The sequence below is a fragment of the Columba livia genome, unplaced genomic scaffold, assembly GCF_036013475.1.
Source record: "Columba livia isolate bColLiv1 breed racing homer unplaced genomic scaffold, bColLiv1.pat.W.v2 Scaffold_88, whole genome shotgun sequence".
NCBI classification, from domain to species: Eukaryota; Metazoa; Chordata; class Aves; order Columbiformes; family Columbidae; genus Columba; species Columba livia.
Window position 1 is genome coordinate 3378 of NW_027043816.1, and position 68084 is coordinate 71461.

The 68084-nt window shown below is 61.1% G+C and overlaps 1 long non-coding RNA gene across 1 annotated transcript; it reads left to right on the plus strand.

Moving 5' to 3' along the window:
* The first annotated feature begins 29517 nt into the window (after window positions 1-29517).
* LOC135578171 (uncharacterized) lies at window positions 29518-37396 on the plus strand. The gene is made up of 2 exons (XR_010469511.1): window positions 29518-34060; window positions 34685-37396. It is a non-coding gene; the product is annotated as an uncharacterized LOC135578171 (long non-coding RNA).
* The last annotated feature ends 30688 nt before the right edge of the window (window positions 37397-68084 follow it).

The window sequence follows — 68084 nt, forward strand, 5'->3', positions numbered from 1 at the left end:
TTAGAAGCTCTGTGCGAACGAGGCAGTGGGAAACGTGCCTAGAAAACCATCTTGATGGTGCACGCGGGGTACAGACAAGAGCAGCCGGACGAGGGAAACGTACCAGGACAACGCTGGCAAAGGGAGTTCCCCGAGCTGCCTGGAAAAGGGGGGGTGTCGATACCGGCCGGCACGAACGGCTCCCTTCTCGGTCGGCCGGAAGCGTTGCCGTGCCGGGGGGCGGCTGCCGGCCTGCGGGCCGGGGCTGCGGCTGTTTGGGGCGCTGCCCCCCGCTTTGTTTTCCTCGGGGAGCCCCCCCACGTTCGGGGGCTTGTGGGACGTGCACGTGCGAATGACACGGTGTTCCAGCTGCTCTGTTCTCTGCCTTGTTTTTTCAGGCGCCTGTCCCTGTTTTCTCTTCCCGCTTTTGAAGAGAAGCTGCCGAGTCAGCGTTACGCTGCGGTGAAGTTCTACAAGATGCGGCCCTCAGGAACCGGTTGACGTGAGGGAAATGCTTTCTGACCGCCTGCGCGGTGAGGGGACGTTTTTCACCTTTTAGCTCCTTCTGCACGACAAGAGGGAGACGGAAGGTTAAGTAACACGTTGTTTAGGAGCTGAGAGCTTAGTTTGTATTTAACTAATAATTAAGAGACGTGTTGTCAGCGAGAAACTAAACGATTACAACTAACCTCATCAAATGAAGTAAAGACAGGCCAGCCAGGCGTGGTGGTGGAGTTGCTCTCTATGTGAGAGAGCAGCTACAGTGTACTAAATTCTGCCCAGGAGCGGATGAGGAGCGAGTTGAGAGTGTAAGGGTCAGGATCAAGGGGCAGGCTGGCAGGGGTGACACTGCTGTGGGCGTCTGTTGCAGGCCACCAGATCAGGCTGAGGAAGTTGATGAGGCCTTCTATGGGCAGCTGAGAGCGGCCTCACGGTCACAGGCCCTGTTGTTGTGGGGGATTTTAAGTTCCCTGGTGTTTGCTGGAAGGACCGTTCAGCCAGCCAGCACAGTCCAGGAGGTTCCTGCCGTGCATCGGTGAGAAACTGCCTCATGCAGGTGGTGGAGGAGCCGACTGGGAGAGGTGCACTGCTGGATCTCATCCTCGCTAGCAAGGAGGGTCTGGTCGAAGCAGGAAAGGTTGAGGGGCTGCCTGGGCTGCAGTGACCACGAGAAGGTGGAGTTCAGCATCTTGTGTGGCAGGAACAGAACAGCAAGTAGAATTGCAGCCCTGGACTTCAGCAGGGCTAACTTTGGCCTTTTCAAGCAATTGCTGGGGGAAATCCCACGGGCAAGACTGCTTGAAGGAAAAGGGGCCCGAGATAGCTGGGTTGCATTCAGAGATTGCTTCTTCCACGCTCAGGATCAGAGCATCCCCACACGAAGGGAGTCAAGGAAGGGAGCCAGGAGGCCTGCGTGGTTGAATAGGATCTGTTGGGTATGCTCAAGCAGAAGAGGAGAGTTTGCAGGTCATGGAGGCAGGGGCTGGCCACTTGGGAGGAATATAAGGCTGCTGTTAGAGGATGCAGGAAGGCAGCTAGGATAGCCGAGGCCCCCTAGAATTACAGCTGGCGAGAGGGGTCAAGGACAGCAAAAAGAGCTTTTTCAAATACATAGCAGATAAAACTAACACCAGAGGCAATGTAGGCCCACTGATGAACGGGGTGGGTGCCCTGGTGGCAGAAGATACAGAGGAGGCAGAATTCCTGAATGCCTTCTTTGTCTCTGTCTACTCTGCCGGAGGCCGTCCTGGGGAGCCCTGTACCCCTGAGACCCGGATGAAGCCAGGTCAGTGGAGGAGTTTGCTTAGTCGATGAGGACTGGGTTAGGGAGCAATTAAATAGTCTGGACATCCATAAATCCACGGGTCCGGATGGGATGCACCCGCGGGTGCTGAGGGAGCCGCTGAAGTCACTGCTGGACCGCTCTCCGTCATCTTTGCCAAGTCTTGGGAAACGGGGGAGGTGCCCGAGGACTGGAGGAAAGCAAATGTCACTGCAGTCTTCAAAAAGGCAAGAAGGAGGACCCGGGTAATTACAGACCGGTCAGCCTCACCTCTGGTCCCTGGAAAGTAATGGAACAGCTTCGCCTAGACAATAGAGCAGTGAGGTGGGTTGCAAACTGGCTTAAGGAGAGAAGCCAGAGAGCGGTAGTCAATGGTGCGGAGTCCAGCTGGAGGCCAGTATCCAGTGCAGTGCCTCAGGGGTCAGCGCTGGGGCCAATGTTGTTCAATATATACATTAACGATTTGGACGAGGGAATAGAGTGCACTATCAGCAAGTTTGCTGATGACACCAGCTGGAGGGGTGGCTGACACGCCAGAGGCTGTGCTGCCATCAGAGACCTGGACAGGCTGGAGAGTTGGGCGGGAATAACCTGATGAAATTTGACAAGGGCAAGTGTAGAGTCCTGCACCTGGGCAGGAACAACCCCAGGTTCCAGTATAGGTTGGGAAATTACTTATTAGAGAGCAGTGGAGGGAAAGGGACCTGGGGGTCCTGGTGGACAGCAGGATGACCATGAGCCAGCCCTGTGCCCTTGTGGCCAGGAAGCCAATGGTACCTGGGTGGGTTAGAAGGGGGTGGTCAGTAGATCGAGAGAGGTCCTCCTGCCCTCTGCTCCGCCCTGGTGAGACCGCATCTGGAATATTGTGTCCAGTTCTGGGCCCCTCAGTTCCAGCAGGACAGGGAACTGCTGGAGAGGGTCCAGCGTAGGGCAACCAAGATGATTAAGGGAGTGGAGCATCTCCCTTATGAAGAAAGGCTGAGGGAGCTGGGTCTCTTTAGTTTGGAGAAGAGGAGACTAAGGGGGGACCTTATCAATGTTTATAAATACATAAAGGGTGAGTGCCATGAGGATGGAGCCAGGCTCTTCTCGGTGGCAAACAACGATAGGACAAGGGGTAATGGGATCAAGCTGGAACACAAGAGGTTCCGCTTAAATTTGAGAAGAAACTTCTTCTCAGTGAGGGTGGCAGAGCCTGGCCCAGGCTGCCCAGGGGGTTTGTGGAGCCTCCTTCTCTGCAGACATTCAAAACCCGCCTGGACGTGCTCCTGTGCGACCTCACCTGGGCGTTCCTGCTCCACGGGGGGATTGGACTGGATGATCTTTTGAGGTCCCTTCCCGTCCCAAACATACTGTGATACTGTGAAGAATGCGGCTTAGCAGCGCTGCTGACTCTGCCGTCCCGTTCCCTTCCCCGTTTCAGCCGGCGAGGCGGCCGGAGGACCCGCTCTGTGCGGCCGCGGGGCCCGCGGAGTCGAGGGCTCTGTCGGCGCGCCCCGGGGGTTTCTCTGGAGAGACTCCTCGTCTCGGTCGCGTGGCGGCGGGGACGGACGAGGACCTCTGGCGAGGGGTCTTTCTGCGCTGGGAGCCGGGACCGGGCACGCGCTCGCGGGGCGTCCGTAAGTCGCGGTACGGAATTTAGGCAGGATAGCGCGCACGGGCTTGCGAGCGCCTTACAGGCGTGCGGTGGTTGCTCGTGCGGCCAGCTTTTGGTGTCGGTTGTTCCGGCGCTCCGTCGCGGTGTAGAGCCGGCCCCGTACGTAGCGGTGAGGCGTACCGCAGTTCGGTTTGATTCTCGGATAGGCCTCGGCTCTGACTGTGCACTCGAACGCCAAAACCTACAGCGGAAGCTGCGGTGGCTTTAGCGTGCAAGGGGCGCGAGCGCCGTGAAGCCGCCCGTGTGGCCGAGCGTCCCGATCGCGGCGCTGAGCGTTAGACGGACTTGAGCCGCGTGCCGGAATTGTTTTGTTTTGGAGAGGGCGGGATAAACTTGGAGCACAACTTGTGAGGGCGGTACGTCGTGGGCAGGTTTTAGTATTGCCTGTGGAGTGCCGCTAGAAGCGTTCGTAGTTCTTGCTTGTCTCTGTTACAAGATGAGCCGTGTCGTCCTGCGTGACGCGTAACGGGAGGACGGCGCGGTAGCGGTGCTCTGCAAAAGAGCCCGTTGTGGGTATTTTAGCTCGCGGGAAAGGGATTGGGGAACCACCTGGTGGTAATGCGAGGAGAGCAGCCCTGGCGAAACCTGAGGAGCCGAGGCCGTTGTATAAATTGGACAAGGAAGGAAAGGCTGCGGGCACAGCGCGGTGCTGCACCCGGCCGCCCCAACGCGGAACTCTAATGTGGAATTCCTGTGTTTCAGAGGGGGAGCTGTGACCGCCCCGTGCTCAGCAGACCCCCCAGCCCGGGTCGGGGGAGCAGCGCCGGAGCGGGAGACGCGGCTCCGTCCTCCGTCCCCAGCGTGCCGGGGGGCGGCTGCCGGCCTGTGGGACGTGGCTGCGGCTGTTCGGGGCGCTGCCCCCCCATTTTTGGGCGCTCTGGTATGTACATAGGTAAATGGCGTTTTAAAGTAATGTGCTGCCCGCTGGGGCTGTTTTCCTTTTCTACCTTTTTTTTTTTTGAGTGAATAAATGGGGGGACTCGGGGGGTGACGATGATGTTGCTGGAGGAGCAGGCCAGTGAGAGATGGGGGCTTTCAGCCCCAAAATGCCTGAACAATCATGGGTGGGGTGTTTAGTGGTACTGTGGGGAGGAGAAATGTCTCCCTGTCCGTTGCAGAGAAAACAGAACAATCCCACATCAAAGCTGTCCTAGAGAAGTACTTGCTGTTTGTCATTGCGGTTCTAGAGCAGCCCGATGTGCTGTTAAAGGTTGTGGTGGTGCGGGTCAGGGATCCCCAGGCTGTGCCGAGACCGCAGGACGGCTGCTGGTGGAACAAAGTCAAGGACAGCTTCTCAGAGTAAGAACCTCTCTATTTGTTCTCCTCGGGACACATCCCTTTGCCTCTGGACCCCTCACAAGCTCACTCGCCACCTTGTTCCCTCAGAAACCCGTTTCCTCCCAGTTCCTCTGCGATTGCCCTGCCTGCCTTTGGGTCCCTGCAGGCTCGTTGGTGGCATCACGGTGCCTGTTTGACCTTTTGCCCCGTTAAATTCCCCTCTTTTCTCTCTTCCCCTCAAAACTTCCCCAGTTGCTCTTGTCACATGCCAGAGGCCTCATTTTCCCCTCTTGTCTCCTCTCAGGACCCCCCATCTGTTGGCCCCTGTCGAGGGTTTAGATTGCGGGGTGACAGTAAAACCCTGGCAGATGTATTGTTAACCCCGTCTCCCCCCCACTTCCCCCTTTTGCCCCTCCCTCTCCCCCCTTCCCACTCAGGACAGGCGATCCGGAGGGAAAGAAGGACAGAGAGAAGAGAGTTGGAAAAACTGACAGTGTTTTACTAATGCTATATTAAGAGTAGAGAAAATAATACAAAACCAATCCTGAAAGTCTCAGCAACTGCAGAGCCAGCACCTGAAGTCCTGGACTGGACTCTGCAGCCAACCGGAGCTGGATTCAGTCTCTCAGTAGGCCTCAGTTTGCAGGGACGACTAGCAAGGTCCTCTCCTAATGTCACCATAAGCAGAAGGGACGAAAAGGGGCAAAGAGGACAAGATCCTCATGATCTGCCACTTGTATATGAAGTATTCATGTGAAGGGGATGTTATACACGGTTGGTCAGTTTGTTGGTCACCTGTTTCTTGTTGCTCCTCTTGCAAGATGTGAATCTGTCCTGTCAACAAGTAAGCATTCCATTGCAATGTTTATCAAAACATGTATGTATCTGGTTCTCCAGGAAAAGGCAGCTAATATGAAGCTTTAGCTGACAGGCAAATTCATGCTGTCTGCCTATCAGATTGCCGGAGGGGCGGGCGTCGAGGGCTGGGTACTGCGTGCCGCCCGCAGCCAATGATGGTGCGGAAGAGGCGGGCGTTGCGGTGTCCCTACTGCGCATGCCCCAGTCGCGAGCGCTGATAGGCGGAGAGGGAGATGATTGACGTGTCCCAGGGAGCCAACCGGGATGCGGCAAGGGGCGGGTGCTGCAGTCTCCCTAGTGCGCATGCCCAAACCGCGAGCGCTGATAGGTCCGCGGTGTCTCGGTGCCGCGCCGTGGGGGGAGACCGGGAGCGAACGGGAACGGGGGTCGGGGCGGCTGCGGAGCGCTCGCTGCGGCCGGCGCCCGGGCATCGGGAGGCGGGCGGCTCAGGGCCGCCCTTCGTGAGGTTTCCCGGAGGCGGCAGGAGGGCGGAGGGGAAGGAGGGGACAGCCGGGGACCTCCCGCCGCGGGCGTCTTCGGGGCGCGGCGGCTGTCGGTGCCCGCGGAGCCCGGCGGGACGGCGGGGGAGCGCGAGGGGAACGGAGCGGCGAAAGAGGCGGCAGGTGAGTGCGGCAGCGGCGAGGGTGACCGTGCCGTTGGAACGGGGGGAGCGGGAGGGGCCGGCGCGGCGCGGCGCGGAGGCGTTCGGTTCCGGTTCCCCCCCCCGCCCCCCCCCGCCCTTACGGCCGCGCTGGCGAAGCTGCTGGGAGGCGTGCGGTCCGGAGCCGCGTCTCCCTCCGGCGCAGCGCCCGTGCCCGGTGCGGCAGCCCCTCCGGGAGCGGCGCAGCCCCCGTCGGTCGCGGGGACGGTTACAAGCAGAGCTAAGGCGCGGTTGCAGGCGGGCTGGGTGGCGTGGCGAGCGGGGCGCCGCTTCGGCGGGAGCTCGGGGCGAGCCCCGGCGGGTTCCGTGTCCTGCGGGCGCGGCTTTCGCGCCGCGGCTCTCTCTGTGCGCTTTTTTGTTTGGTCGCGTTTGTTTTTTGGTTTTTTTTTGGCGGGATTCCCGCGAAACGCGGCACGACCGCTCGCCCGGGGCTGCCGCGGCGGGTCTCAGTGGCGCCGTCCTGTGGGCAAAGCGCGGTACTGCACCCGGCCGCCCCAACGCGGTGCCGCGGCGCGCCTCGGTGCTGCCGCCCTGTGGCGAAACTCGGGTACTGCAGCGCACGGCAAGGGGGGGGGGCAGAGACGCCGATCGAGCCGCGGGGGTTCGCGGTCGGGTCTGTGCGTGCCGGTGTCCGTCCCCCCCCGACGGGGGTCAGGTCCCCATTGGTGTGCAAACGACATCCCTCCCTCGGGGCCTCCTTAAACGTTTAATGACATAAATATTGCTCCTGCTAACGTTGTCGGCGCGGCTTCTTTCCTCAGTGGATCCGTCCGGCAGTCGGTGGCCCACGGTTGCTCGGCAACAGCAGAAGCGGATTGAAGGGACCGGCCGCTGGAGGATGCCGAAGCCTCCCGGGTCAGCGATGGGAGCAGCTTTGCGTAAAGCGAGGGGTACGTGAAGCCGGGCGTGCGGTGCCGACCGCCCAGCAGGTAAGGGAAGCTAAAGCTTTACCTCCAGGGACTTCTGCCCAGAAAGCTGAAGCAATTGCTCTCGCGTGAGCTGTAGAGTTACGCAAAGAGAAGAAGATTAGTAGCTGCACTGGTTCTAAGCAGGTTTCTTGAAGGGTGCGGGCCCTTGAAGCCGTTTGAAAAGAATAAAGTGTATTAACGGCACAAGGGAGGCAGATTAAACGTGATGCTCCGGTTGCTGGAAGCTGTGCTGTTGCTAGGAGAGTTGCCGTCACGCGTTGCAACGGGCCTCAGAAGGGAAACGCTGCTCAGGAAACTGGCAATAAATTGGCAGGCGCCGCTGTAAAACCAGCCACCGAGAGGACAGAGACCGGTACGGAAGCCGCGTCTCTGAGCCCAGGTGGCCGTGTCCTCCAGCCAACGTCAGGAAACTGTAACAAAGAGGATAAGCAATTAATAGGAGATTAATAGCCCGATCAGAATTAGGGTCCAAAGGAGCCGTCACCGGCGACGGGAGAGCAGCGGCGCCTCGCGGCGCGAGGAGCTGACGCGCTCTGTCGAGATCGGACGAACAGGTAAGAGCGAATTTAGAAGCTCTGTGCGAACGAGGCAGTGGGAAACGTGCCTAGAAAACCATCTTGATGGTGCACGCGGGGTACAGACAAGAGCAGCCGGACGAGGGAAACGTACCAGGACAACGCTGGCAAAGGGAGTTCCCCGAGCTGCCTGGAAAAGGGGGGTGTCGATACCGGCCGGCACGAACGGCTCCCTTCTCGGGTCGGCCGGAAGCGTTGCCGTGCCGGGGGGCGGCTGCCGGCCTGCGGGCCGGGGCTGCGGCTGTTTGGGGCGCTGCCCCCGCTTTGTTTTCCTCGGGGAGCCCCCCCACGTTCGGGGGCTTGTGGGACGTGCACGTGCGAATGACACGGTGTTCCCAGCTGCTCTGTTCTCTGCCTTGTTTTTTCAGGCGCCTGTCCCTGTTTTCTCTTCCCGCTTTTGAAGAGAAGCTGCCGAGTCAGCGTACGCTGCGGTGAAGTTCTACAAGATGCAGCCCTCAGGAACCGGTTGACGTGAGGGAAATGCTTTCTGACCGCCTGCGCGGTGAGGGGACGTTTTTCACCTTTTAGCTCCTTCTGCACGACAAGAGGGAGACGGAAGGTTAAGTAACACGTTGTTTAGGAGCTGAGAGCTTAGTTTGTATTTAACTAATAATTAAGAGACGTGTTGTCAGCGAGAAACTAAACGATTACAACTAACCTCATCAAATGAAGTAAAGACAGGCCAGCCAGGCGTGGTGGTGGAGTTGCTCTCTATGTGAGAGAGCAGCTACAGTGTACTAAATTCTGCCCAGGAGCGGATGAGGAGCGAGTTGAGAGTGTATGGGTCAGGATCAAGGGGCAGGCTGGCAGGGGTGACACTGCTGTGGGCGTCTGTTGCAGGCCACCAGATCAGGCTGAGGAAGTTGATGAGGCCTTCTATGGGCAGCTGAGAGCGGCCTCACGGTCACAGGCCCTGTTGTTGTGGGGGATTTTAAGTTCCCTGGTGTTTGCTGGAAGGACCGTTCAGCCAGCCAGCCACAGTCCAGGAGGTTCCTGCCGTGCATCGGTGAGAACTGCCTCATGCAGGTGGTGGAGGAGCCGACTGGGAGAGGTGCACTGCTGGATCTCATCCTCGCTAGCAAGGAGGGTCTGGTCGAAGCAGGAAAGGTTGAGGGCTGCCTGGGCTGCAGTGACCACGAGAAGGTGGAGTTCAGCATCTTGTGTGGCAGGAACAGAACAGCAAGTAGAATTGCAGCCCTGGACTTCAGCAGGGCTAACTTTGGCCTTTTCAAGCAATTGCTGGGGGAAATCCCACGGGCAAGACTGCTTGAAGGAAAAGGGGCCCGAGATAGCTGGGTTGCATTCAGAGATTGCTTCTTCCACGCTCAGGATCAGAGCATCCCCACACGAAGGGAGTCAAGGAAGGGAGCCAGGAGGCCTGCGTGGTTGAATAGGGATCTGTTGGGTATGCTCAAGCAGAAGAGGAGAGTTTGCAGGTCATGGAGGCAGGGGCTGGCCACTTGGGAGGAATATAAGGCTGCTGTTAGAGGATGCAGGAAGGCAGCTAGGATAGCCGAGGCCCCCTAGAATTACAGCTGGCGAGAGGGGTCAAGGACAGCAAAAAGAGCTTTTTCAAATACATAGCAGATAAAACTAACACCAGAGGCAATGTAGGCCCACTGATGAACGGGGTGGGTGCCCTGGTGGCAGAAGATACAGAGGAGGCAGAATTCCTGAATGCCTTCTTTGTCTCTGTCTACTCTGCCGGAGGCCGTCCTGGGGAGCCCTGTACCCCTGAGACCCCGGATGAAGCCAGGTCAGTGGAGGAGTTTGCTTTAGTCGATGAGGACTGGGTTAGGGAGCAATTAAATAGTCTGGACATCCATAAATCCACGGGTCCGGATGGGATGCACCCGCGGGTGCTGAGGGAGCCGGCTGAAGTCACTGCTGGACCGCTCTCCGTCATCTTTGCCAAGTCTTGGGAAACGGGGGAGGTGCCCGAGGACTGGAGGAAAGCAAATGTCACTGCAGTCTTCAAAAAGGGCAAGAAGGAGGACCCGGGTAATTACAGACCGGTCAGCCTCACCTCTGTCCCTGGGAAAGTAATGGAACAGCTTCGCCTAGACAATAGAGCAGTGAGGTGGGTTGCAAACTGGCTTAAGGAGAGAAGCCAGAGAGCGGTAGTCAATGGTGCGGAGTCCAGCTGGAGGCCAGTATCCAGTGCAGTGCCTCAGGGGTCAGCGCTGGGGCCAATGTTGTTCAATATATACATTAACGATTTGGACGAGGGAATAGAGTGCACTATCGGCAAGTTTGCTGATGACACCAAGCTGGGAGGGGTGGCTGACACGCCAGAGGCTGTGCTGCCATCAGAGACCTGGACAGGCTGGAGAGTTGGGCGGGGAATAACCTGATGAAATTTGACAAGGGCAAGTGTAGAGTCCTGCACCTGGGCAGGAACAACCCCAGGTTCCAGTATAGGTTGGGAAATTACGTATTAGAGAGCAGTGGAGGGGAAAGGGACCTGGGGGTCCTGGTGGACAGCAGGGTGACCATGAGCCAGCCCTGTGCCCTTGTGGCCAGGAAGCCAATGGTACCTGGGGTGGGTTATAAGGGGGTGGTCAGTAGATCGAGAGAGGTCCTCCTGCCCCTCTGCTCCGCCCTGGTGAGACCGCATCTGGAATATTGTGTCCAGTTCTGGGCCCCTCAGTTCCAGCAGGACAGGGAACTGCTGGAGAGGGTCCAGCGTAGGGCAACCAAGATGATTAAGGGAGTGGAGCATCTCCCTTATGAAGAAAGGCTGAGGGAGCTGGGTCTCTTTAGTTTGGAGAAGAGGAGACTAAGGGGGGACCTTATCAATGTTTATAAATACATAAAGGGTGAGTGCCATGAGGATGGAGCCAGGCTCTTCTCGGTGGCAAACAACGATAGGACAAGGGGTAATGGGATCAAGCTGGAACACAAGAGGTTCCGCTTAAATTTGAGAAGAAACTTCTTCTCAGTGAGGGTGGCAGAGCCTGGCCCAGGCTGCCCAGGGGGTTTGTGGAGCCTCCTTCTCTGCAGACATTCAAAACCCGCCTGGACGTGCTCCTGTGCGACCTCACCTGGGCGTTCCTGCTCCACGGGGGGATTGGACTGGATGATCTTTTGAGGTCCCTTCCCGTCCCAAACATACTGTGATACTGTGAAGAATGCGGCTTAGCAGCGCTGCTGACTCTGCCGTCCCGTTCCCTTCCCCGTTTCAGCCGGCGAGGCGGCCGGAGGACCCGCTCTGTGCGGCCGCGGGGCCCGCGGAGTCGAGGGCTCTGTCGGCGCGCCCCGGGGGTTTCTCTGGAGAGACTCCTCGTCTCGGTCGCGTGGCGGCGGGGACGGACGAGGACCTCTGGCGAGGGGTCTTTCTGCGCTGGGAGCCGGGACCGGGCACGCGCTCGCGGGGCGTCCGTAAGTCGCGGTACGGAATTTAGGCAGGATAGCGCGCACGGGCTTGCGAGCGCCTTACAGGCGTGCGGTGGTTGCTCGTGCGGCCAGCTTTTGGTGTCGGTTGTTCCGGCGCTCCGTCGCGGTGTAGAGCCGGCCCCGTACGTAGCGGTGAGGCGTACCGCAGTTCGGTTTGATTCTCGGATAGGCCTCGGCTCTGACTGTGCACTCGAACGCCAAAACCTACAGCGGAAGCTGCGGTGGCTTTAGCGTGCAAGGGGCGCGAGCGCCGTGAAGCCGCCCGTGTGGCCGAGCGTCCCGATCGCGGCGCTGAGCGTTAGACGGACTTGAGCCGCGTGCCGGAATTGTTTTGTTTTGGAGAGGGCGGGATAAACTTGGAGCACAACTTGTGAGGGCGGTACGTCGTGGGCAGGTTTTAGTATTGCCTGTGGAGTGCCGCTAGAAGCGTTCGTAGTTCTTGCTTGTCTCTGTTACAAGATGAGCCGTGTCGTCCTGCGTGACGCGTAACGGGAGGACGGCGCGGTAGCGGTGCTCTGCAAAAGAGCCCGTTGTGGGTATTTTAGCTGGCGGGAAAGGGATTGGGGAACCACCTGGTGGTAATGCGAGGAGAGCAGCCCTGGCGAAACCTGAGGAGCCGAGGCCGTTGTATAAATTGGACAAGGAAGGAAAGGCTGCGGGCACAGCGCGGTGCTGCACCCGGCCGCCCCAACGCGGAACTCTAATGTGGAATTCCTGTGTTTCAGAGGGGGAGCTGTGACCGCCCCGTGCTCAGCAGACCCCCCAGCCCGGGTCGGGGGAGCAGCGCCGGAGCGGGAGACGCGGCTCCGTCCTCCGTCCCCAGCGTGCCGGGGGGCGGCTGCCGGCCTGTGGGACGTGGCTGCGGCTGTTCGGGGCGCTGCCCCCCCATTTTTGGGCGCTCTGGTATGTACATAGGTAAATGGCGTTTTAAAGTAATGTGCTGCCCGCTGGGGCTGTTTTCCTTTTCTACCTTTTTTTTTTTTGAGTGAATAAATGGGGGGACTCGGGGGGTGACGATGATGTTGCTGGAGGAGCAGGCCAGTGAGAGATGGGGGCTTTCAGCCCCAAAATGCCTGAACAATCATGGGTGGGGTGTTTAGTGGTACTGTGGGGAGGAGAAATGTCTCCCTGTCCGTTGCAGAGAAAACAGAACAATCCCACATCAAAGCTGTCCTAGAGAAGTACTTGCTGTTTGTCATTGCGGTTCTAGAGCAGCCCGATGTGCTGTTAAAGGTTGTGGTGGTGCGGGTCAGGGATCCCCAGGCTGTGCCGAGACCGCAGGACGGCTGCTGGTGGAACAAAGTCAAGGACAGCTTCTCAGAGTAAGAACCTCTCTATTTGTTCTCCTCGGGACACATCCCTTTGCCTCTGGACCCCTCACAAGCTCACTCGCCACCTTGTTCCCTCAGAAACCCGTTTCCTCCCAGTTCCTCTGCGATTGCCCTGCCTGCCTTTGGGTCCCTGCAGGCTCGTTGGTGGCATCACGGTGCCTGTTTGACCTTTTGCCCCGTTAAATTCCCCTCTTTTCTCTCTTCCCCTCAAAACTTCCCCAGTTGCTCTTGTCACATGCCAGAGGCCTCATTTTCCCCTCTTGTCTCCTCTCAGGACCCCCCATCTGTTGGCCCCTGTCGAGGGTTTAGATTGCGGGGTGACAGTAAAACCCTGGCAGATGTATTGTTAACCCCGTCTCCCCCCCACTTCCCCCTTTTGCCCCTCCCTCTCCCCCCTTCCCACTCAGGACAGGCGATCCGGAGGGAAAGAAGGACAGAGAGAAGAGAGTTGGAAAAACTGACAGTGTTTTACTAATGCTATATTAAGAGTAGAGAAAATAATACAAAACCAATCCTGAAAGTCTCAGCAACTGCAGAGCCAGCACCTGAAGTCCTGGACTGGACTCTGCAGCCAACCGGAGCTGGATTCAGTCTCTCAGTAGGCCTCAGTTTGCAGGGACGACTAGCAAGGTCCTCTCCTAATGTCACCATAAGCAGAAGGGACGAAAAGGGGCAAAGAGGACAAGATCCTCATGATCTGCCACTTGTATATGAAGTATTCATGTGAAGGGGATGTTATACACGGTTGGTCAGTTTGTTGGTCACCTGTTTCTTGTTGCTCCTCTTGCAAGATGTGAATCTGTCCTATCAACAAGTAAGCATTCCATTGCAATGTTTATCAAAACATGTATGTATCTGGTTCTCCAGGAAAAGGCAGCTAATATGAAGCTTTAGCTGACAGGCAAATTCATGCTGTCTGCCTATCAGATTGCCGGAGGGGCGGGCGTCGAGGGCTGGGTACTGCGTGCCGCCCGCAGCCAATGATGGTGCGGAAGAGGCGGGCGTTGCGGTGTCCCTACTGCGCATGCCCCAGTCGCGAGCGCTGATAGGCGGAGAGGGAGATGATTGACGTGTCCCAGGGAGCCAACCGGGATGCGGCAAGGGGCGGGTGCTGCAGTCTCCCTAGTGCGCATGCCCAAACCGCGAGCGCTGATAGGTCCGCGGTGTCTCGGTGCCGCGCCGTGGGGGGAGACCGGGAGCGAACGGGAACGGGGGTCGGGGCGGCTGCGGAGCGCTCGCTGCGGCCGGCGCCCGGGCATCGGGAGGCGGGCGGCTCAGGGCCGCCCTTCGTGAGGTTTCCCGGAGGCGGCAGGAGGGCGGAGGGGAAGGAGGGGACAGCCGGGGACCTCCCGCCGCGGGCGTCTTCGGGGCGCGGCGGCTGTCGGTGCCCGCGGAGCCCGGCGGGACGGCGGGGGAGCGCGAGGGGAACGGAGCGGCGAAAGAGGCGGCAGGTGAGTGCGGCAGCGGCGAGGGTGACCGTGCCGTTGGAACGGGGGGAGCGGGAGGGGCCGGCGCGGCGCGGCGCGGAGGCGTTCGGTTCCGGTTCCCCCCCCCGCCCCCCCCCGCCCTTACGGCCGCGCTGGCGAAGCTGCTGGGAGGCGTGCGGTCCGGAGCCGCGTCTCCCTCCGGCGCAGCGCCCGTGCCCGGTGCGGCAGCCCCTCCGGGAGCGGCGCAGCCCCCGTCGGTCGCGGGGACCGACGCGGGGACCGACCGAAGCAGAGCTAAGGCGCGGTTGCGGGCGGGCTGGGTGGCGTGGCGAGCGGGGCGCCGCTTCGGCGGGAGCTCGGGGCGAGCCCCGGCGGGTTCCGTGTCCTGCGGGCGCGGCTTTCGCGCCGCGGCTCTCTCTGTGCGCTTTTTTGTTTGGTCGCGTTTGTTTTTTGGTTTTTTTTTTGGCGGGATTCCCGCGAAACGCGGCACGACCGCTCGCCCGGGGCTGCCGCGGCGGGTCTCAGTGGCGCCGTCCTGTGGGCAAAGCGCGGTACTGCACCCGGCCGCCCCAACGCGGTGCCGCGGCGCGCCTCGGTGCTGCCGCCCTGTGGCGAAACTCGGGTACTGCAGCGCACGGCAAGGGGGGGGGCAGAGACGCCGATCGAGCCGCGGGGGTTCGCGGTCGGGTCTGTGCGTGCCGGTGTCCGTCCCCCCCCGACGGGGGTCAGGTCCCCATTGGTGTGCAAACGACATCCCTCCCTCGGGGCCTCCTTAAACGTTTAATGACATAAATATTGCTCCTGCTAACGTTGTCGGCGCGGCTTCTTTCCTCAGTGGATCCGTCCGGCAGTCGGTGGCCCACGGTTGCTCGGCAACAGCAGAAGCGGATTGAAGGGACCGGCCGCTGGAGGATGCCGAAGCCTCCCGGGTCAGCGATGGGAGCAGCTTTGCGTAAAGCGAGGGGTACGTGAAGCCGGGCGTGCGGTGCCGACCGCCCAGCAGGTAAGGGAAGCTAAAGCTTTACCTCCAGGGACTTCTGCCCAGAAAGCTGAAGCAATTGCTCTCGCGTGAGCTGTAGAGTTACGCAAAGAGAAGAAGATTAGTAGCTGCACTGGTTCTAAGCAGGTTTCTTGAAGGGTGCGGGCCCTTGAAGCCGTTTGAAAAGAATAAAGTGTATTAACGGCACAAGGGAGGCAGATTAAACGTGATGCTCCGGTTGCTGGAAGCTGTGCTGTTGCTAGGAGAGTTGCCGTCACGCGTTGCAACGGGCCTCAGAAGGGAAACGCTGCTCAGGAAACTGGCAATAAATTGGCAGGCGCCGCTGTAAAACCAGCCACCGAGAGGACAGAGACCGGTACGGAAGCCGCGTCTCTGAGCCCAGGTGGCCGTGTCCTCCAGCCAACGTCAGGAAACTGTAACAAAGAGGATAAGCAATTAATAGGAGATTAATAGCCCGATCAGAATTAGGGTCCAAAGGAGCCGTCACCGGCGACGGGAGAGCAGCGGCGCCTCGCGGCGCGAGGAGCTGACGCGCTCTGTCGAGATCGGACGAACAGGTAAGAGCGAATTTAGAAGCTCTGTGCGAACGAGGCAGTGGGAAACGTGCCTAGAAAACCATCTTGATGGTGCACGCGGGGTACAGACAAGAGCAGCCGGACGAGGGAAACGTACCAGGACAACGCTGGCAAAGGGAGTTCCCCGAGCTGCCTGGAAAAGGGGGGTGTCGATACCGGCCGGCACGAACGGCTCCCTTCTCGGGTCGGCCGGAAGCGTTGCCGTGCCGGGGGGCGGCTGCCGGCCTGCGGGCCGGGGCTGCGGCTGTTTGGGGCGCTGCCCCCGCTTTGTTTTCCTCGGGGAGCCCCCCCACGTTCGGGGGCTTGTGGGACGTGCACGTGCGAATGACACGGTGTTCCCAGCTGCTCTGTTCTCTGCCTTGTTTTTTCAGGCGCCTGTCCCTGTTTTCTCTTCCCGCTTTTGAAGAGAAGCTGCCGAGTCAGCGTACGCTGCGGTGAAGTTCTACAAGATGCGGCCCTCAGGAACCGGTTGACGTGAGGGAAATGCTTTCTGACCGCCTGCGCGGTGAGGGGACGTTTTTCACCTTTTAGCTCCTTCTGCACGACAAGAGGGAGACGGAAGGTTAAGTAACACGTTGTTTAGGAGCTGAGAGCTTAGTTTGTATTTAACTAATAATTAAGAGACGTGTTGTCAGCGAGAAACTAAACGATTACAACTAACCTCATCAAATGAAGTAAAGACAGGCCAGCCAGGCGTGGTGGTGGAGTTGCTCTCTATGTGAGAGAGCAGCTACAGTGTACTAAATTCTGCCCAGGAGCGGATGAGGAGCGAGTTGAGAGTGTAAGGGTCAGGATCAAGGGGCAGGCTGGCAGGGGTGACACTGCTGTGGGCGTCTGTTGCAGGCCACCAGATCAGGCTGAGGAAGTTGATGAGGCCTTCTATGGGCAGCTGAGAGCGGCCTCACGGTCACAGGCCCTGTTGTTGTGGGGGATTTTAAGTTCCCTGGTGTTTGCTGGAAGGACCGTTCAGCCAGCCAGCCACAGTCCAGGAGGTTCCTGCCGTGCATCGGTGAGAACTGCCTCATGCAGGTGGTGGAGGAGCCGACTGGGAGAGGTGCACTGCTGGATCTCATCCTCGCTAGCAAGGAGGGTCTGGTCGAAGCAGGAAAGGTTGAGGGCTGCCTGGGCTGCAGTGACCACGAGAAGGTGGAGTTCAGCATCTTGTGTGGCAGGAACAGAACAGCAAGTAGAATTGCAGCCCTGGACTTCAGCAGGGCTAACTTTGGCCTTTTCAAGCAATTGCTGGGGGAAATCCCACGGGCAAGACTGCTTGAAGGAAAAGGGGCCCGAGATAGCTGGGTTGCATTCAGAGATTGCTTCTTCCACGCTCAGGATCAGAGCATCCCCACACGAAGGGAGTCAAGGAAGGGAGCCAGGAGGCCTGCGTGGTTGAATAGGGATCTGTTGGGTATGCTCAAGCAGAAGAGGAGAGTTTGCAGGTCATGGAGGCAGGGGCTGGCCACTTGGGAGGAATATAAGGCTGCTGTTAGAGGATGCAGGAAGGCAGCTAGGATAGCCGAGGCCCCCTAGAATTACAGCTGGCGAGAGGGGTCAAGGACAGCAAAAAGAGCTTTTTCAAATACATAGCAGATAAAACTAACACCAGAGGCAATGTAGGCCCACTGATGAACGGGGTGGGTGCCCTGGTGGCAGAAGATACAGAGGAGGCAGAATTCCTGAATGCCTTCTTTGTCTCTGTCTACTCTGCCGGAGGCCGTCCTGGGGAGCCCTGTACCCCTGAGACCCCGGATGAAGCCAGGTCAGTGGAGGAGTTTGCTTTAGTCGATGAGGACTGGGTTAGGGAGCAATTAAATAGTCTGGACATCCATAAATCCACGGGTCCGGATGGGATGCACCCGCGGGTGCTGAGGGAGCCGGCTGAAGTCACTGCTGGACCGCTCTCCGTCATCTTTGCCAAGTCTTGGGAAACGGGGGAGGTGCCCGAGGACTGGAGGAAAGCAAATGTCACTGCAGTCTTCAAAAAGGGCAAGAAGGAGGACCCGGGTAATTACAGACCGGTCAGCCTCACCTCTGTCCCTGGGAAAGTAATGGAACAGCTTCGCCTAGACAATAGAGCAGTGAGGTGGGTTGCAAACTGGCTTAAGGAGAGAAGCCAGAGAGCGGTAGTCAATGGTGCGGAGTCCAGCTGGAGGCCAGTATCCAGTGCAGTGCCTCAGGGGTCAGCGCTGGGGCCAATGTTGTTCAATATATACATTAACGATTTGGACGAGGGAATAGAGTGCACTATCAGCAAGTTTGCTGATGACACCAAGCTGGGAGGGGTGGCTGACACGCCAGAGGCTGTGCTGCCATCAGAGACCTGGACAGGCTGGAGAGTTGGGCGGGGAATAACCTGATGAAATTTGACAAGGGCAAGTGTAGAGTCCTGCACCTGGGCAGGAACAACCCCAGGTTCCAGTATAGGTTGGGAAATTACGTATTAGAGAGCAGTGGAGGGGAAAGGGACCTGGGGGTCCTGGTGGACAGCAGGATGACCATGAGCCAGCCCTGTGCCCTTGTGGCCAGGAAGCCAATGGTACCTGGGGTGGGTTAGAAGGGGGTGGTCAGTAGATCGAGAGAGGTCCTCCTGCCCCTCTGCTCCGCCCTGGTGAGACCGCATCTGGAATATTGTGTCCAGTTCTGGGCCCCTCAGTTCCAGCAGGACAGGGAACTGCTGGAGAGGGTCCAGCGTAGGGCAACCAAGATGATTAAGGGAGTGGAGCATCTCCCTTATGAAGAAAGGCTGAGGGAGCTGGGTCTCTTTAGTTTGGAGAAGAGGAGACTAAGGGGGGACCTTATCAATGTTTATAAATACATAAAGGGTGAGTGCCATGAGGATGGAGCCAGGCTCTTCTCGGTGGCAAACAACGATAGGACAAGGGGTAATGGGATCAAGCTGGAACACAAGAGGTTCCGCTTAAATTTGAGAAGAAACTTCTTCTCAGTGAGGGTGGCAGAGCCTGGCCCAGGCTGCCCAGGGGGTTTGTGGAGCCTCCTTCTCTGCAGACATTCAAAACCCGCCTGGACGTGCTCCTGTGCGACCTCACCTGGGCGTTCCTGCTCCACGGGGGGATTGGACTGGATGATCTTTTGAGGTCCCTTCCCGTCCCAAACATACTGTGATACTGTGAAGAATGCGGCTTAGCAGCGCTGCTGACTCTGCCGTCCCGTTCCCTTCCCCGTTTCAGCCGGCGAGGCGGCCGGAGGACCCGCTCTGTGCGGCCGCGGGGCCCGCGGAGTCGAGGGCTCTGTCGGCGCGCCCCGGGGGTTTCTCTGGAGAGACTCCTCGTCTCGGTCGCGTGGCGGCGGGGACGGACGAGGACCTCTGGCGAGGGGTCTTTCTGCGCTGGGAGCCGGGACCGGGCACGCGCTCGCGGGGCGTCCGTAAGTCGCGGTACGGAATTTAGGCAGGATAGCGCGCACGGGCTTGCGAGCGCCTTACAGGCGTGCGGTGGTTGCTCGTGCGGCCAGCTTTTGGTGTCGGTTGTTCCGGCGCTCCGTCGCGGTGTAGAGCCGGCCCCGTACGTAGCGGTGAGGCGTACCGCAGTTCGGTTTGATTCTCGGATAGGCCTCGGCTCTGACTGTGCACTCGAACGCCAAAACCTACAGCGGAAGCTGCGGTGGCTTTAGCGTGCAAGGGGCGCGAGCGCCGTGAAGCCGCCCGTGTGGCCGAGCGTCCCGATCGCGGCGCTGAGCGTTAGACGGACTTGAGCCGCGTGCCGGAATTGTTTTGTTTTGGAGAGGGCGGGATAAACTTGGAGCACAACTTGTGAGGGCGGTATGTCGTGGGCAGGTTTTAGTATTGCCTGTGGAGTGCCGCTAGAAGCGTTCGTAGTTCTTGCTTGTCTCTGTTACAAGATGAGCCGTGTCGTCCTGCGTGACGCGTAACGGGAGGACGGCGCGGTAGCGGTGCTCTGCAAAAGAGCCCGTTGGGGGGTATTTTAGCTCGCGGGAAAGGGATTGGGGAACCACCTGGTGGTAATGCGAGGAGAGCAGCCCTGGCGAAACCTGAGGAGCCGAGGCCGTTGTATAAATTGGACAAGGAAGGAAAGGCTGCGGGCACAGCGCGGTGCTGCACCCGGCCGCCCCAACGCGGAACTCTAATGTGGAATTCCTGTGTTTCAGAGGGGGAGCTGTGACCGCCCCGTGCTCAGCAGACCCCCCAGCCCGGGTGGGGGGAGCAGCGCCGGAGCGGGAGACGCGGCTCCGTCCTCCGTCCCCAGCGTGCCGGGGGGCGGCTGCCGGCCTGTGGGACGTGGCTGCGGCTGTTCGGGGCGCTGCCCCCCCATTTTTGGGCGCTCTGGTATGTACATAGGTAAATGGCGTTTTAAAGTAATGTGCTGCCCGCTGGGGCTGTTTTCCTTTTCTACCTTTTTTTTTTTGAGTGAATAAATGGGGGGACTCGGGGGGTGACGATGACGTTACTGGAGGAGCAGGCCAGTGAGAGATGGGGGCTTTCAGCCCCAAAATGCCTGAACAATCATGGGTGGGGTGTTTAGTGGTACTGTGGGGAGGAGAAATGTCTCCCTGTCCGTTGCAGAGAAAACAGAACAATCCCACATCAAAGCTGTCCTAGAGAAGTACTTGCTGTTTGTCATTCCGGTTCTAGAGCAGCCCGATGTGCTGTTAAAGGTTGTGGTGGTGCGGGTCAGGGATCCCCAGGCTGTGCCGAGACCGCAGGACGGCTGCTGGTGGAACAAAGTCAAGGACAACTTCTCAGAGTAAGAACCTCTCTATTTGTTCTCCTCGGGACACATCCCTTTGCCTCTGGACCCCTCACAAGCTCACTCGCCACCTTGTTCCCTCAGAAACCCGTTTCCTCCCAGTTCCTCTGCGATTGCCCTGCCTGCCTTTGGGTCCCTGCAGGCTCGTCGGTGGCATCACGGTGCCTGTTTGACCTTTTGCCCCGTTAAATTCCCCTCTTTTCTCTCTTCCCCTCAAAACTTCCCCAGTTGCTCTTGTCACATGCCAGAGGCCTCATTTTCCCCTCTTGTCTCCTCTCAGGACCCCCCATCTGTTGGCCCCTGTCGAGGGTTTAGATTGCGGGGTGACAGTAAAACCCTGGCAGATGTATTGTTAACCCCGTCTCCCCCCCACTTCCCCCTTTTGCCCCTCCCTCTCCCCCCTTCCCACTCAGGACAGGCGATCCGGAGGGAAAGAAGGACAGAGAGAAGAGAGTTGGAAAAACTGGCAATGTTTTACTAATGCTATATTAAGAGTAGAGAAAATAATACAAAACCAATCCTGAAAGTCTCAGCAACTGCAGAGCCAGCACCTGAAGTCCTGGACTGGACTCTGCAGCCAACCGGAGCTGGATTCAGTCTCTCAGTAGGCCTCAGTTTGCAGGGACGACTAGCAAGGTCCTCTCCTAATGTCACCATAAGCAGAAGGGACGAAAAGGGGCAAAGAGGACAAGATCCTCATGATCTGCCACTTGTATATGAAGTATTCATGTGAAGGGGATGTTATACACGGTTGGTCAGTTTGTTGGTCACCTGTTTCTTGTTGCTCCTCTTGCAAGATGTGAATCTGTCCTTATCAACAAGTAAGCATTCCATTGCAATGTTTATCAAAACATGTATGTGTCTGGTTCTCCAGGAAAAGGCAGCTAATATGAAGCTTTAGCTGACAGGCAAATTCATGCTGTCTGCCTATCAGATTGCCGGAGGGGCGGGCGTCGAGGGCTGGGTACTGCGTGCCGCCCGCAGCCAATGATGGTGCGGAAGAGGCGGGCGTTGCGGTGTCCCTACTGCGCATGCCCCAGTCGCGAGCGCTGATAGGCGGAGAGGGAGATGATTGACGTGTCCCGGAGAGCCAACCGGGATGCGGCAAGGGGCGGGTGCTGCAGTCTCCCTAGTGCGCATGCCCAAACCGCGAGCGCTGATAGGTCCGCGGTGTCTCGGTGCCGCGCCGTGGGGGGAGACCGGGAGCGAACGGGAACGGGGGTCGGGGCGGCTGCGGAGCGCTCGCTGCGGCCGGCGCCCGGGCATCGGGAGGCGGGCGGCTCAGGGCCGCCCTTCGTGAGGTTTCCCGGAGGCGGCAGGAGGGCGGAGGGGAAGGAGGGGACAGCCGGGGACCTCCCGCCGCGGGCGTCTTCGGGGCGCGGCGGCTGTCGGTGCCCGCGGAGCCCGGCGGGACGGCGGGGGAGCGCGAGGGGAACGGAGCGGCGAAAGAGGCGGCAGGTGAGTGCGGCAGCGGCGAGGGTGACCGTGCCGTTGGAACGGGGGGAGCGGGAGGGGGCGGCGCGGCGCGGAGGCGTTTGGTTCCGGTTCCCCCCCCCGCCCCCCCCCCGCCCTTACGGCCGCGCTGGCGAAGCTGCTGGGAGGCGTGCGGTCCGGAGCCGCGTCTCCCTCCGGCGCAGCGCCCGTGCCCGGTGCGGCAGCCCCTCCGGGAGCGGCGCAGCCCCCGTCGGTCGCGGGGACGGTTACAAGCAGAGCTAAGGCGCGGTTGCGGGCGGGCTGGGTGGCGTGGCGAGCGCGGCGCCGCTCCGGCGGGAGCTCGGGGCGAGCCCCGGCGGGTTCCGTGTCCTGCGGGCGCGGCTTTCGCGCCGCGGCTCTCTCTGTGCGCTTTTTTGTTTGGTCGCATTTGTTTTTTGGGGTTTTTTTGGCGGGATTCCCGCGAAACGCGGCACGACCGCTCGCCCGGGGCTGCCGCGGCGGGTCTCAGTGGCGCCGTCCTGTGGGCAAAGCGCGGTACTGCACCCGGCCGCCCCAACGCGGTGCCGCGGCGCGCCTCGGTGCTGCCGCCCTGTGGCGAAACTCGGGTACTGCAGCGCCCGGCAAGGGGGGGGGCAGAGACGCCGATCGAGCCGCGGGGGTTCGCGGTCGGGTCTGTGCGTGCCGGTGTCCGTCCCCCCCCGACGGGGGTCAGGTCCCCATTGGTGTGCAAACGACATCCCTCCCTCGGTGCCTCCTTAAACGTTTAATGACGTAAATATTGCTCCTGCTAACGTTGTCGGCACGGCTTCTTTCCTCAGTGGATCCGTCCGGCAGTCGGTGGCCCACGGTTGCTCGGCAACAGCAGAAGCGGATTGAAGGGACCGGCCGCTGGAGGATGCCGAAGCCTCCCGGGTCAGCGATGGGAGCAGCTTTGCGTAAAGCGAGGGGTACGTGAAGCCGGGCGTGCGGTGCCGACCGCCCAGCAGGTAAGGGAAGCTAAAGCTTTACCTCCAGGGACTTCTGCCCAGAAAGCTGAAGAAATTGCTCTCGCGTGAGCTGTAGAGTTACGCAAAGAGAAGAAGATTAGTAGCTGCACTGATTCTAAGCAGGTTTCTTGAAGGGTGCACGCCCTTGAAGCCGTTTGAAAAGAATAAAGTGTATTAACGGCACAAGGGAGGCAGATTAAACGTGATGCTCCGGTCGCTGGAAGCTGTGCTGTTGCGAGGAGAGTTGCCGTCACGCATTGCAAAGGGCCTCAGAAGGGAAACGCTGCTCAGGAAACTGGCAATAAATTGGCAGGCGCCGCTGTAAAACCAGCCACCGAGAGGACAGAGACCGGTACGGAAGCCGCGTCTCTGAGCCCAGGTGGCCGTGTCCTCCAGCCAACGTCAGGGAACTGTAACAAAGAGGATAAGCAATTAATAGGAGATTAATAGCCCGATCAGAATTAGGGTCCAAAGGAGCCGTCACCGGCGACGGGAGAGCAGCGGCGCCTCGCGGCGCGAGGAGCTGACGCGCTCTGTCGAGATCGGACGAACAGGTAAGAGCGAATTTAGAAGCTCTGTGCAAACGAGGCAATGGGAAACGTGCCTAGAAAACCATCTTGATGGTGCACACGGGGTACAGACAAGAGCAGCCGGACGAGGGAAACGTACCAGGACAACCCTGGCGAAGGGAGTTCCCCGAGCTGCCTGGAAAAGGGGGGTGTCGATACCGGCCGGCACGAACGGCTCCCTTCTCGGGTCGGCCGGAAGCGTTGCCGTGCCGGGGGGCGGCTGCCGGCCTGCGGGCCGGGGCTGCGGCTGTTTGGGGCGCTGTCCCCGCTTTGTTTTCCTCGGGGAGCCCCCCCACGTTCGGGGGCTTGTGGTACGTGCACGTGCAAATGACACGGTGTTCCCAGCTGCTCTGTTCTCTGCCTTGTTTTTCCAGACGCCTGTCCCTGTTTTCTCTTCCCGCTTTTGAAGAGAAGCTGCCGAGTCAGCGTACGCTGCGGTGAAGTTCTACAAGATGCAGCCCTCAGGAACCGGTTGACGTGAGGGAAATGCTTTCTGACCGCCTGCGCGGTGAGGGGACGTTTTTCACCTTTTAGCTCCTTCTGCACGACAAGAGGGAGACGGAAGGTTAAGTAACACGTTGTTTAGGAGCTGAGAGCTTAGTTTGTATTTAACTAATAATTAAGAGACGTGTTGTCAGCGAGAAACTAAACGATTACAACTAACCTCATCAAATGAAGTAAAGACAGGCCAGCCAGGCGTGGTGGTGGAGTTGCTCTCTATGTGAGAGAGCAGCTACAGTGTACTAAATTCTGCCCAGGAGCGGATGAGGAGCGAGTTGAGAGTGTATGGGTCAGGATCAAGGGGCAGGCTGGCAGGGGTGACACTGCTGTGGGCGTCTGTTGCAGGCCACCAGATCAGGCTGAGGAAGTTGATGAGGCCTTCTATGGGCAGCTGAGAGCGGCCTCACGGTCACAGGCCCTGTTGTTGTGGGGGATTTTAAGTTCCCTGGTGTTTGCTGGAAGGACCGTTCAGCCAGCCAGCCACAGTCCAGGAGGTTCCTGCCGTGCATCGGTGAGAACTGCCTCATGCAGGTGGTGGAGGAGCCGACTAGGAGAGGTGCACTGCTGGATCTCATCCTCGCTAGCAAGGAGGGTCTGGTCGAAGCAGGAAAGGTTGAGGGCTGCCTGGGCTGCAGTGACCACGAGAAGGTGGAGTTCAGCATCTTGGGTGGCAGGAACAGAATAGCAAGTAGAATTGCAGCCCTGGACTTTAGCAGGGCCAACTTTGGCCTTTTCAAGCAATTGCTGGGGGAAATCCCACGGGCAAGACTGCTTGAAGGAAAAGGGGCCCAAGATAGCTGGGTTGCATTCAGAGATTGCTTCTTCCACGCTCAGGATCAGAGCATCCCCACACGAAGGGAGTCGAGGAAGGGAGCCAGGAGGCCTGCGTGGTTGAACAGGGATCTGTTGGGTATGCTCAAGCAGAAGAGGAGAGTTTGCAGGTCATGGAGGCAGGGGCTGGTCACTTGGGAGGAATATAAGGCTGCTGTTAGAGGATGCAGGAAGGCAGCTAGGATAGCCGAGGCCCCCTAGAATTACAGCTGGCGAGAGGGGTCAAGGACAGCAAAAAGAGCTTTTTCAAATACATAGCAGATAAAACTAACACCAGAGGCAATGTAGGCCCACTGATGAACGGGGTGGGTGCCCTGGTGGCAGAAGATACAGAGGAGGCAGAATTCCTGAATGCCTTCTTTGTCTCTGTCTACTCTGCCGGAGGCCGTCCTGGGGAGCCCTGTACCCCTGAGACCCCAGATGAAGCCAGGTCAGTGGAGGAGTTTGCTTTAGTCGATGAGGACTGGGTTAGGGAGCAATTAAATAGTCTGGACATCCATAAATCCACGGGTCCGGATGGGATGCACCTGCGGGTGCTGAGGGAGCCGGCTGAAGTCACTGCTGGACCGCTCTCCGTCATCTTTGCCAAGTCTTGGGAAACGGGGGAGGTGCCCGAGGACTGGAGGAAAGCAAATGTCACTGCAGTCTTCAAAAAGGGCAAGAAGGAGGACCCGGGTAATTACAGACCGGTCAGCCTCACCTCTGTCCCTGGGAAAGTAATGGAACAGCTTCTCCTTGGTGCCATCTCAAGGCATATCAAGGATAAGAGGGTTATTAGGGGCAGTCAGCATGGCTTTACCAAGGGTAAGTCGTGCTTGACCAGCCTCATAGCCTTTTATGAGAATGTAACAAGGTGGATGGACGATGGCAGAGCGGTGGATGTGGTCTATACCTTGACTTCAGCAAAGCCTTTGACACAGTCTCCACAGCATCCTCACAGCTCAGTTGAGGAGGTGTGGTCTGGACAACAGAGCAGTGAGGTGGGTTGCAAACTGGCTTAAGGAGAGAAGCCACAGAGCGGTAGTCAATGGTGCGGAGTCCAGCTGGAGGCCAGTATCCAGTGCAGTGCCTCAGGGGACAGCGCTGGGGCCAATGTTATTCAATATATTCATTAACGATTTGGACGAGGGAATAGAGTGCACTATCGGCAAGTTTGCTGATGACACCAAGCTGGGAGGGGTGGCTGACACGCCAGAAGGCTGTGCTGCCATCCAGAGACCTGGACAGGCTGGAGAGTTGGGCGGGGAATAACCTGATGAAATTTGACAAGGGCAAGTGTAGAGTCCTGCACCTGGGCAGGAACAACCCCAGGTTCCAGTATAGGTTGGGAAATTACATATTAGAGAGCAGTGGAGGGGAAAGGGACCTGGGGGTCCTGGTGGACAGCAGGGTGACCATGAGCCAGCCCTGTGCCCTTGTGGCCAGGAAGCCAATGGCATCCTGGGGTGGGTTAGAAGGGGGTGGTTAGTAGGTCAGAGAGGTTCTCCTTCCCCTCTGCTCCGCCCTGGTGAGACCACATCTGGAATATTGTGTCCAGTTCTGGGCCCCTCAGTTCCAGCAGGACAGGGAACTGCTGGAGAGGGTCCAGCGTAGGGCAACAAAGATGATGAAGGGAGTGGAGCATCTCCCTTATGAAGAAAGGCTGAGGGAGCTGGGGCTCTTTAGTTTGGAGAAGAGGAGACTAAGGGGGGACCTTATCAATGTTTATAAATACATAAAGGGTGAGTGCCATGAGGATGGAGCCAGGCTCTTCTCGGTGGCAAACAACGATAGGACAAGCGGTAATGGGATCAAGCTGGAACACAAGAGGTTCCGCTTAAATTTGAGAAGAAACTTCTTCTCAGTGAGGGTGGCAGAGCCTGGCCCAGGCTGCCCAGGGAGGTTGCGGAGCCTCCTTCTCTGGAGACATTCAAAACCCGCCTGGACATGCTCCTGTGCGACCTCACCTGGGCGTTCCTGCTCCACGGGGGGATTGGACTGGATGATCTTTTGAGGTCCCTTCCCGTCCCAAACATACTGTGATACTGTGAAGAATGCGGCTTAGCAGCGCTGCTGACTCTGCCGTCCCGTTCCCTTCCCCGTTTCAGCCGGCGAGGCGGCCGGAGGACCCGCTCTGTGCGGCCGCGGGGCCCGCGGAGTCGAGGGCTCTGTCGGCGCGCCCCGGGGGTTTCTCTGGAGAGACTCCTCGTCTCGGTCGCGTGGCGGCGGGGACTGACGAGGACCTCTGGCGAGGGGTCTTTCTGCGCTGGGAGCCGGGACCGGGCACGCGCTCGCGGGGCGTCCGTAAGTCGCGGTACGGAATTTAGGCAGGATAGCGCGCACGGGCTTGCGAGCGCCTTACAGGCGTGCGGTGGTTGCTCGTGCGGCCAGCTTTTGGTGTCGGTTGTTCCGGCGCTCCGTCGCGGTGTAGAGCCGGCCCCGTACGTAGCGGTGAGGCGTACCGCAGTTCGGTTTGATTCTCGGATAGGCCTCGGCTCTGACTGTGCACTCGAACGCCAAAACCTACAGCGGAAGCTGCGGTGGCTTTAGCGTGCAAGGGGCGCGAGCGCCGTGAAGCCGCCCGTGTGGCCGAGCGTCCCGATCGCGGCGCTGAGCGTTAGACGGACTTGAGCCGCGTGCCGGAATTGTTTTGTTTTGGAGAGGGCGGGATAAACTTGGAGCACAACTTGTGAGGGCGGTACGTCGTGGGCAGGTTTTAGTATTGCCTGTGGAGTGCCGCTAGAAGCGTTCGTAGTTCTTGCTTGTCTCTGTTACAAGATGAGCCGTGTCGTCCTGCGTGACGCGTAACGGGAGGACGGCGCGGTAGCGGTGCTCTGCAAAAGAGCCCGTTAGGGGGTATTTTAGCTGGCGGGAAAGGGATTGGGGAACCACCTGGTGGTAATGCGAGGAGAGCAGCCCTGGCGAAACCTGAGGAGCCGAGGCCGTTGTATAAATTGGACAAGGAAGGAAAGGCTGCGGGCAAAGCGCGGTGCTGCACCCGGCCGCCCCAACGCGGAACTCTAATGTGGAATTCCTGTGTTTCAGAGGGGGAGCTGTGACCGCCCCGTGCTCAGCAGACCCCCCAGCCCGGGTGGGGGGAGCAGCGCCGGAGCGGGAGACGCGGCTCCGTCCTCCGTCCCCAGCGTGCCGGGGGGCGGCTGCCGGCCTGTGGGACGTGGCTGCGGCTGTTCGGGGCGCTGCCCCCCCATTTTTGGGCGCTCTGGTATGTACATAGGTAAATGGCGTTTTAAAGTAATGTGCTGCCCGCTGGGGCTGTTTTCCTTTTCTACCTTTTTTTTTTTTGAGTGAATAAATGAGGGGACTCGGGGGGTGACGATGATGTTGCTGGAGGAGCAGGCCAGTGAGAGATGGGGCTTTCAGCCCCAAAATGCCTGAACAATCATGGGTGGGGTGTTTAGTGGTACTGTGGGGAGGAGAAATGTCTCCCTGTCCGTTGCAGAGAAAACAGAACAATCCCACATCAAAGCTGTCCTAGAGAAATACTTGCTGTTTGTCATTGCGGTTCTAGAGCAGCCCCATGTGCTGTTAAAGGTTGTGGTGGTGCGGGTCAGGGATCCCCAGGCTGTGCCGAGACCGCAGGACGGCTGCTGGTGGAACAAAGTCAAGGACAACTTCTCAGAGTAAGAGCCTCTCTATTTGTTCTCCTCGGGACACATCCCTTTGCCTCTGGACCCCTCACAAGCTCACTCGCCACCTTGTTCCCTCAGAAACCCGTTTCCTCCCAGTTCCTCTGCGATTACCCTGCCTGCCTTTGGGTCCCTGCAGGCTCGTTGGTGGCATCACGGTGCCTGTTTGACCTTTTGCCCCGTTAAATTCCCCTCTTTTCTCTCTTCCCCTCAAAACTTCCCCAGTTGCTCTTGTCACATCCCAGAGGCCTCATTTTCCCCTCTTGTCTCCTCTCAGGACCCCCCATCTGTTGGCCCCTGTCGAGGGTTTAGATTGCGGGGTGACAGTAAAACCCTGGCAGATGTATTGTTAACCCCGTCTCCCCCCCACTTCCCCCTTTTGCCCCTCCCTCTCCCCCCTTCCCACTCAGGACAGGCGATCCGGAGGGAAAGAAGGACAGAGAGAAGAGAGTTGGAAAAACTGGCAATGTTTTACTAATGCTATATTAAGAGTAGAGAAAATAATACAAAACCAATCCTGAAAGTCTCAGCAACTGCAGAGCCGGCACCTGAAGTCCTGGACTGGACTCTGCAGCCAACCGGAGCTGGATTCAGTCTCTCAGCAGGCCTCAGTTTGCAGGGACGACTAGCAAGGTCCTCTCCTAATGTCACCATAAGCAGAAGGGACGAAAAGGGGCAAAGAGGACAAGATCCTCATGATCTGCCACTTGTATATGAAGTATTCATGTGAAGGGGATGTTATACACGGTTGGTCAGTTTGTTGGTCACCTGTTTCTTGTTGCTCCTCTTGCAAGATGTGAATCTGTCCTTATCAACAAGTAAGCATTCCATTGCAATGTTTACCAAAACATGTGTCTGGTTCTCCAGGAAAATGCAGCTAATATGAAGCTTTAGCTGACAGGCAAATTCACTGAAAGAGAAACTTGTTTTTTAATGAAACCAGGACAGCCCCCTCCCCAATCCCCTCAGGACTCCTCTGATTCCCATCTGCTCCTCTCAGGACAGCTGAGCTTGTCTTTTGGGGCCCCTGAGAGCCCCCATTTACCTTCTTTTACCTACCTTTGTTGTTGTTCCCAGCCTGTCCTGGTGTTTTCCATCCTTCAGGACTTCCTTATTACTGTTGTGAGAGTCCGAGAGAAAAGGAGGAGTGTCTGTGACTTACAACTGTCGTTGTTGATCTACAGTGTTTTAGAGACGGATTCTTGCAGGATCTATTTCTGGTTCGTCCTTCACTCCTCCCCAGACCGCAGCGCTGGTCCGAGTTCCCCAGCACACGTGTGTGTGTCCAGCCGGGTACGCTGGGGGAGCGCGTCAGGGCGGGCAGACGCTGAATGGACGCGCTGTCAGCGACTGCGGAACGAGCTGGGGCTGCTTTGACCGTGTCCAGCCTTGTGCGTGTGGTTTGTTTTCACTTGCAGGCTGAAACAGCAGTTTCCTTAATTAAAAACACCCCAACATGTGCCCCGGCCCCCAACAAAAATAACGCCAAAAATGCCACTGAAAGAAACACAGGGAGTTTTTAAAAAATTTCCTTTAGCTTTCTCTCCCCTCCACCCCTACCCTGCTGCGTTCAGTGCAGTGAATGACCGTGAGGAGATGGCTGTGGGTCTGGCTGTTGAAGGGTGTGTGAAGGAGAAGGAGGTGTGTGTAGAGCAGGATTGGTGGTGGAGGTGAGTGCAGCTGGTTTGGGTGTGGGGCTGTAAATTCTTTTTGGAGGCTTCCTAGTTTCTGGTGTCACCTGCGGGGTGAAGTGTGACTCTGTGCAGGTTTGAAAGGTGCAACGTGCAGAGCTCCCTCATTTGCCACCAGATCTCCCAATCACAGAGACAGCGTCGCTGTGCAGCTGCTAAGGACAGCGCGTCTCGTGCAGAACAGCATCCTTTGTGCTCCGTGTGCGTGTTCCTCCTTTGAAATGAAGTTGGGCCGCCCGGTGTTCCACGTTACGTGTGGTACCTGCTGGGCTGAGTCTCCTCCCCGCGCTCCGGTCGGTTCCGTCGCGCTGCCGCAGCCCCGGCAGCACCGCGGCGTTCGCTGGACGCGTTGTTGGCGGAGCCGGCACCGACAATCTTGACACGTCGAGGCGCTGCGGTGGGTTTGCCTGGGAATTCCAAGGTAATTCCAAGGCAGACAGTAATAATCCCCAATTTATGTAGTAAAATTTAAGAGTGGAATATAAATGCTGGAGCACTAATTGGAAGTAATACCTGTAGAGAAAAAAACCTCTAGTTTATATCTACAATAAAAAATAATGTGTGCTAGTAAATCCGCCTGGTAGTAATGTAATGATAAAAATGTTAAAGTGTAAATAGATGAAATTATATAGGCATGAGCAAGAAGTAAATTTAATTTCAGCTATTACTTGGTGAACTAGGCAGCAGTTGTTCCCAATCTGAATGCTAGTTTAAAAAACACATTGTTTGGAATTCCTTTTAAATGATAAAGGCAGAAAACTAATGTGGAGTCATTGGTAGCTTCATTTGAACAACCGTTATGAAATAAACCGCAGACACGAATGACTGCATAGGAAACAAAGTGAGGAAGCTTTAGATTTTAAACAGCATTGGAAAGTGATCGGGAGTGTTTAGTATTTAAATTATAACAGAGCCACGAGATTGGAGGCAACAAAGCTCAGAACCAAACAGAGTCAAAACGTTACATTTCTTTTTTTAAAGAGAAGTATAAAGGAACCACTAAGTAGTGGCTGTTTATAAACAGAGGTATTAAAAAGTTCCCAACAGAACACTAGAAGATATTTAGATGTAAAATAATATTAGAAAACAGTTATGACAGTCTGAATTTAACCACAGCTTTTTTGGGGTTGTGCAAAAACATGACCGCTATTAATTACCTCTGAGTTAAAATAAAAAGACATCAAACTAGATGTGATTAACAACAGCTAATTTTAATTTTTCAGTGTGCTATCCAGTCCGGCTTCTCCCTCCAAGGGCGTGGTCTGAGAAAGCCACACCCCCAACTGCCCCCCGTCCAAGCTCCGCCCCTGCCAGTCTGTGCCCTCCCCGAGGCGCGTGTCCCTTACAGCCCCCTCCCAGCAGCATAATGCATCGAAGCCCCGCCCGCGGCTCCACCCCTAAACTCAGCCCCTGCTAAACCACGCCCCCTCAGAGCACGTGCTGTACAGAGCCCACCCTACTCTCGGCTCCACCCCTCCCTTCCTAAGCTACGCCCTCTTTGGGCGTGTCCTTCTCCCTACCCCAAGCGGCTCCTCCTATGGGGGTGTGACACACGGAGGAACCACCCCCTGCCCAGTTCCCCCAGGTGGGCCTCCCAATGGGCGTGTCCTCCCAGTCCCCGCCCCTCGGCACGGATCCCACCCCCGTGGGTGGGGCTCCACCCAGCTGCGCGCTCGGCCCCCCCCACCCATACGTGACCCTCAGTAACCCCATGGCAGCCCTATGGCTGCCCCACAGGTACCGCTACAGCAGCCCTGCTCCTTCCCCGCAAGAGCTCCAGACACGCCTCTGCAGAGCCCCCACAGCAGCCACTTCAGTGCCCCACAGCTATCACCGCAGCCGCCCCATCCCGCCCCACGGCCGCCGCTGCGGGACCCCTGGAGCCCCCGACCCCACACCCGCCTCGCAGCCCCACAGCGCGCGGTCTCGCGGCCGCGGTGCCGGTGAAGCCACGTGCCGGCCGCGGCCGGAGGAGCCGCCGGTTTCCCGCCCCCACATCCCCCGATCGCTGCTGCCGCGGCTGGAGGAGCCGCCGGTTTTGCCCCCACATCCCCCGATCGCTGCTGCTGCCGCGGCCGGAGGAGCCGCCGGTTTTCCCCCCCACACCCCCCGATCGCTGCTGCTGCCGCGGCCGGAGGAGCCGCCGGTTTTCCCCCCCCATATCCCCCGATCGCTGCTGCTGCCGCGGCCCGAGGAGCCGCCGGTTTCCCCCCCACATCCCCCGATCGCTGCTGCTGCCGCGGCCGGAGGAGCCGCTGGTTTTCCGCCCAGCCCCGACTCTCCTCCTTCCTCTTCAATCGCCGCTGCATGCCGCCACGATGTCTTCTATTCTGCCATCTTGTTTCCCCCTTCTCCTCTCATTCGCTATTTTATACCGAGGGAGGGAGGAGGCGCTCGCTGATTGGCTGACAGTGTCAGTCTCGGAAGTCGTCCATTGGCTCATCCCCACGAGGGGTTCTCCGAGGGGGTGGGAGAAAGGCGCTGATTGGTCACCGTGTCGCTGAGGTGAGGAAGGCACTGATTGGTCACTTTCCGCCGAAGTTCGCCCTCCCAGTAACAGGCGCTGATTCGCTAGCGCCCCTGAGGTAGAAAAGGCGCTGATTGGTCGGCGTTTTCTCGCCGACGTTAGCCCACAGCAACGAAGCGCTGATTGGGCAGCGCGGCTGACGGGGCGGATCGTCCATTGGCAGGAGGGCGGGCGGGGGGCGGGACCGGGCGGGACAACGAGGTAATAAATGGGGCGGCGCAGAACGCGCGCAGGATCAGAAAGGCGGAGGCGGCAGCGGCAGCGCGAGCTCATCGGCCCCCCTCCCCCACCCCCTCCCCCGCGGCGGGAAACCCGAGAACGGCAGGAACGGCGGCCGGAATCAGTTAACGGGGCGGGTCAGGGCGGTAATTATCGTGCGGGTGTTAATTGGGGCTCGGCGGGTGAATGAGTGACCGGCGGGCTGGGGTGTATCTGGGGGTTTTGATCGGAACTGGGGTTTTAAAGCCGCGGGTTTGTGGGGGGTGGGGGGGCGGGGGCGATTAAGGCTCCCGGAGCCGCTTTAGCGGCTTAAATCGTTGTGTTGAACGCGGGAGGAGCCGGTTCGGGGCTTTTCTCAGCAAGCGGGGCTGGTTTGGGTCTAATTCGGCTTTTAAAAGATGTTTTTACGTAATTTTTGGGTGCCGATTTGTGCCAGAAGGCGCCTTTGAAATCTGTTTATTGAGGGTTTATCAGGAGAATTAAAGTTTAAAGCTCGGGGAGATTTGGGGCTTTTCCCCGGGATTTTGAGTCCAAATCGGTTTTTTTAGAGCCCTTATTTATTTAAATTGTTATGTTTAAAGGGTTTATTTGAGGTTTTATTTGGAACATTTTGGGCGGGTTTGAGGCTCCTAAGATTTAATTGTTGGTTTATTATTTGATTTATTATTTCACTGCGGTGCGGGGCTCCTGAAGACGCTGAGTTGTTTCAATTATTTAGCGCTGTGAGGAGCCGTTTTGGGGCCGTTGGGGTCTAAATCGGCTTTTTAAAAGGTTTATTTAACGCGTTTAAAGTTTGAGGGGCCGATTTGCGACTTTAAAGATTTTTGAATCTACTTATTGATAAGAATTTATACAATAGATTAATATTTAAAGCCCGGGGGGAGATTTGGGGCTGTTTCCCAGGATTGCGAGTCCAAATGCGTTTTTTTCTGTTAACCGCTTATTAATTTAAATTATTATATTTAAACGGGGCTTTTTGAGGTTTTATGAGGTTTTTTTTGAGCATTTTGGGCGGTTCTGAGGCTCCTAAAGCCGCTTAATTGTTTAAATTATTAATTGTTAAAATAATGTAAGTAGTTGTTGAAATAAGTGTGTAAGTTATTGTATTTAAAGCCGGGAGGGGCATTTCGTTGCTTTTTGGGGGGTTTTAGGGCTGAATTCACTTCATTGAACGTGTCTAGAGCTGGGGGTCCCAGATCTGGTGCTGATTTGGCCCCAAAAAAAGCTTTAAAAATCTATTTATTTATATAATTTACTGAATTAATATTTAAGCGGGAACATGTTCGGCTTTTTTAACCCGCCGCCATTTTGTCTCCCCCGTCCCGCTCTCCCTCACGCTGAGGGGGCCGAGGAGACGCTCGCTGATTGGCCGGTGCCGTCTGGCGGGAAAGCCTCCCCCGGCTCAGCCCCGCTCGGCTGTCTCCGAGGGAGAGAAAGGCGCTGATTGGTCGCTGCCTCTGAGGAGAGAAAGGCGCTGATTGGTCGCCGCCTCCCTAAACCCACGTAATTGTTTACATTCCATTTTAAAATTTATTTCTATATTTTAATTTAATTTAACTTATTTTTAATTTAATTTAAATTTAAATTATTAAAGTTAATTTTAATTTAATAGTAAATATATAGACTAAATCAGTATAGCAATATGCTACTATAAACGATATGATGAATAGTAGAAATATATAATATATAATCTGATATAATTAACTGATCAACTAATACTCATTGATATTATGTAATGAAATTTATAATTAATATATAATGGCATAATGATATCTATAATATACTATTGTAATGATATTCATTAAATATTAATATATATTATATATATTATGTATAATTACTATGTAATGTATCTAATCTATTTTTACATATATATCGTATTATATAAAGCTGTGAGGGACCATATTTGGGCGGGATTTTGAGATTTTTAAGGCTGTTTGGTCTCAAATTCAATTTACTTCATTTTGGGGCTGTTTTTAGGATAATTTGTGCTCAAAGAAGCTTTCAAGATCCATTTTTTTGGCAGTTAATTTGCTCACTCGGTTAATGTTGAAGCGGGGGGATTTGGGGCTGTTTCCCAGGACTGTGACACAAATAACGGCCCTTTCCTTCCCTTCCCCACTGCAGCTCCTGCGCAGAGAACAGCGAAGGCAGCCTGGCCACGCCCCCTCCGGCTGACCGCGCCCCCCCCTCCGGCTGACCGCGCGTGCCCCCCCCGCAACTCGGCTGACCGCGTGCCCCCCCCAACTCCGGCTGACTGTGTCCCCCCGCCCCCCGGCTGATCCCGTGCCCCCCCCACTGCACTCCTGCTGACTGTGCGCCCCCCCCACCTCCTCCAGCTGGCCACATCTCCACTGCACACCATGGCGGGGATGGGGTGGGGGGGATCACAAGGGTCTATGGGGCGGTGTGGGGGTCAGGGCGGCTGTGGGGTCAATGGGGTTGTTGTGGGGTGAAACACCCCTGAAGAGGCTGAACCCCCTACAGGTGAGTGACCCACACAGTGCCCCACAGTGCCCCATAGCACCTCCACTCTGCCCTATGGATCCACAACACTGCCCCACAGCACCCTATAGCTCCTGCTTGCTATCCCACAGCACCCCATGGCTTCTCCACTCTGCGCCATATGTCTACAGCAGTGCCACAGAGTACCTCATATGTCTTCCACTCTGCCCCATGGGTGCAGAGTGCTGCCCTACAGCACCCTATAGCTCCTGTACTCTGCCCCACAGATCCACAGTGCTGTCCCACAGCACCCTATAGCTCGTCTGGCCTATAGACCCACTGTACTGCCCTACAATGCCCCATGGCTCCTACACTCTGCCCCATAGACCCACAACACTGCCTCACAACACCCCATTGCTCCTGCACTCTGCCCCATGGATGCCCAGTACTGCCCCACAGCACCATATAGGTCCTGTACTCTGCCCCATATATCCACAGGAGTGCCCTGCAGCACCCCATGGCTCCTGCACTCTGCCCCATGGATACCCAGTAACGCCCCACAGCACCATATAGGTCCTGTACTCTGCCCCATACATCCACAGGAGTGCCCCCCAGCACCCCATGGCTCCTGCATTCTGACCCATGGATGCCCAGTACTGCCCCACAGCACCATATAGGTCCTGTACTCTGCCCCATATATCCACAGGAGTGCCCTGCAGCACCCCATGGCTCCTGCACTCTGCCCCATGGATGCCCAGTACTGCCCAACAGCACCATATAGGTCCTGTACTCTGCCCCATACATCCACAGGAGTGCCCCCCAGCACCCTATGGCTCCTGCATTCTGACCCATGGTGGATGCCCAGTACTGCCCCACAGCACCATATAGGTCCTGTACTCTGCCCCATACATCCACAGGAGTGCCCCCCAGCACCCCATGGCTCCTGCACTCTGCCCCATGGATGCCCAGTACTGCCCCACAGCACCGTATAGCTCCTCTACTCTGCCCCATACATCCACAGGAGTGCCCCCCAGCACCCCATAGTGACTCTACTCTTCCCCATAGACCCACAGTGCTGCTGCACAGGACTCTACTCTGCCCCTTAGACCCAGAGAGCTGCCCCACAGCAGCCTGTAGGTGCTGCGTTCTGCCCCATTGGTGCAAAGTGCTGCCCCACAGCGCCCCACACCTCTGTCCACCTGACCACCCTTCCCTCCTGACTGCGCCTGCACTGCCCACTATGGGTGGGTCACAAGGGTCTATGGGGCGGTGTGGGGGTCAGGGCGGCTGTGGGGTCAATGGGGTTGTTGTGGTGTGAAACACCCCTGAAGAGGTTGAACCCCCTACAGGTGAGTGACCCACACAGTGACCCACAGCAGCCCATAGCCCCTCTGCCCTATAGAGTCACTGCACCCCATAGCTGCTTTTACTCTGCCCCATAAATGGACAGCAGTGCTCCACAGCACCCTAAGTCTCCACTGTGCCCCATAGACACACAGTGCTGTCCCACAGCACCCCATATCTTGTTCACTCTGCCCTATAGACCCACAGTGTAACCCTACAGCACCCCATAGTTCCTCTGCCCTATAGATTAACAGCACTGTCCCAGAAAACACCATAGCTTCTTCCCACTAGCCCATAGGCCAGCAATTCTGCCCTACAGCGCACTAGCTCCTGCACCCTATCCCATAGACCCACAGCAGTGCCCCACAGATCCAGTCTGCCCTATACATCCACAGCACTGCTCTGCAGCACCATATACTTCCAGCACTCTGGCCCATTGATATGTAGCACCCCACAGCTGCTGCATTCTGCCCATAGATCGAGATTCCTGGGTCCCCTCACCCCACCAGCTGTCCTGGGTTGCGATGCTGCACGGGGCCCTGTGCACAACAAAATGAGGACAGCATGGCTGCTGGGCGCCACCCAGCTTGGAATCCGAGATGGCTGGGGGGGGAGGGCTGGCAGCCATGCTGGCACTGCCGGAGGGGCTGTTGGTCTGCGCCGTGCTCAGGCGGCAGCTCCCGGCTGTATCGGCTGCTCCTGTGGCCCTGCACCCTGCCCATGGGAACAAGGTGGCTGCCCTGATGGGCGTGGCCATCTCGGCTGCTGTGTCCCTGCTGGTGGGCGGGGCCATGGCTGTCATGGCTGCCAAGCCTGTGCTGGAAGGGTGGGGCTGAGGTGGGTGGGGCCTGCCTAGGGCGGCCATTCTGGGGTGGGGCCCAAGGTGGGTGGTGGGGCCTGTGGCTCTGTTTACCCCTGACAGCCATCTTGGAAAAGGGCAGCGCTGTGCCGCTGCCATCCTGACGTTGCTCCCCCAGGGCCATGTTGGGGGATTTTTAACCTGGTTTTGGGGCCAATTCTCACCCAATAAAATTAAATAATTTAAAAAAACCTTAAGCATTTGGTTTCTTCCATTTCCAGTGAAGGATTTGGGGGTGGGGTTTAGGGTTGAGGGTGGGGCTGAAGGTGTGGGCAGGGCCACTGCCAACCCCACCTCCCTCCCAAGCTCTCCCCAATGTGCCTTCCCAAAGGGGTGTGCCCTAATCAGGCCCCACCCCCTTTCCAAGCACCTCACCCTCCCCGCTGGGCTCCTCCCCCTTGACCCACACTTCCACCCCCATTGGTGGGCTCCCTGCAGGGGGTGTGGCCTACAGACCTACAACTCCTTCCCCTCCCCTGCTGAGCCATGTACCCGACAGGGCATGACAGGGGCAGACAAAGCTCAAGAAAGACCAACAGAGCCAGGCAGGGCCTGAGAGAGCTTGAGAAAGTCCGACAGAGCCCGACAGGGCCCGAGAGAGTTTGACGGATCCTCACAGAGCCTGACAAAGCTTGGCAGAGCCCAACAGGACCCGTCAGGGCCTGACAAATCTTGTCAGTTCCCGATAGAGACTCAATGTGTATGACAGAGCCCTGGGGGTCTCAACAGAGCCTGAGAAATCTTGACAGGGCTCAGCAGACCCCAAGAGGTCTCGACAGAGCCCTACAGAGCCCATCAAAGCCTGACAGATCCTGACAGACCCAAGAGGTCTCACAGGGCTTCACAAAAACCAACAGTGTCTGACAGAGCCCGACAGGAGTGCAGGTGCTGTCACTTCCAGTGAGGGTCCAGGTGATTTGATAAGGGTGGTGGGTGGGGCCTGGGGTGATTGACCCCTCCCCTTTCCCAGGGGATTGTGGGAAGGGGTGGGCGGGGCTCAGGGTATTTGAGCCCCAGTCCCCAGGAAGGGAGCTCATTCTGCTGCTGGGCTGCTTGGGTGTTGGTTCTCTGCTGCTCCTTTAGCAGTCGGCAGCTGTTGAGGTGTTTAAGCTGCATGGACAGATGTGTTTGGAGAAGTGGAGATGTCTGCTTGAGGTAGGACCTTCAGGAGCAGAGAAGTTTCAATAGCAGCTGTAGTTGAAAGTATGTTTCTAACTTTTTTTCTTCTATTGAATCAATTCCTGGTACTTTGTGTTTTCCCTAAATTCCTGATTGCAATGAAGATGGGGTGTTAATTCTTGGTTTGTATTGGTGTGTAACAAGTTGCTGATATAATCTCTCCTCCTAGGATGTTCAGGTTATCTACCAGGGGTTAGGATGAGCATCTCGTGTCTGTAGGTGGAGTTTTAGCATTTCTGAAGGAAGCAGCAGGACCATAAGGCAGAGTGTCTTTCAAGCTACGGGGTGGCTCATGGCCTCCCTGAACACCCACAGAACAGTGTGTTGTCCACAGAACCTTTGCAGTGTGCGGTGGACCCTGGTAGATCATTCAAATGTAACTCCCAGAACTCCATCAAGGCGAGGAATAGCGAGGGAACTAGTACGGACAACCATGATCTGAGTGCTCATTATTGTGTATGTGTTTTTGTATTGTGGGTGATGAAGGGGAAAGTGGCATCTTTCTGGTATGTCCCAAGCAATACAGTTTTTTGCTTCTCGCCGTCGTAGGCGTCACCAGCGCTGAGGGTTTGTGACCGCGCCAGCGGCAGGACACGCCGACCGGACCGCCCTGGAGCTCAGCAGGAGGTGGGTGTCGCGGACGGACTCGGCGTTTGCCCCGCGGCGCCGTGTGCCGGCGTGGCTTAGCGAGCGCGTGCTTTCTCGTGCTCCTGCAGGCGCTGAAGAGGAACCCGGCGACGCGGGAAGACGGCTGTTGGCGCACGTGGCGTTTTCCTCTGCCGAAGATGGGTTTGGACCCTCGGCCCTCTGAAAGCTAAGTGGAGGCGCGAGGGCTGGGAAGGGGCCGGGAATGGCAGGGACGGGGGGTTTAGCTCTGCTAAGGGCAAGGGCCGTCCAGGAACCGCGCCCTTGGCGCGGGTGAAGGGCCCGGGGACCTTTACCGTGCGATGCCAGCGTGTGCCGGGCAGGGCAGCTCCAGCCTGCGTCTGCGTTGTGGTGTAGTTCGGGAAGCCTGCCTTGCGCCTGTCAGCCGATCCTGGGGTCTCGTTGCGTTCGAGGGGCACGGAAGGCCTCTCGGGTGCCACCCCGGGATCTGGAACGCCGGTGCCGATCGGCGTAGCGCCGATCGGGCGCTGGTTTTCTGGTGTCGGCAGCCGAAAGCGTGGCGCGTTCTTGCCTTTCGGCCGTTTCTGGTCAGGGCTGATTGTGGCGTTGTCCTGGGCTGTGCCGGCAGCTCTAGCCATCCAGTCTCAGGGACTGGAACTTCAAGATGCTGGGAAGAAGTTCTTAGGTTTTTCATCAGCTTCTCGTTTGGTTGCGACGTCTCTGCTCGGTTGTGGCGCTGCCGCCGTCTCGTCAGGAGCCGTGACGTCGGGCTCCTTTTCCGTTTGAGGATGCAGGAGAGGCTCCTCTCCTCCCCGTAGATTATTGGGATCGATGCCCTTCTGGTCTCGGAGCGTCGTGTTCGTCATGGAGCGTTTTTGGCGCTGTGGCCGTCGCGTGGTCTATAAGGTTCTGCGGAGCGTCTGTCGGCTCGGGTGCGCGTTTGGCTCGGAGCTGCTCTGCCCGGACGCGTAGAGGCAGGGGAGGGTGGACGGAGCTCTGGCGGTCCCCGGTGAACCTGCTGACGCGTTAAATTGCGTGGGCAGAGGGGGCGCGCTCATCTGGGATGGAGTAGCCGTGGGCAGGGGAGCGGAGGGTCCCCGCGCAGGCGTTTGAGAGCCTCCACGAGAGCTTGGGACGTTCTTGCGCCACAGAAAGCAGACCTGTGGGCTGGTCAGGCTGTTGATGGGCTGCTGGGTGACTTGCAGAATCACCTGATTTCAGGAGCAGAGGGACAACTTGGCCCGGAAGAGCGCCGGAGGAGGCGAGCTGTGCGCCGTAAGCAGGTGGGTCGGTGGGTGGTGCCAGAGGGGAGCTGTGCCGTGTGGCTCTAGCTAAGCTCGGTCGTTTCTCTGTTTCCTAGGTGCGAAGCGAAGAGGAAAGCGGGCTGTCGGCAGCTCAGCTCCTCGGGCCAGGTGAGCACGGAGTGCTGGGCCAAAGCGGCAGCTCGTTTCAGGTCCCGTGTTGCTGGCGCGGGTCCGAGCGTCCTTTGGTGGTGTTTTACAGGCGGCAGCTGAGCGTCTCGGCGGTCCGCGGCGTGGCAGTCCAAAGCAAGGGCGGCCGGGTGGGCGAGCGGCCCAGGTAAGGGAGGGCGAGCTGGGACCGTCTGCGGGCAGGCTGTGTTTTCGGGCGGCGTCCGAGCGCGTGCCTCTGGTTTTGCGGGTGCCGCAGACGAGCCGGCAGGGGCGAAGCCGCACGCCGGCCGGCAGCCGATAAGGTGAGGCGGCGGTGGGCGTTGAGGAGCCCGGTATTGCCCGGTGTCTCGCTTCATCTTTTCCTTCTCGCTTTGCAGGCGCTTTGTAGGCCCTCTGGACCGGGAGGAGCATTTGCGGTGAGCCGGGCTAGGGGCGAGGAGGAGCGTGGGGCCGGGGACTCGTTCCCGGCGCCACGGTTTTTTTTGCTTCTCGCCGTCGTAGGCGTCACCAGCGCTGAGGGTTTGTGACCGCGCCAGCGGCAGGACACGCCGACCGGACCGCCCTGGAGCTCAGCAGGAGGTGGGTGTCGCGGACGGACTCGGCGTTTGCCCCGCGGCGCCGTGTGCCGGCGTGGCTTAGCGAGCGCGTGCTTTCTCGTGCTCCTGCAGGCGCTGAAGAGGAACCCGGCGACGCGGGAAGACGGCCGTTGGCGCACGTGGCGTTTTCCTCTGCCGAAGATGGGTTTGGACCCTCGGCCCTCTGAAAGCTAAGTGGAGGCGCGAGGGCTGGGAAGGGGCCGGGAATGGCAGGGACGGGGGGTTTAGCTCTGCTAAGGGCAAGGGCCGTCCAGGAACCGCGCCCTTGGCGCGGGTCAAGGGCCCCGGGACCTTTACCGTGCGATGTCAGCGTGTGCCGGGCAGGGCAGCTCTAGCCTGCGTCTACGTTGTGGTGTAGTTCGGGAAGCCTGCCTTGCGCCTGTCAGCCGATCCTGGGGTCTCGTTGCGTTCGAGGGGCACGGAAGGCCTCTCGGGTGCCACCCCGGGATCTGGAACGCCGGTGCCGATCGGCGTAGCGCCGATCGGGCGCTGGTTTTCTGGTGTCGGCAGCCGAAAGCGTGGCGGGTTCTTGCCTTTGGGCCGTTTCTGGTCAGGGCTGATTGTGGCGTTGTCCTGGGCTGTGCCGGCAGCTGTGCTCTCTAGCCATCCAGTCTCAGGGACTGGAACTTCAAGATGCTGTGAAGAAGTTCTTAGGTTTTTCATCAGCTTCTCGTTTGGTTGCGACGTCTCTGCTCGGTTGTGGCGCTGCCGCCGTCTCGTCAGGAGCCGTGACGTCGGGCTCCTTTTCCGTTTGAGGATGCAGGAGAGGCTCCTCTCCTCCCCGTAGATTATTGGGATCGATGCCCTTCTGGTCTCGGAGCGTCGTGTTCGTCGTGGAGCGTTTTTGGCGCTGTGGCCGTCGCGTGGTCTATAAGGTTCTGCGGAGCGTCTGTCGGCCCGGGTGCGCGTTTGGCTCGGAGCCGCTCTGCCCGGACGCGTAGAGGCAGGGGAGGGTGGACGGAGCTCTGGCGGTCCACGGTTAACCTGCTGACGCGTTGAATTGCGTGGGCAGAGGCGGCGCGGTCATCTGGGATGGAGTAGCCGTGGGCAGGGGAGCGGAGGGTCCCCGCGCAGGCGTTTGAGAGCCTCCACGAGAGCTTGGGACGTTCTTGCGCCACAGAAAGCAGACCTGTGGGCTGGTCAGGCTGTTGATGGGCTGCTGGGTGACTTGCAGAATCACCTGATTTCAGGAGCAGAGGGACAACTTGGCCCGGAAGAGCGCCGGAGGAGGCGAGCTGTGCGCCGTAAGCAGGTGGGTCGGTGGGTGGTGCCAGAGGGGAGCTGTGCCGTGTGGCTCTAGCTAAGCTCGGTCGTTTCTCTGTTTCCTAGGTGCGAAGCGAAGAGGAAAGCGGGCTGTTGGCAGCTCATCTCCTCGGGCCAGGTGAGCACGGAGTGCTGGGCCGAAGCGGCAGCTCGTTTCAGGTCCCGTGTTGCTGGCACGGGTCCGAGCGTCCTTTGGTGGTGTTTTACAGGCGGCAGCTGAGCGTCTCGGCGGTCCGCGGCGTGGCAGTCAAAAGCAAGGGCGGCCGGGTGGGCGAGCGGCCCAGGTAAGGGAGGGCGAGCTGGGACCGTCTGCGGGCAGGCTGTGTTTTCGGGCGGCGTCCGAGCGCGTGCCTCTGGTTTTGCGGGTGCCGCAGACGAGCCGGCAGGGGCGAAGCCGCACGCCGGCCGGCAGCCGAGAAGGTGAGGCGGCGGTGGGCGTTGAGGAGCCCGGTATTGCCCGGTCTCTCGCTTCATCTTTTCCTTCTCGCTTTGCAGGCGCTTTGTGGGCCCTCTGGAGCGGGAGGAGCATTTGCGGTGAGCCGGGCTAGGGGCGAGGAGGAGCGTGGGGCCGGGGACTCGTTCCCGGCGCCACGGTTTTTTTTGCTTCTCGCCGTCGTAGGCGTCACCAGCGCTGAGGGTTTGTGACCGCGCCAGCGGCAGGACACGCCGACCGGACCGCCCTGGAGCTCAGCAGGAGGTGGGTGTCGCGGACGGACTCGGCGTTTGCCCCGCGGCGCCGTGTGCCGGCGTGGCTTAGCGAGCGCGTGCTTTCTCGTGCTCCTGCAGGCGCTGAAGAGGAACCCGGCGACGCGGGAAGACGGCCGTTGGCGCACGTGGCGTTTTCCTCTGCCGAAGATGGGTTCGGTCCCTCGGCCCTCTGAAAGCTAAGTGGAGGCGCGAGGGCTGGGAAGGGGCCGGGAATGGCAGGGACGGGGGGTTTAGCTCTGCTAAGGGCAAGGGCCGTCCAGGAACCGCGCCCTTGGCGCGGGTCAAGGGCCCGGGGACCTTTACCGTGCGATGCCAGCGTGTGCCGGGCAGGGCAGCTCCAGCCTGCGTCTGCGTTGTGGTGTAGTTCGGGAAGCCTGCCTTGCGCCTGTCAGCCGATCCTGGGGTCTCGTTGCGTTCGAGGGGCACGGAAGGCCTCTCGGGTGCCACCCCGGGATCTGGAACGCCGGTGCCGATCGGCGTAGCGCCGATCGGGCGCTGGTTTTCTGGTGTCGGCAGCCGAAAGCGTGGCGGGTTCTTGCCTTTGGGCCGTTTCTGGTCAGGGCTGATTGTGGCGTTGTCCAGGGCTGTGCCGGCAGCTGTGCTCTCTAGCCATCCAGTCTCAGGGACTGGAACTTCAAGATGCTGGGAAGAAGTTCTTAGGTTTTTCATCAGCTTCTCGTTTGGTTGCGACGTCTCTGCTCGGTTGTGGCGCTGCCGCCGTCTCGTCAGGAGCCGTGACGTCGGGCTCCTTTTCCGTTTGAGGATGCAGGAGAGGCTCCTCTCCTCCCCGTAGATTATTGGGATCGATGCCCTTCTGGTCTCGGAGCGTCGTGTTCGTCGTGGAGCGTTTTTGGCGCTGTGGCCGTCGCGTGGTCTATAAGGTTCTGCGGAGCGTCTGTCGGCCCGGGTGCGCGTTTGGCTCGGAGCTGCTCTGCCCGGACGCGTAGAGGCAGGGGAGGGTGGACGGAGCTCTGGCGGTCCCCGGTTAACCTGCTGACGCGTTGAATTGCGTGGGCAGAGGCGGCGCGGTCATCTGGGATGGAGTAGCCGTGGGCAGGGGAGCGGAGGGTCCCCGCGCAGGCGTTTGAGAGCCTCCACGAGGGCTTGGGACGTTATTGCGCCACAGAAAGCAGACCTGTGGGCTGGTCAGGCTGTGGATGGGCTGCTGGGTGACTTGCAGAATCACCTGATTTCAGGAGCAGAGGGACAACTTGGCCCGGAAGAGCGCCGGAGGAGGCGAGCTGTGCGCCGTAAGCAGGTGGGTCGGTGGGTGGTGCCAGAGGGGAGCTGTGCCGTGTGGCTCTAGCTAAGCTCGGTCGTTTCTCTGTTTCCTAGGTGCGAAGCGAAGAGGAAAGCGGGCTGTCGGCAGCTCAGCTCCTCGGGCCAGGTGAGCACGGAGTGCTGGGCCGAAGCGGCAGCTCGTTTCAGGTCCCGTGTTGCTGGCGCGGGTCCGAGCGTCCTTTGGTGGTGTTTTACAGGCGGCAGCTGAGCGTCTCGGCGGTCCGCGGCGTGGCAGTCCAAAGCAAGGGCGGCCGGGTGGGCGAGCGGCCCAGGTAAGGGAGGGCGAGCTGGGACCGTCTGCGGGCAGGCTGTGTTTTCGGGCGGCGTCCGAGCGCGTGCCTCTGGTTTTGCGGGTGCCGCAGACGAGCCGGCAGGGGCGAAGCCGCACGCCGGCCGGCAGCCGAGAAGGTGAGGCGGCGGTGGGCGTTGCGGAGCCCGGTATTGCCCGGTCTCTCGCTTCATCTTTTCCTTCTCGCTTTGCAGGCGCTTTGTGGGCCCTCTGGACCGGGAGGAGCATTTGCGGTGAGCCGGGCTAGGGGCGAGGAGGAGCGTGGGGCCGGGGACTCGTTCCCGGCGCCACGGTTTTTTTTGCTTCTCGCCGTCGTAGGCGTCACCAGCGCTGAGGGTTTGTGACCGCGCCAGCGGCAGGACACGCCGACCGGACCGCCCTGGAGCTCAGCAGGAGGTGGGTGTCGCGGACGGACTCGGCGTTTGCCCCGCGGCGCCGTGTGCCGGCGTGGCTTAGCGAGCGCGTGCTTTCTCGTGCTCCTGCAGGCGCTGAAGAGGAACCCGGCGACGCGGGAAGACGGCCGTTGGCGCACGTGGCGTTTTCCTCTGCCGAAGATGGGTTCGGTCCCTCGGCCCTCTGAAAGCTAAGTGGAGGCGCGAGGGCTGGGAAGGGGCCGGGAATGGCAGGGCCGGGGGGTTTAGCTCTGCTAAGGGCAAGGGCCGTCCAGGAACCGCGCCCTTGGCGCGGGTGAAGGGCCCGGGGACCTTTACCGTGCGATGCCAGCGTGTGCCGGGCAGGGCAGCTCCAGCCTGCGTCTGCATTGTGGTGTAGTTCGGGAAGCCTGCCTTGCGCCTGTCAGCCGATCCTGGGGTCTCGTTGCGTTCGAGGGGCACGGAAGGCCTCTCGGGTGCCACCCCGGGATCTGGAACGCCGGTGCCGATCGGCGTAGCGCCGATCGGGCGCTGGTTTTCTGGTGTCGGCAGCCGAAAGCGTGGCGCGTTCTTGCCTTTCGGCCGTTTCTGGTCAGGGCTGATTGTGGCGTTGTCCTGGGCTGTGCCGGCAGCTCTAGCCATCCGGTCTCAGGGACTGGAACTTCAAGATGCTGGGAAGAAGTTCTTAGGTTTTTCATCAGCTTCTCGTTTGGTTGCGACGTCTCTGCTCGGTTGTGGCGCTGCCGCCGTCTCGTCAGGAGCCGTGACGTCGGGCTCCTTTTCCGTTTGAGGATGCAGGAGAGGCTCCTCTCCTCCCCGTAGATTATTGGGATCGATGCCCTTCTGGTCTCGGAGCGTCGTGTTCGTCGTGGATCGTTTTTGGCGCTGTGGCCGTCGCGTGGTCTATAAGGTTCTGCGGAGCGTCTGTCGGCCCGGGTGCGCGTTTGGCTCGGAGCTGCTCTGCCCGGACGCGTAGAGGCAGGGGAGGGTGGACGGAGCTCTGGCGGTCCCCGGTTAACCTGCTGACGCGTTGAATTGCGTGGGCAGAGGCGGCGCGGTCATCTGGGATGGAGTAGCCATGGGCAGGGGAGCGGAGGGTCCCCGCGCAGGCGTTTGAGAGCCTCCACGAGAGCTTGGGACGTTATTGCGCCACAGAAAGCAGACCTGTGGGCTGGTCAGGCTGTTGATGGGCCGCTGGGTGACTTGCAGAATCACCTGATTTCAGGAGCAGAGGGACAACTTGGCCCGGAAGAGCGCCGGAGGAGGCGAGCTGTGCGCCGTAAGCAGGTGGGTCGGTGGGTGGTGCCAGAGGGGAGCTGTGCCGTGTGGCTCTAGCTAAGCTCGGTCGTTTCTCTGTTTCCTAGGTGCGAAGCGAAGAGGAAAGCGGGCTGTCGGCAGCTCAGCTCCTCGGGCCAGGTGAGCACGGAGTGCTGGGCCGAAGCGGCAGCTCGTTTCAGGTCCCGTGTTGCTGGCGCGGGTCCGAGCGTCCTTTGGTGGTGTTTTACAGGCGGCAGCTGAGCGTCTCGGCGGTCCGCGGCGTGGCAGTCCAAAGCAAGGGCGGCCGGGTGGGCGAGCGGCCCAGGTAAGGGAGGGCGAGCTGGGACCGTCTGCGGGCAGGCTGTGTTTTCGGGCGGCGTCCGAGCGCGTGCCTCTGGATTTGCGGGTGCCGCAGACGAGCCGGCAGGGGCGAAGCCGCACGCCGGCCGGCAGCCGAGAAGGTGAGGCGGCGGTGGGCGTTGCGGAGCCCGGTATTGCCCGGTGTCTCGCTTCATCTTTTCCTTCTCGCTTTGCAGGCGCTTTGTGGGCCCTCTGGACCGAGGGGAGCATTTGCGGTGAGCCGGGCTAGGGGCGAGGAGGAGCGTGGGGCCGGGGACTCGTTCCCGGCGCCACGGTTTTTTTTGCTTCTCGCCGTCGTAGGCGTCACCAGCGCTGAGGGTTTGTGACCGCGCCAGCGGCAGGACACGCCGACCGGACCGCCCTGGAGCTCAGCAGGAGGTGGGTGTCGCGGACGGACTCGGCGTTTGCCCCGCGGCGCCGTGTGCCGGCGTGGCTTAGCGAGCGCGTGCTTTCTCGTGCTCCTGCAGGCGCTGAAGAGGAACCCGGCGACGCGGGAAGACGGCCGTTGGCGCACGTGGCGTTTTCCTCTGCCGAAGATGGGTTCGGTCCCTCGGCCCTCTGAAAGCTAAGTGGAGGCGCGAGGGCTGGGAAGGGGCCGGGAATGGCAGGGCCGGGGGGTTTAGCTCTGCTAAGGGCAAGGGCCGTCCAGGAACCGCGCCCTTGGCGCGGGTCAAGGGCCCGGGGACCTTTACCGTGCGATGCCAGCGTGTGCCGGGCAGGGCAGCTCCAGCCTGCGTCTGCGTTGTGGTGTAGTTCGGGAAGCCTGCCTTGCGCCTGTCAGCCGATCCTGGGGTCTCGTTGCGTTCGAGGGGCACGGAAGGCCTCTCGGGTGCCACCCCGGGATCTGGAAGGCCGGTGCCGATCGGCGTAGCGCCGATCGGGCGCTGGTTTTCTGGTGTCGGCAGCCGAAAGCGTGGCGCGTTCTTGCCTTTCGGCCGTTTCTGGTCAGGGCTGATTGTGGCGTTGTCCTGGGCTGTGCCGGCAGCTCTAGCCATCCAGTCTCAGGGACTGGAACTTCAAGATGCTGGGAAGAAGTTCTTAGGTTTTTCATCAGCTTCTCGTTTGGTTGCGACGTCTCTGCTCGGTTGTGGCGCTGCCGCCGTCTCGTCAGGAGCCGTGACGTCGGGCTCCTTTTCCGTTTGAGGATGCAGGAGAGGCTCCTCTCCTCCCCGTAGATTATTGGGATCGATGCCCTTCTGGTCTCGGAGCGTCGTGTTCGTCGTGGAGCGTTTTTGGCGCTGTGGCCGTCGCGTGGTCTATAAGGTTCTGCGGAGCGTCTGTCGGCCCGGGTGCGCGTTTGGCTCGGAGCTGCTCTGCCCGGACGCGTAGAGGCAGGGGAGGGTGGACGGAGCTCTGGCGGTCCCCGGTTAACCTGCTGACGCGTTAAATTGCGTGGGCAGAGGCGGCGCGGTCATCTGGGATGGAGTAGCCGTGGGCAGGGGAGCGGAGGGACCCCGCGCAGGCGTTTGAGAGCCTCCACGAGAGCTTGGGACGTTATTGCGCCACAGAAAGCAGACCTGTGGGCTGGTCAGGCTGTTGATGGGCTGCTGGGTGACTTGCAGAATCACCTGATTTCAGGAGCAGAGGGACAACTTGGCCCGGAAGAGCGACGGAGGAGGCGAGCTGTGCGCCGTAAGCAGGTGGGTCGGTGGGTGGTGCCAGAGGGGAGCTGTGCCGTGTGGCTCTAGCTAAGCTCGGTCGTTTCTCTGTTTCCTAGGTGCGAAGCGAAGAGGAAAGCGGGCTGTCGGCAGCTCAGCTCCTCGGGCCAGGTGAGCACGGAGTGCTGGGCCGAAGCGGCAGCTCGTTTCAGGTCCCGTGTTGCTGGCGCGGGTCCGAGCGTCCTTTGGTGGTGTTTTACAGGCGGCAGCTGAGCGTCTCGGCGGTCCGCGGCGTGGCAGTACAAAGCAAGGGCGGCCGGGTGGGCGAGCGGCCCAGGTAAGGGAGGGCGAGCTGGGACCGTCTGCGGGCAGGCTGTGTTTTCGGGCGGCGTCCGAGCGCGTGCCTCTGGTTTTGCGGGTGCCGCAGACGAGCCGGCAGGGGCGAAGCCGCACGCCGGCCGGCAGCCGAGAAGGTGAGGCGGCGGTGGGCGTTGCGGAGCCCGGTATTGCCCGGTGTCTCGCTTCATCTTTTCCTTCTCGCTTTGCAGGCGCTTTGTGGGCCCTCTGGACCGGGAGGAGCATTTGCGGTGAGCCGGGCTAGGGGCGAGGAGGAGCGTGGGGCCGGGGACTCGTTCCCGGCGCCACGGTTTTTTTTGCTTCTCGCCGTCGTAGGCGTCACCAGCGCTGAGGGTTTGTGACCGCGCCAGCGGCAGGACACGCCGACCGGACCGCCCTGGAGCTCAGCAGGAGGTGGGTGTCGCGGACGGACTCGGCGTTTGCCCCGCGGCGCCGTGTGCCGGCGTGGCTTAGCGAGCGCGTGCTTTCTCGTGCTCCTGCAGGCGCTGAAGAGGAACCCGGCGACGCGGGAAGACGGCCGTTGGCGCACGTGGCGTTTTCCTCTGCCGAAGATGGGTTCGGTCCCTCGGCCCTCTGAAAGCTAAGTGGAGGCGCGAGGGCTGGGAAGGGGCCGGGAATGGCAGGGACGGGGGGTTTAGCTCTGCTAAGGGCAAGGGCCGTCCAGGAACCGCGCCCTTGGCGCGGGTCAAGGGCCCGGGGACCTTTACCGTGCGATGCCAGCGTGTGCCGGGCAGGGCAGCTCCAGCCTGCGTCTGCGTTGTGGTGTAGTTCGGGAAGCCTGCCTTGCGCCTGTCAGCCGATCCTGGGGTCTCGTTGCGTTCGAGGGGCACGGAAGGCCTCTCGGGTGCCACCCCGGGATCTGGAACGCCGGTGCCGATCGGCGTAGCGCCGATCGGGCGCTGGTTTTCTGGTGTCGGCAGCCGAAAGCGTGTCGCGTTCTTGCCTTTCGGCCGTTTCTGGTCAGGGCTGATTGTGGCGTTGTCCTGGGCTGTGCCGGCAGCTCTAGCCATCCAGTCTCAGGGACTGGAACTTCAAGATGCTGGGAAGAAGTTCTTAGGTTTTTCATCAGCTTCTCGTTTGGTTGCGACGTCTCTGCTCGGTTGTGGCGCTGCCGCCGTCTCGTCAGGAGCCGTGACGTCGGGCTCCTTTTCCGTTTGAGGATGCAGGAGAGGCTCCTCTCCTCCCCGTAGATTATTGGGATCGATGCCCTTCTGGTCTCGGAGCGTCGTGTTCGTCGTGGAGCGTTTTTGGCGCTGTGGCCGTCGCGTGGTCTATAAGGTTCTGCGGAGCGTCTGTCGGCCCGGGTGCGCGTTTGGCTCGGAGCTGCTCTGCCCGGACGCGTAGAGGCAGGGGAGGGTGGACGGAGCTCTGGCGGTCCCCGGTTAACCTGCTGACGCGTTGAATTGCGTGGGCAGAGGCGGCGCGGTCATCTGGGATGGAGTAGCCGTGGGCAGGGGAGCGGAGGGTCTCCGCGCAGGCGTTTGAGAGCCTCCACGAGAGCTTGGGACGTTATTGCGCCACAGAAAGCAGACCTGTGGGCTGGTCAGGCTGTTGATGGGCTGCTGGGTGACTTGCAGAATCACCTGATTTCAGGAGCAGAGGGACAACTTGGCCCGGAAGAGCGACGGAGGAGGCGAGCTGTGCGCCGTAAGCAGGTGGGTCGGTGGGTGGTGCCAGAGGGGAGCTGTGCCGTGTGGCTCTAGCTAAGCTCGGTCGTTTCTCTGTTTCCTAGGTGCGAAGCGAAGAGGAAAGCGGGCTGTCGGCAGCTCAGCTCCTCGGGCCAGGTGAGCACGGAGTGCTGGGCCGAAGCGGCAGCTCGTTTCAGGTCCCGTGTTGCTGGCGCGGGTCCGAGCGTCCTTTGGTGGTGTTTTACAGGCGGCAGCTGAGCGTCTCGGCGGTCCGCGGCGTGGCAGTCCAAAGCAAGGGCGGCCGGGTGGGCGAGCGGCCCAGGTAAGGGAGGGCGAGCTGGGACCGTCGGCGGGCAGGCTGTGTTTTCGGGCGGCGTCCGAGCGCGTGCCTCTGGTTTTGCGGGTGCCGCAGACGAGCCGGCAGGGGCGAAGCCGCACGCCGGCCGGCAGCCGAGAAGGTGAGGCGGCGGTGGGCGTTGCGGAGCCCGGTATTGCCCGGTCTCTCGCTTCATCTTTTCCTTCTCGCTTTGCAGGCGCTTTGTGGGCCCTCTGGACCGGGAGGAGCATTTGCGGTGAGCCGGGCTAGGGGCGAGGAGGAGCGTGGGGCCGGGGACTCGTTCCCGGCGCCACGGTTTTTTTTTGCTTCTCGCCGTCGTAGGCGTCACCAGCGCTGAGGGTTTGTGACCGCGCCAGCGGCAGGACACGCCGACCGGACCGCCCTGGAGCTCAGCAGGAGGTGGGTGTCGCGGACGGACTCGGCGTTTGCCCCGCGGCGCCGTGTGCCGGCGTGGCTTAGCGAGCGCGTGCTTTCTCGTGCTCCTGCAGGCGCTGAAGAGGAACCCGGCGACGCGGGAAGACGGCCGTTGGCGCACGTGGCGTTTTCCTCTGCCGAAGATGGGTTCGGTCCCTCGGCCCTCTGAAAGCTAAGTGGAGGCGCGAGGGCTGGGAAGGGGCCGGGAATGGCAGGGCCGGGGGGTTTAGCTCTGCTAAGGGCAAGGGCCGTCCAGGAACCGCGCCCTTGGCGCGGGTCAAGGGCCCGGGGACCTTTACCGTGCGATGCCAGCGTGTGCCGGGCAGGGCAGCTCCAGCCTGCGTCTGCGTTGTGGTGTAGTTCGGGAAGCCTGCCTTGCGCCTGTCAGCCGATCCTGGGGTCTCGTTGCGTTCGAGGGGCACGGAAGGCCTCTCGGGTGCCACCCCGGGATCTGGAACGCCGGTGCCGATCGGCGTAGCGCCGATCGGGCGCTGGTTTTCTGGTGTCGGCAGCCGAAAGCGTGTCGCGTTCTTGCCTTTCGGCCGTTTCTGGTCAGGGCTGATTGTGGCGTTGTCCTGGGCTGTGCCGGCAGCTCTAGCCATCCAGTCTCAGGGACTGGAACTTCAAGATGCTGGGAAGAAGTTCTTAGGTTTTTCATCAGCTTCTCGTTTGGTTGCGACGTCTCTGCTCGGTTGTGGCGCTGCCGCCGTCTCGTCAGGAGCCGTGACGTCGGGCTCCTTTTCCGTTTGAGGATGCAGGAGAGGCTCCTCTCCTCCCCGTAGATTATTGGGATCGATGCCCTTCTGGTCTCGGAGCGTCGTGTTCGTCGTGGAGCGTTTTTGGCGCTGTGGCCGTCGCGTGGTCTATAAGGTTCTGCGGAGCGTCTGTCGGCCCGGGTGCGCGTTTGGCTCGGAGCTGCTCTGCCCGGACGCGTAGAGGCAGGGGAGGGTGGACGGAGCTCTGGCGGTCCCCGGTTAACCTGCTGACGCGTTGAATTGCGTGGGCAGAGGCGGCGCGGTCATCTGGGATGGAGTAGCCGTGGGCAGGGGAGCGGAGGGTCCCCGCGCAGGCGTTTGAGAGCCTCCACGAGAGCTTGGGACGTTATTGCGCCACAGAAAGCAGACCTGTGGGCTGGTCAGGCTGTGGATGGGCTGCTGGGTGACTTGCAGAATCACCTGATTTCAGGAGCAGAGGGACAACTTGGCCCGGAAGAGCGACGGAGGAGGCGAGCTGTGCGCCGTAAGCAGGTGGGTCGGTGGGTGGTGCCAGAGGGGAGCTGTGCCGTGTGGCTCTAGCTAAGCTCGGTCGTTTCTCTGTTTCCTAGGTGCGAAGCGAAGAGGAAAGCGGGCTGTCGGCAGCTCAGCTCCTCGGGCCAGGTGAGCACGGAGTGCTGGGCCGAAGCGGCAGCTCGTTTCAGGTCCCGTGTTGCTGGCGCGGGTCCGAGCGTCCTTTGGTGGTGTTTTACAGGCGGCAGCTGAGCGTCTCGGCGGTCCGCGGCGTGGCAGTCCAAAGCAAGGGCGGCCGGGTGGGCGAGCGGCCCAGGTAAGGGAGGGCGAGCTGGGACCGTCTGCGGGCAGGCTGTGTTTTCGGGCGGCGTCCGAGCGCGTGCCTCTGGATTTGCGGGTGCCGCAGACGAGCCGGCAGGGGCGAAGCCGCACGCCGGCCGGCAGCCGAGAAGGTGAGGCGGCGGTGGGCGTTGCGGAGCCCGGTATTGCCCGGTCTCTCGCTTCATCTTTTCCTTCTCGCTTTGCAGGCGCTTTGTGGGCCCTCTGGACCGGGAGGAGCATTTGCGGTGAGCCGGGCTAGGGGCGAGGAGGAGCGTGGGGCCGGGGACTCGTTCCCGGCGCCACGGTTTTTTTTGCTTCTCGCCGTCGTAGGCGTCACCAGCGCTGAGGGTTTGTGACCGCGCCAGCGGCAGGACACGCCGACCGGACCGGACCGCCCTGGAGCTCAGCAGGAGGTGGGTGTCGCGGACGGACTCGGCGTTTGCCCCGCGGCGCCGTGTGCCGGCGTGGCTTAGCGAGCGCGTGCTTTCTCGTGCTCCTGCAGGCGCTGAAGAGGAACCCGGCGACGCGGGAAGACGGCCGTTGGCGCACGTGGCGTTTTCCTCTGCCGAAGATGGGTTCGGTCCCTCGGCCCTCTGAAAGCTAAGTGGAGGCGCGAGGGCTGGGAAGGGGCCGGGAATGGCAGGGCCGGGGGGTTTAGCTCTGCTAAGGGCAAGGGCCGTCCAGGAACCGCGCCCTTGGCGCGGGTCAAGGGCCCGGGGACCTTTACCGTGCGATGCCAGCGTGTGCCGGGCAGGGCAGCTCCAGCCTGCGTCTGCGTTGTGGTGTAGTTCGGGAAGCCTGCCTTGCGCCTGTCAGCCGATCCTGGGGTCTCGTTGCGTTCGAGGGGCACGGAAGGCCTCTCGGGTGCCACCCCGGGATCTGGAACGCCGGTGCCGATCGGCGTAGCGCCGATCGGGCGCTGGTTTTCTGGTGTCGGCAGCCGAAAGCGTGGCGCGTTCTTGCCTTTCGGCCGTTTCTGGTCAGGGCTGATTGTGGCGTTGTCCTGGGCTGTGCCGGCAGCTCTAGCCATCCAGTCTCAGGGACTGGAACTTCAAGATGCTGGGAAGAAGTTCTTAGGTTTTTCATCAGCTTCTCGTTTGGTTGCGACGTCTCTGCTCGGTTGTGGCGCTGCCGCCGTCTCGTCAGGAGCCGTGACGTCGGGCTCCTTTTCCGTTTGAGGATGCAGGAGAGGCTCCTCTCCTCCCCGTAGATTATTGGGATCGATGCCCTTCTGGTCTCGGAGCGTCGTGTTCGTCGTGGAGCGTTTTTGGCGCTGTGGCCGTCGCGTGGTCTATAAGGTTCTGCGGAGCGTCTGTCGGCCCGGGTGCGCGTTTGGCTCGGAGCTGCTCTGCCCGGACGCGTAGAGGCAGGGGAGGGTGGACGGAGCTCTGGCGGTCCCCGGTTAACCTGCTGACGCGTTGAATTGCGTGGGCAGAGGCGGTGCGGTCATCTGGGATGGAGTAGCCGTGGGCAGGGGAGCGGAGGGTCCCCGCGCAGGCGTTTGAGAGCCTCCACGAGAGCTTGGGACGTTATTGCGCCACAGAAAGCAGACCTGTGGGCTGGTCAGGCTGTGGATGGGCTGCTGGGTGACTTGCAGAATCACCTGATTTCAGGAGCAGAGGGACAACTTGGCCCGGAAGAGCGACGGAGGAGGCGAGCTGTGCGCCGTAAGCAGGTGGGTCGGTGGGTGGTGCCAGAGGGGAGCTGTGCCGTGTGGCTCTAGCTAAGCTCGGTCGTTTCTCTGTTTCCTAGGTGCGAAGCGAAGAGGAAAGCGGGCTGTCGGCAGCTCAGCTCCTCGGGCCAGGTGAGCACGGAGTGCTGGGCCGAAGCGGCAGCTCGTTTCAGGTCCCGTGTTGCTGGCGCGGGTCCGAGCGTCCTTTGGTGGTGTTTTACAGGCGGCAGCTGAGCGTCTCGGCGGTCCGCGGCGTGGCAGTCCAAAGCAAGGGCGGCCGGGTGGGCGAGCGGCCCAGGTAAGGGAGGGCGAGCTGGGACCGTCTGCGGGCAGGCTGTGTTTTCGGGCGGCGTCCGAGCGCGTGCCTCTGGATTTGCGGGTGCCGCAGACGAGCCGGCAGGGGCGAAGCCGCACGCCGGCCGGCAGCCGAGAAGGTGAGGCGGCGGTGGGCGTTGCGGAGCCCGGTATTGCCCGGTCTCTCGCTTCATCTTTTCCTTCTCGCTTTGCAGGCGCTTTGTGGGCCCTCTGGACCGGGAGGAGCATTTGCGGTGAGCCGGGCTAGGGGCGAGGAGGAGCGTGGGGCCGGGGACTCGTTCCCGGCGCCACGGTTTTTTTTTGCTTCTCGCCGTCGTAGGCGTCACCAGCGCTGAGGGTTTGTGACCGCGCCAGCGGCAGGACACGCCGACCGGACCGCCCTGGAGCTCAGCAGGAGGTGGGTGTCGCGGACGGACTCGGCGTTTGCCCCGCGGCGCCGTGTGCCGGCGTGGCTTAGCGAGCGCGTGCTTTCTCGTGCTCCTGCAGGCGCTGAAGAGGAACCCGGCGACGCGGGAAGACGGCCGTTGGCGCACGTGGCGTTTTCCTCTGCCGAAGATGGGTTCGGTCCCTCGGCCCTCTGAAAGCTAAGTGGAGGCGCGAGGGCTGGGAAGGGGCCGGGAATGGCAGGGACGGGGGGTTTAGCTCTGCTAAGGGCAAGGGCCGTCCAGGAACCGCGCCCTTGGCGCGGGTCAAGGGCCCGGGGACCTTTACCGTGCGATGCCAGCGTGTGCCGGGCAGGGCAGCTCCAGCCTGCGTCTGCGTTGTGGTGTAGTTCGGGAAGCCTGCCTTGCGCCTGTCAGCCGATCCTGGGGTCTCGTTGCGTTCGAGGGGCACGGAAGGCCTCTCGGGTGCCACCCCGGGATCTGGAACGCCGGTGCCGATCGGCGTAGCGCCGATCGGGCGCTGGTTTTCTGGTGTCGGCAGCCGAAAGCGTGGCGCGTTCTTGCCTTTCGGCCGTTTCTGGTCAGGGCTGATTGTGGCGTTGTCCTGGGCTGTGCCGGCAGCTCTAGCCATCCAGTCTCAGGGACTGGAACTTCAAGATGCTGGGAAGAAGTTCTTAGGTTTTTCATCAGCTTCTCGTTTGGTTGCGACGTCTCTGCTCGGTTGTGGCGCTGCCGCCGTCTCGTCAGGAGCCGTGACGTCGGGCTCCTTTTCCGTTTGAGGATGCAGGAGAGGCTCCTCTCCTCCCCGTAGATTATTGGGATCGATGCCCTTCTGGTCTCGGAGCGTCGTGTTCGTCGTGGAGCGTTTTTGGCGCTGTGGCCGTCGCGTGGTCTATAAGGTTCTGCGGAGCGTCTGTCGGCCCGGGTGCGCGTTTGGCTCGGAGCTGCTCTGCCCGGACGCGTAGAGGCAGGGGAGGGTGGACGGAGCTCTGGCGGTCCCCGGTTAACCTGCTGACGCGTTGTATTGCGTGGGCAGAGGCGGCGCGGTCATCTGGGATGGAGTAGCCGTGGGCAGGGGAGCGGAGGGTCCCCGCGCAGGCGTTTGAGAGCCTCCACGAGAGCTTGGGACGTTCTTGCGCCACAGAAAGCAGACCTGTGGGCTGGTCAGGCTGTTGATGGGCTGCTGGGTGACTTGCAGAATCACCTGATTTCAGGAGCAGAGGGACAACTTGGCCCGGAAGAGCGACGGAGGAGGCGAGCTGTGCGCCGTAAGCAGGTGGGTCGGTGGGTGGTGCCAGAGGGGAGCTGTGCCGTGTGGCTCTAGCTAAGCTCGGTCGTTTCTCTGTTTCCTAGGTGCGAAGCGAAGAGGAAAGCGGGCTGTCGGCAGCTCAGCTCCTCGGGCCAGGTGAGCACGGAGTGCTGGGCCGAAGCGGCAGCTCGTTTCAGGTCCCGTGTTGCTGGCGCGGGTCCGAGCGTCCTTTGGTGGTGTTTTACAGGCGGCAGCTGAGCGTCTCGGCGGTCCGCGGCGTGGCAGTCCAAAGCAAGGGCGGCCGGGTGGGCGAGCGGCCCAGGTAAGGGAGGGCGAGCTGGGACCGTCTGCGGGCAGGCTGTGTTTTCGGGCGGCGTCCGAGCGCGTGCCTTTGGATTTGCGGGTGCCGCAGACGAGCCGGCAGGGGCGAAGCCGCACGCCGGCCGGCAGCCGAGAAGGTGAGGCGGCGGTGGGCGTTGCGGAGCCCGGTATTGCCCGGTCTCTCGCTTCATCTTTTCCTTCTCGCTTTGCAGGCGCTTTGTGGGCCCTCTGGACCGGGAGGAGCATTTGCGGTGAGCCGGGCTAGGGGCGAGGAGGAGCGTGGGGCCGGGGACTCGTTCCCGGCGCCACGGTTTTTTTTGCTTCTCGCCGTCGTAGGCGTCACCAGCGCTGAGGGTTTGTGACCGCGCCAGCGGCAGGACACGCCGACCGGACCGCCCTGGAGCTCAGCAGGAGGTGGGTGTCGCGGACGGACTCGGCGTTTGCCCCGCGGCGCCGTGTGCCGGCGTGGCTTAGCGAGCGCGTGCTTTCTCGTGCTCCTGCAGGCGCTGAAGAGGAACCCGGCGACGCGGGAAGACGGCCGTTGGCGCACGTGGCGTTTTCCTCTGCCGAAGATGGGTTCGGTCCCTCGGCCCTCTGAAAGCTAAGTGGAGGCGCGAGGGCTGGGAAGGGGCCGGGAATGGCAGGGCCGGGGGGTTTAGCTCTGCTAAGGGCAAGGGCCGTCCAGGAACCGCGCCCTTGGCGCGGGTCAAGGGCCCGGGGACCTTTACCGTGCGATGCCAGCGTGTGCCGGGCAGGGCAGCTCCAGCCTGCGTCTGCGTTGTGGTGTAGTTCGGGAAGCCTGCCTTGCGCCTGTCAGCCGATCCTGGGGTCTCGTTGCGTTCGAGGGGCACGGAAGGCCTCTCGGGTGCCACCCCGGGATCTGGAAGGCCGGTGCCGATCGGCGTAGCGCCGATCGGGCGCTGGTTTTCTGGTGTCGGCAGCCGAAAGCGTGGCGCGTTCTTGCCTTTCGGCCGTTTCTGGTCAGGGCTGATTGTGGCGTTGTCCTGGGCTGTGCCGGCAGCTCTAGCCATCCAGTCTCAGGGACTGGAACTTCAAGATGCTGGGAAGAAGTTCTTAGGTTTTTCATCAGCTTCTCGTTTGGTTGCGACGTCTCTGCTCGGTTGTGGCGCTGCCGCCGTCTCGTCAGGAGCCGTGACGTCGGGCTCCTTTTCCGTTTGAGGATGCAGGAGAGGCTCCTCTCCTCCCCGTAGATTATTGGGATCGATGCCCTTCTGGTCTCGGAGCGTCGTGTTCGTCGTGGAGCGTTTTTGGCGCTGTGGCCGTCGCGTGGTCTATAAGGTTCTGCGGAGCGTCTGTCGGCCCGGGTGCGCGTTTGGCTCGGAGCTGCTCTGCCCGGACGCGTAGAGGCAGGGGAGGGTGGACGGAGCTCTGGCGGTCCCCGGTTAACCTGCTGACGCGTTGAATTGCGTGGGCAGAGGCGGCGCGGTCATCTGGGATGGAGTAGCCGTGGGCAGGGGAGCGGAGGGTCCCCGCGCAGGCGTTTGAGAGCCTCCACGAGAGCTTGGGACGTTATTGCGCCACAGAAAGCAGACCTGTGGGCTGGTCAGGCTGTTGATGGGCTGCTGGGTGACTTGCAGAATCACCTGATTTCAGGAGCAGAGGGACAACTTGGCCCGGAAGAGCGACGGAGGAGGCGAGCTGTGCGCCGTAAGCAGGTGGGTCGGTGGGTGGTGCCAGAGGGGAGCTGTGCCGTGTGGCTCTAGCTAAGCTCGGTCGTTTCTCTGTTTCCTAGGTGCGAAGCGAAGAGGAAAGCGGGCTGTCGGCAGCTCAGCTCCTCGGGCCAGGTGAGCACGGAGTGCTGGGCCGAAGCGGCAGCTCGTTTCAGGTCCCGTGTTGCTGGCGCGGGTCCGAGCGTCCTTTGGTGGTGTTTTACAGGCGGCAGCTGAGCGTCTCGGCGGTCCGCGGCGTGGCAGTCCAAAGCAAGGGCGGCCGGGTGGGCGAGCGGCCCAGGTAAGGGAGGGCGAGCTGGGACCGTCTGCGGGCAGGCTGTGTTTTCGGGCGGCGTCCGAGCGCGTGCCTCTGGATTTGCGGGTGCCGCAGACGAGCCGGCAGGGGCGAAGCCGTACGCCGGCCGGCAGCCGAGAAGGTGAGGCGGCGGTGGGCGTTGCGGAGCCCGGTATTGCCCGGTCTCTCGCTTCATCTTTTCCTTCTCGCTTTGCAGGCGCTTTGTGGGCCCTCTGGACCGGGAGGAGCATTTGCGGTGAGCCGGGCTAGGGGCGAGGAGGAGCGTGGGGCCGGGGACTCGTTCCCGGCGCCACGGTTTTTTTTGCTTCTCGCCGTCGTAGGCGTCACCAGCGCTGAGGGTTTGTGACCGCGCCAGCGGCAGGACACGCCGACCGGACCGCCCTGGAGCTCAGCAGGAGGTGGGTGTCGCGGACGGACTCGGCGTTTGCCCCGCGGCGCCGTGTGCCGGCGTGGCTTAGCGAGCGCGTGCTTTCTCGTGCTCCTGCAGGCGCTGAAGAGGAACCCGGCGACGCGGGAAGACGGCCGTTGGCGCACGTGGCGTTTTCCTCTGCCGAAGATGGGTTCGGTCCCTCGGCCCTCTGAAAGCTAAGTGGAGGCGCGAGGGCTGGGAAGGGGCCGGGAATGGCAGGGACGGGGGGTTTAGCTCTGCTAAGGGCAAGGGCCGTCCAGGAACCGCGCCCTTGGCGCGGGTCAAGGGCCCGGGGACCTTTACCGTGCGATGCCAGCGTGTGCCGGGCAGGGCAGCTCCAGCCTGCGTCTGCGTTGTGGTGTAGTTCGGGAAGCCTGCCTTGCGCCTGTCAGCCGATCCTGGGGTCTCGTTGCGTTCGAGGGGCACGGAAGGCCTCTCGGGTGCCACCCCGGGATCTGGAAGGCCGGTGCCGATCGGCGTAGCGCCGATCGGGCGCTGGTTTTCTGGTGTCGGCAGCCGAAAGCGTGGCGCGTTCTTGCCTTTCGGCCGTTTCTGGTCAGGGCTGATTGTGGCGTTGTCCTGGGCTGTGCCGGCAGCTCTAGCCATCCAGTCTCAGGGACTGGAACTTCAAGATGCTGGGAAGAAGTTCTTAGGTTTTTCATCAGCTTCTCGTTTGGTTGCGACGTCTCTGCTCGGTTGTGGCGCTGCCGCCGTCTCGTCAGGAGCCGTGACGTCGGGCTCCTTTTCCGTTTGAGGATGCAGGAGAGGCTCCTCTCCTCCCCGTAGATTATTGGGATCGATGCCCTTCTGGTCTCGGAGCGTCGTGTTCGTCGTGGAGCGTTTTTGGCGCTGTGGCCGTCGCGTGGTCTATAAGGTTCTGCGGAGCGTCTGTCGGCCCGGGTGCGCGTTTGGCTCGGAGCTGCTCTGCCCGGACGCGTAGAGGCAGGGGAGGGTGGACGGAGCTCTGGCGGTCCCCGGTTAACCTGCTGACGCGTTGTATTGCGTGGGCAGAGGCGGCGCGGTCATCTGGGATGGAGTAGCCGTGGGCAGGGGAGCGGAGGGTCCCCGCGCAGGCGTTTGAGAGCCTCCACGAGAGCTTGGGACGTTCTTGCGCCACAGAAAGCAGACCTGTGGGCTGGTCAGGCTGTTGATGGGCTGCTGGGTGACTTGCAGAATCACCTGATTTCAGGAGCAGAGGGACAACTTGGCCCGGAAGAGCGACGGAGGAGGCGAGCTGTGCGCCGTAAGCAGGTGGGTCGGTGGGTGGTGCCAGAGGGGAGCTGTGCCGTGTGGCTCTAGCTAAGCTCGGTCGTTTCTCTGTTTCCTAGGTGCGAAGCGAAGAGGAAAGCGGGCTGTCGGCAGCTCAGCTCCTCGGGCCAGGTGAGCACGGAGTGCTGGGCCGAAGCGGCAGCTCGTTTCAGGTCCCGTGTTGCTGGCGCGGGTCCGAGCGTCCTTTGGTGGTGTTTTACAGGCGGCAGCTGAGCGTCTCGGCGGTCCGCGGCGTGGCAGTCCAAAGCAAGGGCGGCCGGGTGGGCGAGCGGCCCAGGTAAGGGAGGGCGAGCTGGGACCGTCTGCGGGCAGGCTGTGTTTTCGGGCGGCGTCCGAGCGCGTGCCTTTGGATTTGCGGGTGCCGCAGACGAGCCGGCAGGGGCGAAGCCGCACGCCGGCCGGCAGCCGAGAAGGTGAGGCGGCGGTGGGCGTTGCGGAGCCCGGTATTGCCCGGTCTCTCGCTTCATCTTTTCCTTCTCGCTTTGCAGGCGCTTTGTGGGCCCTCTGGACCGGGAGGAGCATTTGCGGTGAGCCGGGCTAGGGGCGAGGAGGAGCGTGGGGCCGGGGACTCGTTCCCGGCGCCACGGTTTTTTTTGCTTCTCGCCGTCGTAGGCGTCACCAGCGCTGAGGGTTTGTGACCGCGCCAGCGGCAGGACACGCCGACCGGACCGCCCTGGAGCTCAGCAGGAGGTGGGTGTCGCGGACGGACTCGGCGTTTGCCCCGCGGCGCCGTGTGCCGGCGTGGCTTAGCGAGCGCGTGCTTTCTCGTGCTCCTGCAGGCGCTGAAGAGGAACCCGGCGACGCGGGAAGACGGCCGTTGGCGCACGTGGCGTTTTCCTCTGCCGAAGATGGGTTCGGTCCCTCGGCCCTCTGAAAGCTAAGTGGAGGCGCGAGGGCTGGGAAGGGGCCGGGAATGGCAGGGCCGGGGGGTTTAGCTCTGCTAAGGGCAAGGGCCGTCCAGGAACCGCGCCCTTGGCGCGGGTCAAGGGCCCAGGGACCTTTACCGTGCGATGCCAGCGTGTGCCGGGCAGGGCAGCTCCAGCCTGCGTCTGCGTTGTGGTGTAGTTCGGGAAGCCTGCCTTGCGCCTGTCAGCCGATCCTGGGGTCTCGTTGCGTTCGAGGGGCACGGAAGGCCTCTCGGGTGCCACCCCGGGATCTGGAACGCCGGTGCCGATCGGCGTAGCGCCGATCGGGCGCTGGTTTTCTGGTGTCGGCAGCCGAAAGCGTGGCGCGTTCTTGCCTTTCGGCCGTTTCTGGTCAGGGCTGATTGTGGCGTTGTCCTGGGCTGTGCCGGCAGCTCTAGCCATCCAGTCTCAGGGACTGGAACTTCAAGATGCTGGGAAGAAGTTCTTAGGTTTTTCATCAGCTTCTCGTTTGGTTGCGACGTCTCTGCTCGGTTGTGGCGCTGCCGCCGTCTCGTCAGGAGCCGTGACGTCGGGCTCCTTTTCCGTTTGAGGATGCAGGAGAGGCTCCTCTCCTCCCCGTAGATTATTGGGATCGATGCCCTTCTGGTCTCGGAGCGTCGTGTTCGTCGTGGAGCGTTTTTGGCGCTGTGGCCGTCGCGTGGTCTATAAGGTTCTGCGGAGCGTCTGTCGGCCCGGGTGCGCGTTTGGCTCGGAGCTGCTCTGCCCGGACGCGTAGAGGCAGGGGAGGGTGGACGGAGCTCTGGCGGTCCCCGGTTAACCTGCTGACGCGTTGAATTGCGTGGGCAGAGGCGGTGCGGTCATCTGGGATGGAGTAGCCGTGGGCAGGGGAGCGGAGGGTCCCCGCGCAGGCGTTTGAGAGCCTCCACGAGAGCTTGGGACGTTATTGCGCCACAGAAAGCAGACCTGTGGGCTGGTCAGGCTGTGGATGGGCTGCTGGGTGACTTGCAGAATCACCTGATTTCAGGAGCAGAGGGACAACTTGGCCCGGAAGAGCGACGGAGGAGGCGAGCTGTGCGCCGTAAGCAGGTGGGTCGGTGGGTGGTGCCAGAGGGGAGCTGTGCCGTGTGGCTCTAGCTAAGCTCGGTCGTTTCTCTGTTTCCTAGGTGCGAAGCGAAGAGGAAAGCGGGCTGTCGGCAGCTCAGCTCCTCGGGCCAGGTGAGCACGGAGTGCTGGGCCGAAGCGGAAGCTCGTTTCAGGTCCCGTGTTGCTGGCGCGGGTCCGAGCGTCCTTTGGTGGTGTTTTACAGGCGGCAGCTGAGCGTCTCGGCGGTCCGCGGCGTGGCAGTCCAAAGCAAGGGCGGCCGGGTGGGCGAGCGGCCCAGGTAAGGGAGGGCGAGCTGGGACCGTCTGCGGGCAGGCTGTGTTTTCGGGCGGCGTCCGAGCGCGTGCCTCTGGTTTTGCGGGTGCCGCAGACGAGCCGGCAGGGGCGAAGCCGCACGCCGGCCGGCAGCCGAGAAGGTGAGGCGGCGGTGGGCGTTGCGGAGCCCGGTATTGCCCGGTCTCTCGCTTCATCTTTTCCTTCTCGCTTTGCAGGCGCTTTGTGGGCCCTCTGGACCGGGAGGAGCATTTGCGGTGAGCCGGGCTAGGGGCGAGGAGGAGCGTGGGGCCGGGGACTCGTTCCCGGCGCCACGGTTTTTTTTGCTTCTCGCCGTCGTAGGCGTCACCAGCGCTGAGGGTTTGTGACCGCGCCAGCGGCAGGACACGCCGACCGGACCGCCCTGGAGCTCAGCAGGAGGTGGGTGTCGCGGACGGACTCGGCGTTTGCCCCGCGGCGCCGTGTGCCGGCGTGGCTTAGCGAGCGCGTGCTTTCTCGTGCTCCTGCAGGCGCTGAAGAGGAACCCGGCGACGCGGGAAGACGGCCGTTGGCGCACGTGGCGTTTTCCTCTGCCGAAGATGGGTTCGGTCCCTCGGCCCTCTGAAAGCTAAGTGGAGGCGCGAGGGCTGGGAAGGGGCCGGGAATGGCAGGGCCGGGGGGTTTAGCTCTGCTAAGGGCAAGGGCCGTCCAGGAACCGCGCCCTTGGCGCGGGTCAAGGGCCCGGGGACCTTTACCGTGCGATGCCAGCGTGTGCCGGGCAGGGCAGCTCCAGCCTGCGTCTGCGTTGTGGTGTAGTTCGGGAAGCCTGCCTTGCGCCTGTCAGCCGATCCTGGGGTCTCGTTGCGTTCGAGGGGCACGGAAGGCCTCTCGGGTGCCACCCCGGGATCTGGAAGGCCGGTGCCGATCGGCGTAGCGCCGATCGGGCGCTGGTTTTCTGGTGTCGGCAGCCGAAAGCGTGGCGCGTTCTTGCCTTTCGGCCGTTTCTGGTCAGGGCTGATTGTGGCGTTGTCCTGGGCTGTGCCGGCAGCTCTAGCCATCCAGTCTCAGGGACTGGAACTTCAAGATGCTGGGAAGAAGTTCTTAGGTTTTTCATCAGCTTCTCGTTTGGTTGCGACGTCTCTGCTCGGTTGTGGCGCTGCCGCCGTCTCGTCAGGAGCCGTGACGTCGGGCTCCTTTTCCGTTTGAGGATGCAGGAGAGGCTCCTCTCCTCCCCGTAGATTATTGGGATCGATGCCCTTCTGGTCTCGGAGCGTCGTGTTCGTCGTGGAGCGTTTTTGGCGCTGTGGCCGTCGCGTGGTCTATAAGGTTCTGCGGAGCGTCTGTCGGCCCGGGTGCGCGTTTGGCTCGGAGCTGCTCTGCCCGGACGCGTAGAGGCAGGGGAGGGTGGACGGAGCTCTGGCGGTCCCCGGTTAACCTGCTGACGCGTTGAATTGCGTGGGCAGAGGGGGCGCGCTCATCTGGGATGGAGTAGCCGTGGGCAGGGGAGCGGAGGGTCCCCGCGCAGGCGTTTGAGAGCCTCCACGAGAGCTTGGGACGTTATTGCGCCACAGAAAGCAGACCTGTGGGCTGGTCAGGCTGTGGATGGGCTGCTGGGTGACTTGCAGAATCACCTGATTTCAGGAGCAGAGGGACAACTTGGCCCGGAATAGCGACGGAGGAGGCGAGCTGTGCGCCGTAAGCAGGTGGGTCGGTGGGTGGTGCCAGAGGGGAGCTGTGCCGTGTGGCTCTAGCTAAGCTCGGTCGTTTCTCTGTTTCCTAGGTGCGAAGCGAAGAGGAAAGCGGGCTGTCGGCAGCTCAGCTCCTCGGGCCAGGTGAGCACGGAGTGCTGGGCCGAAGCGGCAGCTCGTTTCAGGTCCCGTGTTGCTGGCGCGGGTCCGAGCGTCCTTTGGTGGTGTTTTACAGGCGGCAGCTGAGCGTCTCGGCGGTCCGCGGCGTGGCAGTCCAAAGCAAGGGCGGCCGGGTGGGCGAGCGGCCCAGGTAAGGGAGGGCGAGCTGGGACCGTCTGCGGGCAGGCTGTGTTTTCGGGCGGCGTCCGAGCGCGTGCCTCTGGATTTGCGGGTGCCGCAGACGAGCCGGCAGGGGCGAAGCCGCACGCCGGCCGGCAGCCGAGAAGGTGAGGCAGCGGTGGGCGTTGCGGAGCCCGGTATTGCCCGGTCTCTCGCTTCATCTTTTCCTTCTCGCTTTGCAGGCGCTTTGTGGGCCCTCTGGACCGGGAGGAGCATTTGCGGTGAGCCGGGCTAGGGGCGAGGAGGAGCGTGGGGCCGGGGACTCGTTCCCGGCGCCACGGTTTTTTTTGCTTCTCGCCGTCGTAGGCGTCACCAGCGCTGAGGGTTTGTGACCGCGCCAGCGGCAGGACACGCCGACCGGACCGCCCTGGAGCTCAGCAGGAGGTGGGTGTCGCGGACGGACTCGGCGTTTGCCCCGCGGCGCCGTGTGCCGGCGTGGCTTAGCGAGCGCGTGCTTTCTCGTGCTCCTGCAGGCGCTGAAGAGGAACCCGGCGACGCGGGAAGACGGCCGTTGGCGCACGTGGCGTTTTCCTCTGCCGAAGATGGGTTCGGTCCCTCGGCCCTCTGAAAGCTAAGTGGAGGCGCGAGGGCTGGGAAGGGGCCGGGAATGGCAGGGCCGGGGGGTTTAGCTCTGCTAAGGGCAAGGGCCGTCCAGGAACCGCGCCCTTGGCGCGGGTCAAGGGCCCGGGGACCTTTACCGTGCGATGCCAGCGTGTGCCGGGCAGGGCAGCTCCAGCCTGCGTCTGCGTTGTGGTGTAGTTCGGGAAGCCTGCCTTGCGCCTGTCAGCCGATCCTGGGGTCTCGTTGCGTTCGAGGGGCACGGAAGGCCTCTCGGGTGCCACCCCGGGATCTGGAAGGCCGGTGCCGATCGGCGTAGCGCCGATCGGGCGCTGGTTTTCTGGTGTCGGCAGCCGAAAGCGTGGCGCGTTCTTGCCTTTCGGCCGTTTCTGGTCAGGGCTGATTGTGGCGTTGTCCTGGGCTGTGCCGGCAGCTCTAGCCATCCGGTCTCAGGGACTGGAACTTCAAGATGCTGGGAAGAAGTTCTTAGGTTTTTCATCAGCTTCTCGTTTGGTTGCGACGTCTCTGCTCGGTTGTGGCGCTGCCGCCGTCTCGTCAGGAGCCGTGACGTCGGGCTCCTTTTCCGTTTGAGGATGCAGGAGAGGCTCCTCTCCTCCCCGTAGATTATTGGGATCGATGCCCTTCTGGTCTCGGAGCGTCGTGTTCGTCGTGGAGCGTTTTTGGCGCTGTGGCCGTCGCGTGGTCTATAAGGTTCTGCGGAGCGTCTGTCGGCCCGGGTGCGCGTTTGGCTCGGAGCTGCTCTGCCCGGACGCGTAGAGGCAGGGGAGGGTGGACGGAGCTCTGGCGGTCCCCGGTTAACCTGCTGACGCGTTGAATTGCGTGGGCAGAGGCGGTGCGGTCATCTGGGATGGAGTAGCCGTGGGCAGGGGAGCGGAGGGTCCCCGCGCAGGCGTTTGAGAGCCTCCACGAGAGCTTGGGACGTTATTGCGCCACAGAAAGCAGACCTGTGGGCTGGTCAGGCTGTGGATGGGCTGCTGGGTGACTTGCAGAATCACCTGATTTCAGGAGCAGAGGGACAACTTGGCCCGGAATAGCGACGGAGGAGGCGAGCTGTGCGCCGTAAGCAGGTGGGTCGGTGGGTGGTGCCAGAGGGGAGCTGTGCCGTGTGGCTCTAGCTAAGCTCGGTCGTTTCTCTGTTTCCTAGGTGCGAAGCGAAGAGGAAAGCGGGCTGTCGGCAGCTCAGCTCCTCGGGCCAGGTGAGCACGGAGTGCTGGGCCGAAGCGGCAGCTCGTTTCAGGTCCCGTGTTGCTGGCGCGGGTCCGAGCGTCCTTTGGTGGTGTTTTACAGGCGGCAGCTGAGCGTCTCGGCGGTCCGCGGCGTGGCAGTCCAAAGCAAGGGCGGCCGGGTGGGCGAGCGGCCCAGGTAAGGGAGGGCGAGCTGGGACCGTCTGCGGGCAGGCTGTGTTTTCGGGCGGCGTCCGAGCGCGTGCCTCTGGATTTGCGGGTGCCGCAGACGAGCCGGCAGGGGCGAAGCCGCACGCCGGCCGGCAGCCGAGAAGGTGAGGCGGCGGTGGGCGTTGCGGAGCCCGGTATTGCCCGGTCTCTCGCTTCATCTTTTCCTTCTCGCTTTGCAGGCGCTTTGTGGGCCCTCTGGACCGGGAGGAGCATTTGCGGTGAGCCGGGCTAGGGGCGAGGAGGAGCGTGGGGCCGGGGACTCGTTCCCGGCGCCACGGTTTTTTTTGCTTCTCGCCGTCGTAGGCGTCACCAGCGCTGAGGGTTTGTGACCGCGCCAGCGGCAGGACACGCCGACCGGACCGCCCTGGAGCTCAGCAGGAGGTGGGTGTCGCGGACGGACTCGGCGTTTGCCCCGCGGCGCCGTGTGCCGGCGTGGCTTAGCGAGCGCGTGCTTTCTCGTGCTCCTGCAGGCGCTGAAGAGGAACCCGGCGACGCGGGAAGACGGCCGTTGGCGCACGTGGCGTTTTCCTCTGCCGAAGATGGGTTCGGTCCCTCGGCCCTCTGAAAGCTAAGTGGAGGCGCGAGGGCTGGGAAGGGGCCGGGAATGGCAGGGCCGGGGGGTTTAGCTCTGCTAAGGGCAAGGGCCGTCCAGGAACCGCGCCCTTGGCGCGGGTCAAGGGCCCGGGGACCTTTACCGTGCGATGCCAGCGTGTGCCGGGCAGGGCAGCTCCAGCCTGCGTCTGCGTTGTGGTGTAGTTCGGGAAGCCTGCCTTGCGCCTGTCAGCCGATCCTGGGGTCTCGTTGCGTTCGAGGGGCACGGAAGGCCTCTCGGGTGCCACCCCGGGATCTGGAACGCCGGTGCCGATCGGCGTAGCGCCGATCGGGCGCTGGTTTTCTGGTGTCGGCAGCCGAAAGCGTGGCGCGTTCTTGCCTTTCGGCCGTTTCTGGTCAGGGCTGATTGTGGCGTTGTCCTGGGCTGTGCCGGCAGCTCTAGCCATCCGGTCTCAGGGACTGGAACTTCAAGATGCTGGGAAGAAGTTCTTAGGTTTTTCATCAGCTTCTCGTTTGGTTGCGACGTCTCTGCTCGGTTGTGGCGCTGCCGCCGTCTCGTCAGGAGCCGTGACGTCGGGCTCCTTTTCCGTTTGAGGATGCAGGAGAGGCTCCTCTCCTCCCCGTAGATTATTGGGATCGATGCCCTTCTGGTCTCGGAGCGTCGTGTTCGTCGTGGATCGTTTTTGGCGCTGTGGCCGTCGCGTGGTCTATAAGGTTCTGCGGAGCGTCTGTCGGCCCGGGTGCGCGTTTGGCTCGGAGCTGCTCTGCCCGGACGCGTAGAGGCAGGGGAGGGTGGACGGAGCTCTGGCGGTCCCCGGTTAACCTGCTGACGCGTTGAATTGCGTGGGCAGAGGCGGCGCGGTCATCTGGGATGGAGTAGCCATGGGCAGGGGAGCGGAGGGTCCCCGCGCAGGCGTTTGAGAGCCTCCACGAGAGCTTGGGACGTTATTGCGCCACAGAAAGCAGACCTGTGGGCTGGTCAGGCTGTGGATGGGCCGCTGGGTGACTTGCAGAATCACCTGATTTCAGGAGCAGAGGGACAACTTGGCCCGGAAGAGCGCCGGAGGAGGCGAGCTGTGCGCCGTAAGCAGGTGGGTCGGTGGGTGGTGCCAGAGGGGAGCTGTGCCGTGTGGCTCTAGCTAAGCTCGGTCGTTTCTCTGTTTCCTAGGTGCGAAGCGAAGAGGAAAGCGGGCTGTCGGCAGCTCAGCTCCTCGGGCCAGGTGAGCACGGAGTGCTGGGCCGAAGCGGAAGCTCGTTTCAGGTCCCGTGTTGCTGGCGCGGGTCCGAGCGTCCTTTGGTGG